This window comes from Lutra lutra, chromosome 4 (assembly GCF_902655055.1).
Source record: "Lutra lutra chromosome 4, mLutLut1.2, whole genome shotgun sequence".
Taxonomy (NCBI): domain Eukaryota; kingdom Metazoa; phylum Chordata; class Mammalia; order Carnivora; family Mustelidae; genus Lutra; species Lutra lutra.
In genome coordinates, this window is record NC_062281.1 from 187,449,632 (window position 1) to 187,521,720 (window position 72,089).

A 72,089-nucleotide genomic window follows, 5' to 3' on the forward strand; every position below is an offset into this window, starting at 1 on the left:
CTGTCCATGTCCTCCCATACTCTCTCTACTCCTGAGGAGGGTGGCATCTTGCCAATTAGTGTCATCTGAAAATGAAATTGTTTAGATTCTCTTCGTTTGAGCTGAACTGCAAAGCGCGTGCTCAGGCTTCTGCCGGGACAGGGACTATGACGAGCAGCTTCGGAGTGAGCATGTCTCACTTTGCGGTGAAGACACGGCATTCTCAGACTCGGGCTGCCCCGCTCTGTCACCTGGGATCAACACCTGTGCCTCTCTGTTTCCCCATCTGTAAGATGAGGGCCCCTGGTCCATGAGTGCCCCAAATGACCTCATGCAGGAAACACCAGAAATGGGGACCAGAGTCCTGGGGTCCAGGGTCCTGGGGTCCAGGGCCATGCCAACACCCTCCCCCCGCCTTGCACTCCATTGCCACTGTTTGCTTTCCTCTTTCCTTTGGAAGAGTACTGAGGCTAATTTTGAAGGGGGGGGGGATGCAGAGAGTATATTTCGACCCTTTACCTACCTGACAACCGTGATTTTCAGTATGCCAACAAGCCTGAAAGTAAACAGGAATGGGAATTGGAGAAAACAACAGATCAAGGGATGAGACGAATCAACATGTGGAGAAACAGTACATCGTCTGTGAAATCATCTAATTCAGGGTCTCGCAATCTTGGCCTATGGACATTTGGCGCCAGGGTCCGCCCTCTGCGTTTAGGGTTTCAGCAGCATTCTGGCCCATCCCACTAGATACCAGCAATCCTCCATGCACCAGCTGTGACACTGAAAAACGTCTCCAGACATTGCCAAATCGCCCTGGTTGAGAACCACTGGTCTGATGATCTCACATCAAGCTACAATACAGGCAGAGCCCATAAGCACAAACGGAATTATGTTTTCTGAAATCCCCACGGAGAACGTGGACAAAGACACAGGAGTGTTCGAGGAGGACTAAGAGATTCCCCATCACCGACAACAGAGGCAGCAGCAGAGGGTGTAGGGAACAGCAGCAGAAGGAAGCCTGACTGAGCGCTGGCTGGGTGCCATATCGTTCCCCCACGGCTGCACAGGGGAACCCCAGTCGGGGCAGTTAGGGACTGGCCCCAAGCCCCAATGTTAGGACACGGCGCAGGATTTCTAGATGTCGGGGTTGTGTGCTTAACTAATCTATGATCTCATCTCCCCCAATTAACAGTTGCAACAACGGAAGCTAATGTTTACTGAACACTTAGCATGAGCCAATCCAAACAACTTGATGTTCACTCCATCCCCCTCATCACCCTTCCCTTAATACCTGTGGGGTAGGTACCATACTTATCCCCCCACCACGTAACACATGCAGGCAGGGGGACTCGTCCAAAGTCACTCGGCTATGACAAGGCAAAGCCACGTTCTATCCTAAGCAGCTGGACTTCACAGTCATTTATGAGCCACTTGCCTCCTAAATGTTTTGTTTTGTTTGTTTTTTGTTTTTTAACGTGCGCCCAGTAAGCAAGGGCAAACTTGCAAATGGACCCATCTCTTGAGTGGACTCCTGTTAAGGAAGAGGTGTTAGCTGACCACAGGAGAAGAAAAATGGGCTGGAAACATCACGCACATTACAGCCCTAGAAATTGTCTTTCCTTGCCAGCACTGGGTGACCTTTAGGAGCCCCTCCAAAGCCCAGAGTCAGCTGGCCAGAGAGCCCTGGCCTGTGCTGCTGGGCTGGCCATTCCTTATAAAAGGCAACTTAACTAACAAAGCCAGCCTGTGCTGGGCTCCACAAACAGGACGTACCTTCGAATGGGGGGTGGGCGTTGGGAAGCAAGTTGAGCTGTCTAGATCCACAGCCCCCAAGAGCCGGATTCCTGTCCACCCTCACCTTGCCATCTTATTGCTATGGCATCGAGTGACCAGGGACTGGAAGACATCATAGGCTTTATTTACGGGGCTGTGGCTTCCTACAGTAACACAGAACAGCACCTAAGTATCCAACCTCCTGCTAATGGATACAGATTCTCCAACTATGAAATGTTACAAAGTAGAAGATCTTAAGAGGAAAAAAAAAAAAGCCTTAGCGACTGTTCATCTTTTATCAGCCAGACTTTATAAAAAATGGAGTTGGGAGGTACATGATACACTCCCCAGTTCACTGGGAGGGAACAGTTCAAGCGTGAGCCCAGTGTGAGCCCGGGATGCTGCACACGGGCCACTGCCAGTGTAAACGGCACCCACTGCCTTCCGGACGCACTCGCGTTAGCTCCTCGTGACGTTAATAGGAACTCGGCGTGAGAAGAGAGGGAAAAGAATGGGTGCCCCTCTGCAAACCCCGCCTTTACCATGGTCCCCAGTCTCATAGCCTCAGACGCACCCGCAGAACCCTCAGAGCGTGAGAAAACCAGGCATGACGACACAGAACTCCGAAGAGCTCACGATTTCGTGAGGCTCCCAGGGTAAGCGATCGAGGTATTTTTCTTTCCGCTACAAATAATCTTTTGGTGGTGGTTGTTTTTAAAAACAGTACAGTAAAAGCAGACCAGTTTCACAAGCTCTTTTTTTCATAATCACGTCCCGAAGGCATGGGAGGAACCTAACGTATCCTCTGAATCTTCAGAGAGAGCAGGAATCACGTTCTGTGATCTGAGAGCAGAGGACGGTGCGCTACTGTAGCGCTTTTGACAGTGGATAGGTGTATTTCCTATTGCTGCTCTAACAAATTATAGCAAACTCTGCGGCTTAAACACACACACACACACACACACACACACACACACACACATTATCTTGCAATTCTGGAGGTCCTAAGTCCACCAATGCACCTGCCAGGGCTAACATCAAGGTGTTGCAAGGCTGCTTTCTTCTGGAGGCCCCAGGAGAGAATCCACTTCCTGGATTCTGGGTGCTGGCAGTGCCCACATTCCTTGGCCTGTGGTCCCTTCCAGCAACGACATCTCTCTGCCCTGTTCCCAACAACATACCTCCTTCTCTGACTGACTCTCTTGCCCTCCTCTTGGAAGGGCTCTCGTGGTGACGCTGGGTCCACCCACACGATGCATGATAATCTGCTCACCTCACATCTGCAAAAGTCCTTTTGCCATGGGAGGTTTTGGGGATGAGGACGTGGACATTGCTGGGGAGTCACGATCCTGCCTACACAGTGTCTCCTACCCGGGAGATACGATCATTTGAAGAGGTATCTCACCCTCCCTCCCAAACAGGGGACTATCTGTTATTATAAAAAAGTGAGTATCTTGAGATACTCTCTCCACTCCAGTACTGGTGATGAATTTGTTCAGGTCCGGCCACACACCACACCGGGCTCAGCAAAGGTGGTCCAGGTCAGGAATGCGGATGATGCCTGTGAGATGAAGCCAAACAAGGAGTCTTCGCAGGGTCCGCACTTGGGGGTCTTGGCATCTTTTTTTGGCCCCGGCTGAGAACAATGCAAGATCGCGTGGGTGGGAGGAGAGGATTACCTTCACCTTCAAGGGGGTGGAACAATGAGCAGACCTGAGAGGAGCAAACCTAACCAATAAATAAAATAAAATAAAATAAAATAAAACAATACAAAACAAAATAATAAAAGCCTCAAAGGGAGGATTCTCCTACTGGGGGCTTGTTCAACTTTCTTAGAACACTCTGGAACTTCTGCCATTCATCTTTAGGCCACTGACTTCTCGACACAGACAATTCTTCATTATGTGTATGTTGCTAATCTCACTTTGCCATGGAAACATTTTCTGATGTAGATAATACTTCCCCAATAGAAGGATTCTTCTATTTATAAAGGGATTACATTGAATTCCCTTAAAAAGAAACCACTAGAGAGATGCTATGCTTCATAAAAGTTTGTTTTAAAATTTAAAAAAATGAGGTACCCCCCTCAATGTGTTCAAAGCATTGTTTGATGTCTCATAATCTTGTGAACATTCTCCTGAGATCCCAGGCCCACCATCAGCCACCCCAGGAGCACCCCACTACATTAAGTGTCCCTGTAAATGATAATGGGGGGAAGGCAAAGCCCCCCCCGAGAAACTCAAAATTGCAATGGAGATGTTTCACACAAGCTGCTCCCTTTCCTGCTTTTTTTTTTTTTATAACTTAACAGTTTGGCAATCATGCTTTGGTTTGACAGGGAACTGTGAAAATGTGTCACTTTGTCGTCTCCAAACTCCTAAATCCAATCAAAATAACATTTATTAAAAACCTGGGGGTGCTTGCCAGAATTTGCCGTGTGACATGAAGAAGGTCGACCCCCGAGTCTCTCTCCCGACTTTTTGTTCTTTCTTGAACACGGCACAGTGCTACAGACCCACAACCCACAAAGGGGCATTACAGCCCCAAGCCCCCTCCACCATGCAGGGGGTATGATTCCCTGGGAAAAATCCAACCAGCCCAAGGCTGCAGGCTGGTGTGCTGGAGCTCTCTTCTAAGGACACGGTGTGACAGGAGAAGTTGTGATGTGCACAGTCTGGAGTCACACATTCTCCATGGTGTGTGCCAGAGTCGCCAGCTGGAAGCTTCAGAAAGATCCTGCGGAGGCAGCGGCAGAGCCTGGGGTGGGAGGAAACAGGATCAGGGCCAGGGAGCCTGGCTGGTTGGTGTCTCTGCTCCACCACTCCCAGCGGTGCCAGCCCTCCTTCCAGCCTGCACCACTCTCCCAGGCTCTGCTTCTCCAGGTGTGATGTCTCAAACAGAAGTCTTGTGGTTGCAACGAATGGAAATTCCCAACCCTAAGTAGCTTAAAAATAAACAGAATATATGGATTTATGCAAATAAAAATATCCAAGGATGAGGCTCTCAATCCGGGCTCAAACTATTCTAGCTCCCGCCATCTGTTGGCTCCTACTCTGCTTGGCTCCGAACTCATGGTGGCAAAATGGATGCGGCAGCTCCACTCCTTTCACCTTCCAGGACCCGGTGCAGGGGGAGTCACTTTCTAGGAGCTTCCACAGAAGCTCTTGGATGAATTCTGACTGGCCCTGTAAACTAGGAACAGTGGTCAGGGGACTTAACTACAGTCTTTGGCTTAAGCAGCAGGACCTGGAGGTGGGGGTGGAGGGGTAGGGGAGGTTCCACAAACCTCATAGCCTTAAACATCAGGGAAAGATGGATCTCCAGAACAAAACTGGGGGTGATCACCAGAAGAGCAGTGGATCTGGGGGGAGTGTGGGTAATCAATGTGTACTAGCTACGTAATTATATTATAAAAATAATAACTTTTATATTTATTGTATTTATTTTTATATATTTACTTTTATAATATAAACTTTTATTTTATATTTATTGCTTCTTCTTATTCAGTCTGGGCAACAACACTTCCTGATAAGGTACGTTATTATCTCTCATTTTTACTGATGAGAAAGCAATGTTTCAGAGAGGTTAAGTGTCTTCTTCATAGTCACACAGCACATGAACAGCAGTGCTGGGATCTGAACCGAGGCCTGCCTGGATGACACTGCTGTTGAATTTGTGGGAGACACACTAGACATACAGCTGGCAATTCATTTCATCTTCATGATGGCCCTTTGAGGGAAAGGTCATTTCTACAATCTTTTGATGGCTGAAACTACTGAGAAAGGTCAAAGAACTCGCCCCAGGGCCGCAGCCTGAGTTAAATCTAGTCTATGTTAAATTGTCTCTAGTATCCACAGTTGCAGAGAGACGAGCAGTGGACTTAACACTTGCCTGGGAAGGATCGGTCTGATGTAGCATCGGGAGAGAGCCTGGGCATGCTAGCGATGGCCGGATTGAGGAGCCCCGCCTCCACGTCTTTTCCCTTTCTCTGCTTTTGGTGTGGGGATCCATCCTGCTCTCTGTGGTGCACAGATGTTAGGGAAAATGTCACTGTGTTATACCGGCCTCACACCCAAGTGCATGTACAAAGGCGTTGGACTGGTTGCTTAAAATCATGCGTGGCAGATTGATTTAGTCCACAGAAATGGGCAAATGATGCATCATCATCATCATCATCATCATTATTCTTGTTATTTGCCTTTCTTGTTTCTCGGAGAGTCACCTATTAAACATTTCCCAGCATGCCACTGGGTTTGCTCCAGCTCTGGGTCAGAGCATGCAGCTTGGGTGGAAGGACACGGCCCAATCCACCTGCACTCCTCCGTCGCCTGTCCCCGGTCCCCGCTCCAGGCACTGCACCTGAGCCCATCAGACCTACGTCCAGGACGTTTTCTTGAAAATCGGTCAGAGTCAGATCTTACCCACTGGGTGTGAGCAAAGAAGCAATGTACTCTGGAGCCAGGGGTAGCCGTCTTGGGGCAGGAAGGGTCAAGGGCTCCTGTGGATGATGGAATCAACACGGAGGATGCAAAGAGGAGGCGGGGCTTGGTCAGCTGAGCCGAGCTGCCCATGGGGTGTGCTGAAAGTGCACAGAATGTGCTGGAAGTCTTGGACGTTCTCCAGCGTGACAGCCCCTCCCATTTCAGCCAGTTTCACATGGAGTTTCTGTTCCTTGCCTGATGGTAAGTCTTTAGCAACACGTTAACACATCAAAGGGATCAGCCCACGGGGAAGGGAGCTCAACAGAGCTCCGTGGTAAATAAGGAAAACCAGGGTACAAAAAGGCTCTCAGAGAGAGAACAAAGGCTTCTTAACAATGTCAGACACTAACCCACAGAAGCCAACCCCAACACCTCTCACTGGTTATCCACGAGACCCCTCCAGATGGTCCAACAATTGGTCTTTTAAGAACGAAAGTTTCAGATGGGACAATACTTCCAGTTTTGCTCGGGATGAAAGATGGAAGCAGGACACGCTGGTGGCAGGCACGTAGCCGAGAGGCACGGCTCTTCTGCTCTGGAAACGAGGACGGCAGGACCCACCCCTCGTGGGGTGACAGCCACAACGAGACGGCATCAGGCAGGTTTGTGGAAATACATTCTGAAACAGGCCCGGCATTCTCCAGATGAATTCCATTTACATGTGCGTCTGAAATATTAAGCCACATAAAACGCCTTCGTTTCACTTGGGACAATAAATGAAAACTCTTCTGACATTTGAAGCATTTCATGTCTCTGTGCTCGCAGAGAACGGTTCCATTTAACTTGAAAGGGGGTTTTCAGTGTAATTCACGTTTAATGTTATGAAAGCATTTCTCTCTCACATTGGGCTTTATCTAAATTTTTAAACAAGGCCTAATTTACAGGCCCCGAACGACTTGGCAAATTTCCTACAATCTCATTGAAAAAGTTCTGGCTGTCTATATGCTGTGGGCACGGTGAAAGACTGCTTTGTTTGGGGTGCCAACTCAAACGAAAACTACTCCACCGACAAAAGGTCATCTTTTCAAACGAACCCACAGAATCCATACGCGCCCGCGGCGCACAGAACTGCCCCCAGAGCCCCCGCCCCAGGAGCATGATACTAGGTGCGTCTGGTGTATAATCCACAGAAACGGGGACAGGGACGTGGATGGGACAGGACGGGGGGGTGCACTGCACAAGGACAAAATCACTTTATGAGACTGACGACCTTCAGATTATGGACAAAATCACTTTAGAGAAGACATGGAATTTGTTCACGGGAGGACGGATGCTGCCCACCTCCCGGGAAGGAGAGGGCAAGAGAGTGAGACAAAGGAGGAAGACAGAGTTTCATCGTCCTGTTGCCCATGGTGTCATCAGCGGCCAGATACCGAGGAGGGCAGAGGACAGCCTGTGCCCCCTGAGTGTGGCCTCCTTCCTGGGCACCCAAGACCCCCAGCCCACGCCGGGGCTTAGGTACACAGCGCTCCCTTGGTTGGTTGGAGTTTTTAGGAGGATCACATGATCCAGAGCATGAACGCCCTGCCCCTTGGCTTTGTTAATGGCAGTGGCGTCTAAGAGGGAGTAAGCTGCCCTGGGGACCACTTGGCACGGAGCTGTTAGGTACTTTCTAGGAGGCAGGACTGTGGAAGCTCTAGGGGATTCCATGGTGACCAAAGAGAAGCAGCCACTACCTTCACAGAGCTGATGGGCAGCAGGAAGCCCGCACACGAAGCCAGGTGCAACAGGGAATGAGGGTTGAGCTCGCTATATTGTTTTAAGATTTCTTTATTTGAGGGGCGCCTGGGTGGCTCAGTGGGTTGAGCCTCTGCCTTCAGCTCAGGTCGTGATCTCAGGGTCCTGGGATCAAGCCCCGCATTGGGCTCTCTGCTGGGCGGGGAGCCTGCTTCCTCCTCTCTCTCTCTGCCTGCCTCTCTGCCTACTTGTGATCTCTCTGTGTGTGTGTCAAATAAATAAATGAAATCTAAGAAAAAAAAATTTATTTGAGACAGCGAAAGAGAGAGTGTGAGTGGGGGGAGGAGCAGAGGGAGAGGTACAAGCCGACTCCATGGTCAGCATGGAGCTGGACACAGGGCTTGATCCCAAGACCCTAAGATCATGAGCTCGGCCAAAATCAAGAGTCAGATGCTTAACCGACCGAGCCAGCCAGGCACCCAGAGCATTGAGTCCTTTAAATCTTGAGCACAGTGAATCAAGCCCGTGTAAAACCTCCTCCCATGGCTTCCCAGATCACCCGCTCTGGGTCACCCCCTCTGACCCAGCAGCCCACTGGACCTCATCTCTCACTGACCCCCTCCCTCCTACCTGCTGAACCTTCATCTCCAAACACACCAAGTGGCTGTAGCCTCATGGGCCTGTGCGCCTGCTTTTCCTTCTGCTTGGACGTTTGTTCCCTGGATACCCACAGGGCTCACTCCATCACTTCCTCCACGCTCTCTGCAGGGGGCCCTCCCTGACCCCTGATCTGAAGCAGCTCCCATGCCATCCTCATGCTCTCGGTCTTCCTCAGCCTGCTGATATTCCTTAGAATCCCCCAACACATTACAGACACATTTATTTTCAGTGTCTCCCTGCTACCTGTCCTACCAGTCACCGCTTTATCCCCCAAGACTCCAGCAGCACCTGGAATGGAGCGGAGGCTCAGTATATATTCACTGAGACGTGCAGCTCAGTATATATTCACTGAGACGTGCAGCTCAGTATATATTCACTGAGAAGTGCAGCAAGTATCCAGAGACCGCCACGGAGCACGCAGTAGGAGTGCAGTCTCCGGGAGTCTGGGAGGCCTCCTGGAAGCAGCACTGAAGGGCGAGTGGGAGTTTTCTGGGTGAAGAACAAGAAAGAGGACTGCAGGCCGAACGAGCAGCTTAGAGCAACCGGGGAGAGGCCACGAGGATCTTGGTGCGGCTAGGATGCAGGCCATGAAGGCCACGGCAAGAAAGGAGAGCAGGGAGGGCAGGCCTGACTGTGCCTCAGGAGCTCCGGCCAAGAGTCAGATTTGATCCTGAACCACGGGGGACCAGAGACACGGTTTCCAGAGGCAAAACCACACAGAAACGCTTGCATTTTAAGAGGCCCACTGGGACTGCGGCATGGAGAACGCAGATGAGATGAGAGGCTGGAGGGTATCATCGCAGGGGAACATTGTGGGCGGGGGGGGGGTGAGTTCCCCCAGCCAGGGCGGTGGTCCAAGAGGAAGCAGGGCCTGGCTCTGTCTCAGGAAGCTCAGCATTCCCGGGCATGCCACCTGACCTGTATGGACCTCCACTTTCTTCTCTGCCAAATGGGCATACTGTACGGCACATCGGTCTGTTGTGAGAACCCGTGTAAATAATGCCGCCTCCAGGGAAGTGCAAGGCACATCGGTCTGTTGTGAGAACCCGTGTAAATAATGCCGCCTCCAGGGGAGTGCAAGGTTAAAGCGGGCTGTTAGGATGACAACTAGCTTTACCGGCTAATGGCTCAAGCTTTCCATTTTCATCCCCGCTTAGCACTTAGCGAAGGTGTCAGAATCTTAAACTCCGATGAATTTAAATAATGGTGCCATTTGATTGACAGCCCAAAGTCGTGAATTCCGTCTAACGTATACAGACAGCCCGCGAGGAACGGGCTGGAATGAGCGGCGTCTGATGGCACTCCCATGCTCCCAGCGGGGCTCAGTCCAGCTGGCTGATGCCTTCCATTCCCCAGCTCCACCAGGTGTGATCGGGAAGGAAAGAATGCTTACGGGCTGTGTCGGCTCTTCTGGCTCAAGTCTACAGTCAGAGGGCAACAGCATCAGGATCAAAAATCTATGACATATACCAAATACCGCCCAGCGTCTCTTAGGTCCCCTGAAAGCTGAAAACCCAGCCAGTGTCCAGGTGGGAATACGGGTGCAGCCAGAGAGAAAGGGCAGAGTTGGAAATGTCTAGATCCTTCTCCAGCCGGACTGACCATTCCCACCCCCCCATCCGCTCATTTCCAAGGAAGCTGGAAACAGTAAGTCACACCGAGTGTATCTGCCCCTGCAAAGAAATCACACTGTACACCGCGCAAACCTTCCCGCCCTCTTTCATGTCTAATTGCCTGACGGATCGAGAGACTTTTCAAAGGGAGGAGGATAATTGAAATTTTGCATAATTACATTTTAAAGTAATGCTTTTAGCTTCCCTCAACTTCAGTCAAAACTCTACCTTGTCAAAATAATCTTAAAGTTTTTTTTCTCTTAAACAAAGATTGATGTAATATCACTAAAATCTTTTAGCAGCTAATTATAAGCCAAGCCTCTTTGGGGCTTTTTGGGAATATCTCTTTGACTTCTCTAAGCGATTAGTTTGGTCCTCTGCTTTTAAACTGTTCATTCTCTACTCGCAGGGAAGAGTGAAATTTCCTCCCCAGTTTTAATTACAATCAGAGCGTTATCCTCAGATAGTACCGGAGCAAGGCTTCACAATGGGAGGGGCTCCTCTGTTAATCAGGGATGAATCTCGTATACTGTAAAGGCTCGTACCTTTCATTACGTTACCTTGTTGGTCTAATTAAAGGTATTACCCTCTGAACTGTGTGCGGAAACCTAAAGAAATTCAACAGAAAACATGCTCGAGGGGAAAGCAAAGAATGCCTAATAAAGCGCCAATCATCACATCCTGGGTGCTCCTGCTAATTTCTTCCCTGATTACTACCGGAGGGTGGAGGGCACCCTCCAGGGGACACGGGCTGGGCTCACGCAGTTCTCTTTAGAAGCAGTGGTGATGTCTATATTTTGGTTTCTGGCACAGACTACCAACTTACCTGTGATATTTAATTAAAAAAAAAAGAATACCAACAAAACCCAGACATCACCTCATCAAAACCTAAATATTGTTCCTGTTCGATCATATAAAGTTCTTGGTAATGTCTGGTGATAGCAGGTGGGGTAGGGGGGAGGAGTGATCTGAAGGGAACAAGAAAGTCTTTTGCTCTTGGGTCACTAACCCACTGTGAAAGGCTAGACTTGGCCGTGCTAATTAGCACAGAACTTCAAGCGCCACCATTAGAGTATAAACTCTGCAGACGGGCCAGGTTACGGTCAGCTATGGCGCGTAGATGATAAAGACTCAGTACATGTTTGCTGAACATATGAATGAACTCTCTGCTGGGTCCTTAGCTGTCCACAGTGCTCTGTGTCAGCCGTGTGTGGTCCATGAAGATTTTGTTGAATCCTCAAAACTCTCTATTTTTCTTTGTAATTAAAAAATAAATAAATAAAACATACACCCGAAGAAGTTGAGCCAATTTTTTAAGGTCACTCGGCTATTTAAGGAACCAAGGATTCGAACCAGGTTTGTTGGATTCCAAAGACGCTTTGGAAATCAGAATGTACAGGTACATGCATGATGTGAATTTCATTTCAGGTAAGGCCTAAAGGTGAAGTGGAGATTTTGACAAGTATTAATTAACGTTTTGTGAAAATGTGAGAAATCTCAAAGGTACCTTATTTTATTACACACGATACTATTTATCACTGTTGTGTTTTTTATAATGTCCCAGGAGAGCCTATTTTTAAGTGAACCCATACCTTCCAATCAAAATATATCAGTACAGACTCCTTCCAAGATGGAATCCCAGTGGGCCCACTGTAGGAGCTTTTGGTCAGTCAACATTTATTAAATGCCCACTGTGTTTTGAAAGAAGTCAGCAGCATATCTGGCCTCAAGAAGCTCACAGGGCAAAAGGGCAAATAAATCTGTGTACTTTTCTTCTAAAATTGCCCTTCAACTGGTGTCAGGAAGGGGAGATGCTGAGTCAGCAGTGGACCATCTGCCATGCACAGGTGAGGAGAGTCTGGTCCCCGCAATGACACTTAGTGCCCTAAGCAGGAAGTCAGGCTTTGTAAGGTTTCCTAGGGTTTGTAATCTTCCCATCTTGTCTTCTGTCTAGTTCCCCAGAGCGAAGCCGCATGCTCTTCAGAAGCTTTAGGAAGGGAAGCCTGGAGAAACGGTCCCATTCTGCAGCCAGTGTCCAGGGGTAAACACTAGACAGTGGCAGGTGCAGAAAGCAAACTGAGCCCTGAGAATCAGAGCCAGGCAAAGAGGCCTTTGAATGTCAGGGTGGTCCTGAGAGGTAGCTGTGGGAGGGCACGGATGGCCCCAGTGGTTCCTTATATACCGTGTTACAAAATGGAGCGGGTTAAAGTACTAGTCAGAACTCAACTTAGATGAGCATGTGGAGGGGCACGTGGGTGGCTCAGTGGGTTAAGCATTGGCCTTCGGCTCGGGTCGTCGTCTCAGGGTCCTGGGATGGAGCCCTGAGTCGGGCTCCCTGCTCAGCCGGGGGAGTCTATTTCTCTCTCTCCCTCTGCCACCCCCATGCCCATTCTCTCTCTCAAATAAATATTAAGTAAAAATCTTTAAATGAGCATGAGTGTTAAACCCATGACCTTTCTGCATTCAGAAGCAACAAAAAAACCTATCTGTGAAATAAAGCACCCATTTCTGAGAAAAAAAATAACCTTATAGCACAGTCCTCCTGAAGACCCCAGTGCGGGTCTGGTCATTGTGGGCTTACAGTAAGCACCCCCCTTCTACCCAGCCGCCATTGATTAGCTCTATTAGCAGATGACAAATGACTTGGGTGGCCCTGGTCCAGTCCCTGATGGACCAGCACACAAAGGATTCAGCCTCCATCCCTAGTAATTGTCTTTTCACTTGGCACCCGAGGGAGGCTGAAGCTTCAAGAAAGGGTTCCCCCTGGTGCTGCCCGTCTGCTCTGTGGCCTCCTTCAGGCCAGCAAGGACGTCCCTGTGCAGAAAGGGTGATGGGATGGCTCCAACTTTCAAGACAAGCAGACGCAGTGAAGACCCATCTGTGCCACTGGATGACAAGGACACACTGTCAGCACAGGAGGACAAGGACACTTTCACTGAGGCTGAGCACACGCTGGGGGACATCTCCTAGGATCCTCAGAGCCTGCCCCAAATGGAGGCACTATCATCACTTGCATTTTAAACATGATAAAACAGAGACCTCAGGAGACCACAGACTTTACTCAAAGTCACGTACAGCCAGTAAGTGGCCACGCTGGGACCGGAACCCAAAACAGTTTGCTTCCCCCAGGCTCTCGGGCCCTGAGATAGTCTAGCTAGCTTCCATCACCCCACAGCCTTCTTGACCTGCTCCTTTTGAAGTTGTGGTGCTTTGGGCTCACGAGTTAGAGTCCTCCCAGGAGAGCGATTGCCCTGTGGATCACCTACCCCAGGACAGCTGCCTAACACCATGAACTGCTCGCCTGGAACCCAGGTTCACGAGCAGGTGGCCCACCCATGGAGACTGGGGGCAGCCAGAGCCGAGGCGAATTCCCTCCTCACCCCTCAGATGCCGGCCAACCTCGGGCAAGGCTCTTGCTGTCCTCTAGGAACTGAGGATAAATCCACTGAGTACCTCACAGGATTGCTGAGAAGGTTTAAAAACATCATCCATGCTCATACCGGACGCCACTGTTATAATAAGGATTCAAGGCGCTTCGCACAATTCTTGGAACACAGTAAGTGCTAAAAACTCAGAGCTACTACTATTTCTTCACAAGGTCCCAAATATAACTTTCACAGTCCCTTCTAGCCAGAGATGTTCTCTCCCCTTTGAACTTCTAAAGGGTATTAAACTTAGAAATTCTCTTTCCAACTTGTGTTACATAAATAAGGCACACAGACTTTCTCCTTTTTTAAACAATGTTTCTATTTGAGTGTAGCTGACACAATGTGACTTTCCTTTCAGGGGTACAGATCCTTTTGTAATTCATAAGCCTAATGACTGAATATGTTTTCTCCTTAAACAAAAAGCTAGAACCTCGTTTGAACCTCGAAATGAGCTAGATAGACTCTATGGTGTGCGCCATCTTACAGATGAGGAAACTGAGGCCCAGAGCATTTAAATAAGTTGCCCAGGCCATGCAGGAAGTGACAGTGAGGCAAGGAGTCAAGTTCCCACCATGCCTTCTGGAGCCTGGGTTTGTCCCTGCTTACTGATAAGTACAAGGTTATTAATACCTCGGACAGGGCCAATGTCTAAACCCCTACCCGGCTCTGCCACCCGGTGCATGGAAGTCTCCTTAAGTATTTTAGAAAAAACAGGCAGAAAGAAGAGGAAAGTTTCTGCAGTTACACTGTGACAAATGCCTGGGCAGTATGTGCCCAAAGTCTCCGCAGCAGGGCTCCCTCAGAAATTGGCTGAGATCCAGGAAACCCATCCCAGCTCCTACCGCCAAGAGAATATGGAGCAAAGTGGATACTGTATCATTGATAACCATGATGATAATTATGGTCATGATCATGACCAGTGGTCACTGGGGGCCTCCAATCTGCAAGGCACTATTATGAGTGCCTTCATAAAGGGACACGTTCGATAACCTTGAGAGCTCTCAGAAGCGGGTGCCCCATTTTTATATCTCAGGAAACTTTTGCTTTGGTTTTAAATAGAATTTTCAGAGTTTCAAACCATTTCCAAGTTACGTGATATTTCCCTCATGCTTATAATTTAGGGAGAAGCAGATGGTCCACTCTTGTAGACAGCATACACACACATAGAGACATGCACATAGCTCCACAGATCTCCCGATTATACAGATGGGTAAACTGACACTTAATGGGGTTAGGGTTACAGTAAATTGGTCTAAGGGTTAGGGTTACAGTAAACCGGTCTGTGGAGCTGAGCCGAGGCCAAAACTTACCTTAGAATGATTCAGTGCCACTATTCACAATAGCCAAAAGGTAGAAACAACTCACAGGTACATCGAATCCTGAATGGATAAATGAAACGTGACACATACATGTGAAGGAGTATTACTTGGTCATGGAAAGGAACGAAGGACTGACACTTGCTAGAACATGGATGAACCCTAAAAGCATGACGCCTGATACAAAAGGTCACATATTGTATGATTCCACTTAGATGAAATGTCCAAAATAGGTAAATCCACAGGGACAGAAAGTCAATGAGTGATTGCCAGGAACTAGGCAACGGGGGAGATGAAGGCCTACTTAATGGGTACAGGGTTTCTGTTCAAGGTTATTAAAAAGTTCTGGAACTCGATGGTGGCAGAGGTTGCACACATTGTAAATGTCACTAATACAACTGAATTGTACACCTTAAAATGGTACATGGTAAATTTTGGTAAAATTTAAAGTTTAACAAATGGTAAATGGCTAAATTGATAAATTTAATGTTATGTGTATTTTTACTACAATAAAAAAATGATTCAATGCCTCTTTCATTGTACATGGGGTCAAATCCCTATTTCTGGTTCATTTTCAAGAAACTTCCAAATGTGTCCTCTCCACCTGCTCTCCCTCTCTCTCCCACTCTTTTTCTCTTTCAATGGCCACCACTCTCCTAATCACACCCAGACCAGGAGCCCAATGCAAACACTAGCCCTTCCCCTGTAAGGCCTGTGGCACCCTCTACTGTTCTGCTGTCTACTTGTAGCGAACCCAGCCCAGAGCCCCCTCCTGCATTCTCTTTGCCTGAAGAACATCCACTTGTCCTCCAAGACTCAACTCAAGCACAGTGTCCTTCGGAGGCTCTCGCTGAGCCCCTCGCCTTGGCTTGGCCTCGTGCGTACCATCAGAGTACTTGTCACAGCGTATTATAGGTATACCCTCCCATAGGACAGAGGAGCCTGTGCTGGTTACAAACATAGGCTTTGGGGTCACTGGGCTGTGGTTTGACTCTCAACTCTACCTGCTGTGTGAACTTGGGACAAATTACTTAGCTACCTGTTGCCTCAGTTGCCTATTTTGTAAAAATTAGGCTAATAATAACTGATGTGAGGATTAAACACAGAATCACATACACAGCTTTTAGAACGGCGCCTTGTCCCTCCCAAGCACCCAGCAAATGTCCGTGTCATTAGGATCCTCACCGTCACCATCATCCTCCCTCTACCCCAGTAGCTTATGAGCTCCCCCAAGCCCAGCATGGGGCCTTTCATAGAGCAGATGCCAGAGAACCATATGCTAAATGACATTACGAGCCATCTACTCAGTTCGTCTCATTTTCCTTATGGGAAATCACAAAAGTGACTCGTCCAGTCACGCAACCAGCTGGAGGCAGAAGGAGGTCATGAACTTCCCCCGTTGGGTCCTCGCTCACTACTCAGACACGACGGAGCAATATCCCAGCGTCTTTCTATGGAGACGGGGTGCACATCTTACAAACCCCATCACGTAGCCAAAACAAAACTGCCCAGAGAATGAGGCCAGTGCTGGACTCAGCTGCCCCCTCTCCACATTCAAGGCCTTTCTTTGCCTCACAACGAGAGCTGGAAGTATCAGCAGACAAGCTATAAATAATTGAGAAGAAAATAATCCAGAAATTAACAGAGGGTCTGCCCACGAGTCAGTGGGGCTCCCTCTCCCAGGGAGGATGATGCATGAGCTGTCGGAGATAAGACTTTGGTTGGGCATATTTAAAGTAAGTGCAGACAACAGTGGGACGCCCAGCGAGTTCCTTCTGCCACCACCAAATGGGGAACCCTACAGATCAAACCACAAAATAAATGAGGACATTAAGCCTTCATACACTCTGGGATTTGTATTTGAGAAACCGAGATTGCAACTTAAAGTAGCTTCTCCTTCAACGATTCTCTTACCGATCCCAAGTCACTTCATTCAGCGCTAGAGGTCTTTCATGGGAGACTCTGACCCTGAGTCTTAAATACTCACAGCTAAATATTATTGAATGTTCAGCATACATGTGCAAAGCACTTAGCACAGGGTTTCCTGTAATATTAACTCAGCATTAATTTAATCCTTGTAAAAACCCTATAAGGTGTAAACAATTATCAGCCCCACTATGCAGGTAAGAAAACATCTGTCATGGGACTCAACAAGACGGCATGCCAGGAGGGGGGGAACCGGCCACTAAGTCCAGGAATCCAGCTTCAGTTAAAGGAAGGTGGTCACACAACAGAGGGTGCTGTCTTGTAGGGTCCCTGAGAGACGGGACAGAAACACAATGGGAAGCTCCAACGTCCTCAGTGACTCATGACACCAACTGAATGGCCCAAGGTATGGGCCATGTTATTTATCCCCTGAACCTGCAACAGACAGCCCAGACAGGCCCCTCAGGAGCCGGCTGAAGAGCGAATAGCTATTTGACGGGCACCCACCACTATATTACCAATGGTCAGGAGCAAAATAAATGCAAATGAGACCATGAGGGCAGAAAACCAGCTTCTTAAGTGTCTCCTGCCTGCACTGAAACGCCCCGCTTCTATCCCTGAGCTTAATATTTCATGCAAAAGGCAACACAGAGATTGCCGCTCCAAGAGAGCCCAGGGGAGGACGATCAGGATGACAAATGGAACCCTCCCCCTTTTATCTTGGAAATGCCAAGAGCTATGGGTGATGGGCTAAAATACCTGAACAAACTTTGAGTGAGCCTTTGGCTGAGGCTTATTTATGGGCAGAGTGGCCCAGCCTTCACCTTTATTTACATTGCTCAGAGCACATAAACTCCAAGAAAATTTAGTGTTTTAATTTGGGCATCTGGCTTGTGGTTCCCCCCGCCCCCACCCTCTTCTATGCTCACTGGAAAACAAGACCACACTGCAAACCTGTCCTGGAAGGCTCTTCTGTTTCCCACTTGCCCAGTTCAGAATGTAAGTTCCTTGAGGGCACAGAAAGGACGCGTTTATGATGCATGAAGGATGGACGCTGACACTTGTGTATCAGGGGGACATGCCTTGGACCGGGAAGCCAGCATCCCCACTCTAGCCCGGGCTCTGCTTCAGAGCACTATACAGACTCTGTCAGCTCACTGGTGCTTTCTGGCCTCAGTTTCCCCAGCTGCTAAATAAAAACTGGATGAGACGGTCTTCAACGTCCCTTCCAACGTAGTACAGACACTCTGTGATTCCATAAGCCCGCATGAGTGCTTTTCTCTGGTGCTTTCTCTGTTCTCTCCACCCATTTCCGAGTCCCTCTCTCACACACGTCTATCGCAAAATCATGGGCTTACATTGTCCTGCTTAATTCAGGGAAGATGATATTCCCCAAATTAAACAACCAGTCTACTCCAAGACATTCTTTAAAGTGAACCCATTGGCTGAGAGATGTTGAAATTCACAAGTTGTGGGAATTTAAAAATGGGAGAGACTTCTTACCCGACGCAGTCACTTTGACCCACCCCACGACCGAGCTCCTAAGCGACTGTCTGGGATGCCTCTTAGCAGTGGTGGCCGAAGGAGGTGGGAGTGACGGGGCCCATGTCTACGGGCATACAGCTGGCATCGCAAGGTACTGTGGCGGCTGGGCCATCCCTTTCCTTTTTGTTCTTCTTTAGTCTCTCAGTCGTGAAGTCAGGGTTACCATCAGTCTTCTGGAATCCCTCACGATACCCTTCCACTGCTGCTCTATCCCTCTCTGGTTTCCAGCAGAAGGCGAGCACCTTACTTGTCCTGGTAACCCTAGCGCCCACCACGTGCCTCATCAATCAGAAAACGTGCTTAATAAATGTTAACTGGATGAATTAACAAAAAGAACTCGGTCTCCCACCGGGCACCTGCTAGGCTGCTGCGCAGGTGCGTGTGTTGGTGGCACCCATTTGCGACCTTTACGGCCCCCATTTGTGACCCTTACGACACTCCTGTGGAGGGTGTCACAAGTTTCCGGTGCTATGCCCAGCGGTTGGCGTACACTCCTCCCGTGGTCTTCAACAGTACGGGATGTCGGGGTTAGCGTCAAGCCTGGGAGGAAGTGAGAACTAGACTGTAGGGCAACTGGCCCACCTCACACAGCTAAAAAGTGTTGAGAACAGGGTAGGCATCCAGGCAACAGGCTCAAGAGATTTCTGTCCTACACTTGGAACACTGAACTCGTGTCGGCATCTCAGTATGTGCAAACAACTCACTACGGCGAAAGCCAGTGTGGCCCTTCTCTAGGAATTACTGGGTCTCATCATATCGCTAGGTTATACCCAAAGGATGGCCTGCAGTGGCTGGGAAAACCTACATTTCCTCTGATGGCCAATCTGGATGGAAAACACAATAAAGGGAAGATTCTGCTCAGCCAGATGATACTTGAGGTTGCTCTTATTTTTTTTCTCCTGAACTTCCAGACTCCAGTGCAGGAGTTGCTCTGTCAACACACCCCGCTGGATGGTCATCCAGGCTCCAGTGCTGACCCTGTTTCGCTGGACAGCTCTCTTCCTTCACAAGGTTGGCCGCCTCTGAGCCGCCTCTGCCCCTCTCTAATGTTCGCTCCTACGTCCTAGGTGGCCCACCAGCCAGACATCAACCAAACACAAATGGAAGGAAATGAAAACCGTGTACTTGGGTCTTCCGGGTGACTTGAATCGCAGGTTATAAACCATGGTTAAAAGTAGGGTTTATAATGAGAAAGTGCACACCAGCATAGGGTGTTTGCCGTGGAACAGTAAAATGATTTTGTAAATGCCATCTTCTCTAATAAATCTGAATGCTGCTGGAGAGATTAGGCCATTATCCAGCACTGGCATAAATGAGAAAATGATATGATGGATCACATGCTTGAGGGGTTTTAGGAGTTAGCTGGAGATGGGGCAGGATGATGCTAGTTAGCAATGGCAGTTGGCCAATCAAATCATATTGCCTGAAATCTAGTTTAGGGCCAGTTCTGCTATTCTGATATAACTGGCGCTTTCCAATATTCATGCCAGGAAGTTACTACAGAAATGTCTGCCTACATGATGGAGGGATTTTCTTAAAGTCAAGGGACCAAATCATAGATCAATCTGATTGTGTCACACTGAGGTAGAGTTAAACTTGAGGAATAGAAGAAGGATCCTTTAAAATCGGCAAAGTAGTCAGAGTTCTGGCACAACAGCCCTAATTTTCCAAGGCAGTTCTCAGGCACCTTATCACACATGGCAATACTGAGGACCACTAAACAGGACTGAACGCACACGTCCAGATGCATCTGGTAGCAGCAGGCCCTGACCTGTGAGTCACAGAGACTCTGGGTGACCAGAGGGAGCAGCTTAGAGAAAGTCTGAAGGTCTCTAACGTGCCCTAAGGTCTCTAACATGGACAGAATGAATCCTTCCTCTTGTGCATATGCACCATCATTGCCAAGTGTATGCAGATGCAGAAGCTGCAGAATTCACTGTACTCTTATGCATGTATGTATTTTTTTTTGAAATAGACAGAAAAATTACAACTGCTAATGTTAGGGGCCAGAACTCATCCATTCAGAAAAATCTCTCTCTCTCTCTCTCTCTCCAATATTAACAAGGGTATATATAAAAACCGGGAACCACTGTTGCAGTGGGAATACAGATAGCAAAATCATTAAATCCAGAAGAGAATTGATGGTATGGAACAGCCATGTTGGCTGAAGTTTAAACCACTGAAAACTGGCCCCTGGCTAATGTTAGAAGCGTGCGCATGCTCCGTAGGGAAGAGATGGTTTTGTTGGTGCTAGTTTGGGGGTACATTACCTGTCTCCTCTGAGTATAACCTCCTACCCCAGTCTGCCAGCCTTTGTGAGTTAAGCTTTTCAGTTCTTAAACCTCCTTGTCCACTCATGTTGCAGACATCTGGATGATTTCTTAAATGAGCTATTTCTGGATACTGACCACAACCTCAAATACAAGTCTAAGATACATGTGTGTGAGAAGAATTGGAAACCACACTCAAAGGACATCATGGGAAGTTTAGCTCTTCCTAGGAGCAGGGCCTCCAGGCAACACAGAGATATCAGGAAAAAGACCTGGGGTGTAGAACAAAAATACTCTTGCCTCTGGGAGACAAAAATTGGCTGGGGAAATAAAGAGAATTTCATTCAAAGGTGGGAGAATTCAGCATTCAATAATACAATATGTTATTAATAATGAAGAGATCTATCCGCTGAATCCCAGAGTCTACTGAGCTTTGTGCCAGGCCCCCTATGTGTTATTTCATCAAAGCAATGGTGCCTATCCAGGGAGTGATTTCCCCCTCCCCACCCAGGGAAAAACCACAGGCATCACCTGAAGACTTTTTTTGGTTGTCATGCTATGGGAGCATCACTAGCATCTAGTAGAAGAGACGAGGGATGCTGCTGAACATTTGACAGTACACAAGACAGCCCCCCCCAGTCAAGAATCTTCTGGCCCAGAATGTCGTTGGTGCCAAGGTGCCAAGGTTGAGAGACGCTCCATGAAAGAACCCCAGTCACCCTCTAAAGGAGGTGTTAGCAGGCTCCTGTTCTAGATGTAGACACCAAGAGCCACAAGGTACCACATAGGAGTCCTAGCACCAGATCTGGATTGGGTCTGTCTCACTCCCTTAAACCCACATATCTGCTACATATTGACCTTCTTTTAAGGTCAATAATGATCTCTAAACACAGGTGACGGCACCTCAAACCACAGAGTTTCCGACACAAATGTCTTCTTCTCTTGTCCGCTAACCATTATATCCCCAGCGACTAACTTCTTGTTTCTGTTCTTCTAATACTAATCGACTGGTTTTATTGTTCACATTTAATCCACTAGCTTACTCATTCCATCACCATTTGTTAATCTCCTCCTGTATGCTGAGCACCGTGAAGGTGCTAGAAGTAAATAGGCCAGAAGGCAAAGAAAGGAGAACTACAAATTCAGGGGTTGACCAACTAAGAGCCGTAGGGTTGCCTGTTTTTATAAGCTAAGTTTTATTGGAACATAGCCACACCCTTTCCTTTACTTGTCATCTATGGCTGCTGTGCCCATTACCACAGCAGAGCTGAGGAGCTGTGACACCAACCTGATGCCCCCCAAAGCCTAAAATATTTGCTATCGGGCACTTGGCAGAAAAAGCTGGTCTATCCTACACCAGCTCCATCATCCAAGCCACAGAGCAGATGTGAAAGTGAACTCCAGACCAAATCAGGAAACGCTTCCGTGAATGCAGGCAACTAGCAACTACAATGTCTACTGGCAGTGGGGGAATCTTTTTTTTTTTTTTTAAGATTTTATTTATTTGTCAGAGAGAGAGAGAGAGACAGCGCAGGCGAGCACAGGCAGACAGAGTGGCAGGCAGAGGCAGAGGGAGAAGCAGGCTTCCCGCCAAGCTAGAAGCCTGATGTGGGACTCGATCCCAGGACACTGGGATCATGACCTGAGCCGAAGACAGCTGCTTAATCGACTGAGCCACCCAGGCAGCCCGGCAGTGGGGGAATCTTAAACGTTTAACCCTAATACAAATCTACAACTCAAAAGCACCTGAACACTTTGGTCCTTAAAAATACTTTCTGCTTTTCTAGAGTCCCTTATGTCTTCAAATGCAGTTCAATTGTGTATTATGGCTATGTTGCTGTCAGAGGTTTGGGAAGCCATAGAGAATGTTCCTTATCACACTGAAATTAAAACCAAGATCGGACCCCAAGCGTTGCATCAGCTGGCCTGTCTGCTGCACTACAGAGACCTCCAAGTTGACACCGTCTTCCGCTCCTCTAAGATGCAAAATACCCTGTTCTCATTTTCCCCGAGTTTTCTGCCACACGCTTGCCCCTTGGTCCGTAGATGATTCAAGTCTAGGCAAGAACTTGGAGCAGCAGGAGGTCCATATACTATTCAGAGAGTTGTGGCCACAGCAGAAGCCAAAACATGCACCTACATTATCAGTACATTAGGTGGAGAGTTTAAACCAACACGTTTTGGTTGTACATCAACCCAAAGGCCCTAACGAAAGAGACCCCGAAGGTTTAATGAAGTCTCCCTGAAGGGACAGTGAAGACCGAAATTAGGCAGATTTATGGAAGCGGCTAAATCCTGCCTCCCACACTTGGAAAATACACACATCCGACACTAAGACCATATAGGCCTTTACCCAGATGTACTTCCCATATTCAAAAATCCCAAATGACTGTGGTGGTGGGTACAAAAACTTTTGCTCCAAAGGAGAGTTCATTCAAAGATGGGAAGGTCCCTGATACAGCCCTGCCCTGGCTTCTAGATCCCCAACTGCTTGATCGGGAAGCTGGAAGAGATGCTCTAAGCTTAGGCAGTGAGAAGATAAGTCATTTGTAAAACTTTAATCTCCCTTCACCGTGGGTGGACGTGGGGGCTCAGAGCAGGCCAACACAAGCTTGGGGTGATGGTGTCACCATCTAGGCCTTCTAGGACAGGGCAGCCCATGTCCAAGAGGGAGTGGCCGAGGCAAGGTCAGATCTCACCCAATCATAAGCCATACGCAGCCTTCTTCGGGCACCATGTAACCAGGCTGTGATGGAAGATAGAGGGGGAATTTAATTCAATGACCAGCTCAATAATCTTGAATAACTTAGCTTAAATCACTGCACCACAGTTTCTTTATTTAAGAAATAGATTGTTGTATCTACCTCAATTCAGTCATATGGGCCAGTTGGTAGAATCCATAGAGACCTTGCCTGTGAATGTCTTTTTATACAGTGAAGATCTGGGTAGTGATAAAATTAAGTGCTTCCCTGGTGCCCTCCTGGGTACAAAGTAAAGAGGAAGAGTGGATAAATGCAGTGGAATCCCGGAAAGCGGGACCCAGCACTGGCTTTGCGGCCTGAGTGTTCATCAAGCTTTTGGTTTAGAGGTAAGGTGATACACTGAAGGTGTTGGGGGTGTGTTCTGAGTTATCCTATGGTGGAACCAACCCATGTGTTGACCAGCCAACTTTTAATGAGGTTCTACTCTATTGGCCAATGATAATGGCCTGCTCTGTAGAACAGCCAACCATGGAATCATGATCCTTCTCCACAGGACTTCCATTAAGACTTAAATGTACCTCTTTGCCTCAGCAGGGCTGCCTGGCACCATATCAGATTACACAGAGCAACTGGAAACATCTGCTAGCTAACGGGCCAATAGCCTCCACAAAATGGCAGCCAGGCATGGCCTTTCTATTAACTCTCAAAACTAAAGAGGTTTCAAATATTCCCATTTTTTTCTGACTTCATAGAGTAAATCTTGTAGGAACAGGAAAAACAATCTACTTGACGAACACATTAATAAAGATCATCAATATCCATACAATCACAGGTCTGTTCTCCCTAGCCATTCTTCGTCATGCTCTAGGGTACCACGACAGCACTCTCCAGGGTCAGTATCAAGTTTCCAAATTTCATACCTAACTATCATCAAGAAATGGTGAGCACAGAATTTCAAATGGCAAGACTGGGGGTGGAGGTGGGGGGAAGAGACATAAATCCCACCGTGTTCCAAGATGTACTTACTGAATTAAAGCAAGTACACCACATTCACTGGTTTTAAACAAAGACACACAAAAAAGTCCATGTTAATCAAAGAAAATGAACTAATTCATTTATGGCAGCTGATAAGAAGCCCCAGCCTTGGCCAGGAGGCTGAGACAAAGAGTGAGCTTCTTTTAAAAGACGAAGGGCTATACCTGCACTGAAACTCATATATTTTCTTGTTCTCTTTGGAGAAAAAAGAAAGCTATTATTCAAGATCCAAGCCTTGCATCATCCACATCTTCCTTCTCCGTAAGGAATGCCCTTTGTGGAAGCAACCCAAAAGCTATTCTCCGCAGTGCCCAATCCCAATCTATCCAAAAAACTCGTACTTTTTAATAATCTCTCATGGTCAGTTTAACCTTTAGGAGCAAAACTGATGCATTTTCACAGCATGGCTTTATCACGCTCACCGCCGTCATGCACATCTGTGAAGGCATCTATATTTGTCACTTGCTCTATTTTGCCATTACATCTGTGTAGGCCTTTATTAGAAAATGTAATTATGTGTCCATGTCAGTCACACCTACTAGACCATGAGCTCCAAGATAACTTAGTCCGTATCTTATTAAATCTGCGGTTTCCAAAGCTATGTGCCCAATCTGTCATACTGATGGACACCGAGAGAAGAAGGAAGAAGAAAGGAAGGAGAGAAGGAAGAAGGGGGGTGGTGGGTGGGGGTAAGAGTTAAGCAAAAGGTAAAACCATCCTACTCGCATGTCTTTACACTCCCAGACACAGTATCGCCATGTTCTTGCCACGGTGAAGCAGGCAAGGTGGGCTCCAAGGGTCAGCTGAGACCAGGTTCCAATGCCCTATTTTGTTCAGCAGATGACCACTTTCCAGAGCTTAGAAAAGCAACCTAGCCTTTCTAAGCCTCAACTTCTTCATCCGTAGAATGGAGGTGACTGCATGACCTCATGGGCTGCAATACAGCAGTGAGATGGAAAAGCCTCCGTCAAGTGCATCCTCAATGCCTGGGAAAGCCAGACAGGGCTCATCACACTCTAGGTGTTGCTATCCCTACGACTCTCGGATGATCTCAAAAGGGCTTCCAGCTCCCTAGTTCTGATCCGGGAGCATCCCTTTTCCTAAGAATGAGTCAAACCCCTGCTAAGAGGGGTCCACTATCCCCTTTCCCAGAAAAGAAAGAAGTTCAAGGTCTCTCTGGGACACTCTAGAGCCAAAGCCCAGCAGTTTGGTTAAAAAAAAAGGGGGGGGGGGATTCTCACATTTGAATATGGCTCAGCCACTAGTCTGCCCTCTTACCTCTGGCCAGACACCAATCCTTCCTTTCTACGGTGAGGCTCTGAGGATTTATGATGAATGACTTAGCGTCTGACAGGCAGATCCTAATTATAATTGCCACAATGCCAGCTTTAGAATGAAAATAAGTTCCTGGGCAGGAACGGGAGAAACTACGCACAGCTGTACAGCATCACTGGTCAAGCCCGTGGGCACTCCCGGGAGTCACATTCACTTCTGCTTGGATCCTGGCTCTGCCGCTTGCTGGTTCCGTGACCCTGGGCAAGTCACGTAACCTTCCTTTCTGTGCCTCAACTGTCTCACCAGGAAAAGGACAAGCACTTGCTCAATGCCAGTCCTCGATTACTAAATCAGTGCTCTTCTTGATACCCCACATCAGGCAATAAGCAAACCAAATGTCACACGCTGTAATTAGTGATGGATCATGGGTTCAGTCATTCATTCAACAACGATTTATTGAGCCCTTGCTATGTGCCAGGCAATGTTTTGGGTGCTATAAATGGAGCCGAAAACAGACAAAACTCTGCTCTCATGCGGCCATCATTCGAGACTCACAACCTGGTCTCTCCTACTGCCTGATATAAAAAGGTCTTCTCAGCCGGGGACCGTTCCAGTCCCCCCTGGACGTGGGACAACTTCTGTAGATGTTTGTGGCCCCCACAACTGGGGTGTGGAGGGTTCTACTGGCATCTAGTGGGCAGAGGACAAGGCTGCTGCTGAACATCCCACAGTACACACAGCAGCCTCCCTCCCCAGCGAAGAATCCTCGTGCCTTTCATGTCAAAGCTGCCAAGGCTGGGAAACTCGAGTATAAAAGTATCTGTTAACGGGTCCTTTGCTGGGCATGGTCTTGGGCAACTGCAGGCTCCTGAGACCACAGGGAGGGAAGCTGGCAAAGGGAAGGACACAGGTGTTTGCAGAAGAGGGAGACCACAAGACTCCAGCTTCGCCAGGACTCATGCCTCCCAAGAGAGAGAAAGCCAAGTCCAGAAGCAGGAGGTCCCAAACCCAGGATCAGATGGTTCTTTTCACTGGTGACAAGCGACCCCTGGGTCGTGGATCCTGCAAGCAGGATCTGGTTCCCTCTTTGCCGGCTAATTTCACACCCAAGTGACAGGTTTCGGTGTTCCCCTCATTCACAGTCAATGATTTCATCACAAGGACTCAGAAATTACAAGCAGTCTCGGGAAGTAATACTCAAGAAGAGAGACAAGCCTACAGCTCCCTCAACCTTCTCGACATATCAAATCAAAGGATGCTTCTGACTTAGGAGACAACCCAGTTTTAAGCAGCTGAGGGACCTGGTGGGTTTGGATTCCTGGTTCCATCACCATCAACCGAGCGACCGTCAGCATCAAAGGGGAATGAGCGAGAGCATGGGCTCCAGAGCCAGAGCTTGGTCAAACAACAGCAGAATGCCCTTGTGGGAGTAACGCATCATTCCTCTGCCTTAGTTTTCTTATATACGATATGGGTACCAGAATGGTACCTGCCTCATAAGTCATTACGAGGACCGAACGCATCAATTCAAAGCATTAATACAGGAAGGTTCTTGAACAGTATATGTGGCTCCAAGTGGAGACTACATCAAAACTTGCTGTCATCAGCATCATCGGAGTCATTATAATGTCATGTGACTTCAACTCTCCCGGTCCCAGCTTCCTCTTTTGAAAAATGGACGTTACAGTTGTCAACTCATTGGGCATGGGATTCAATGATGTGTGTGAAACACTTGGGACAACACCTGATATTTACTTATTGAAAAGTTTGACAAAAGCACTGAAACGACTTTTCATTTAGTCCTACGTTGAAGTCTCTGCCAGGCAAGAATTACATGGTGTCACGATGGTTCCAGAATGCCTAATGTTTGGTGATATACTCAAGAGGTGAGCTCCAAGAACCATTATGCCACACCAAAGGCAAGTGTAAAATATTAGCTGTGGACCCACCTTCCTTGAGAGGGCACTTCAGTCTTCATGATTCACATCACTTCGAGCCATCTGCGGGGCTGAGACAGTCCTGGTAATAGAAGGACACCCCCAGAGCTACTCCAGTGCTCGCTCTGATGGAAGACGGTGGGGGTGGGGGCTGGGCGAGGCGACTCCTTCTTCCACTCTCCTCCATCCTCCTGGCCCAACTGCACCTCATAGGAGAGCACAGAGGCCTTGGGGGTGCCCTGCCCGCAGAACGGCCTGTTAACCAGCCCCATCTGAGCTTTCATGCTTGGGTCTCAATTCATCAGAGGGAGAAGGGGACGGGAGCTTTTCAGAAGTCTGATCCAAAGGTCTGGCAAGGCCAAGTTAACAAAGACACCAAAACAAGTTGAGAACCAATGATTCCCCACCACACAGAAGCCACCTGCCCAAACAGTTGTTCTTGCTAAAATCATTAAAAGTCTGTTCAGCTTCTTTCATGTTTCTAGCAGCTCAGGACTCCAAGGGCGAAGCAGGAACACCCACAGGGCACAACCTGGACTCCGCCACTTAGATCTGAGCCGCGTCCAACAAGCAAGAATGTTCTGGTCTCATCCAACCGCACGGGGATCTCTTGGCCTGGCCTTCCTCCAGCTTCTTCACATTAGACTTGGGGATGGCAGGGGACCCTGAGGATGGTGACATGGGCCAGTAGGTTTCTTACACGCTGTGAAATGTCAGATACAATCTGCCGCAATGGATGGTCACTCTCTTGGCTTCAGGGAAGCTGTCTTTTCCTAAGTGATCCTGCCTACACTGGCTCTGCCTGCATTTCAGATGATGGAGACATGGTGATGAGTGCTGTTGGTGACACCCCGACATCCCACGTGTTACTGACCCCGGTACCCAGCCCGAATGGTACAGACTAATTTCATGTACAAGATCCCGTAAAAACCCATTCCCTGGCCTCAGCATTCTTGCCTGATGGATGGCATGGGGTAAAAAGCCAAGCACTAAACCTCACACAAACCAACCCAAGAAAACATCTGAAAAGAACTGGGGAATTGATGTTGATTTCACTTTCCTTAGCTATATAACTCAGGAATAAATACAGGTGAAATAGGCAATGAATATGGCCAGGACCCTAAGCTTGACCTTCTGGGCCCCACATGATTTGCACAGTGAGCAGGCAACACTCCAACCAGCAGGCCCATCTGCCACAAGCTCACGGGCAGCCAGTGAGTCACAAAGGATGACCTACAGGATTCCTGAAAAGTGCCAGCGGTCTTGGGGAGCTGGGGCGTAAAGGAATGGGGAGAACATGCCTTGTCTTACCCTGGACGATATGGGACAGTGCTCCTACTATAAAAATCAGATTGGCTTAGACTTCTGGTTAATAGCAAAGGAGTTTTGAAAAGCCTCCATAAATCCTGAAACGTTGGAAGCATGGAATTAATCAGAGCCAGAAACTTGACTTCGGGGGTCCTCCGCAGACATTTTCCAAAGACAATGGGAAGACAGTAAATAATAGCCAATCAATAACTAATTTCAACCATGCTGTACTGATCTGTAAGTAATCTCTCCATGCATGGTGGTTTTCGGGAAGAACTCTGAAGTCCCATCTCATGACAGCCTACCAGATTAGGAAAAGACACACGTCTCTTTCAGCCCAATGATACAGCTGGAAAACCAAGACGGACGTGACCCGAGCTCTGTCAGCTGGGGACAAGCTAACAGAAGGTGACCTTTGAGACCCCACTCCATCTTGCTCCATCTTCTCTACCACTGGAAAATCCTTTCTCAAAAAAAAAGATAAAAGTCTACTTGGAGAAACAAGAGCGCAGGTAGGATGAATTGGGAAGGGGATGCCAAAAGACAGAACTTATTTTGCAAAGCAACAGTATCTAGCATCTCTGTAGACTGCTCACACATTCAATTCAGTCCGGAGGTAATTCATACCTCACCGCAGGATTTCCACTGTTGTAGCAATGCTAGATACGAACAGTCAGACCAGAAGTAACAGCCTATGTTAGCGCCTAGGGAGAAAAAAAATAAAGCTTGCATCTATTTATGGAAGGGGACCAAAATATAGGAGAATGACCCTTTTCTCCATCCCCGTCCTAACAAATGCAGTAGGCTTCGAGTCCTCAACACCCCAAAAAGATGCGATCAGCACTCTCACTTGTATAGGCATATAAATACAATTACTTCCTTAAAAAATAAAAACCCAACAGACTAAGAGCAGTAGGCACACATCCTACGAGGCACAAGTATTTTATGGTATATACAGTTAACACCTATTTGAATCACGTACAATGAAGCTTAATTGTTTTATTCTACACATAGCAAAGCAACCAATTGAATCTAATATTAGTCATTCATCAGATAAAACATTTTCAGGGAAACAAACTGCTATATTTTCCCCTCAAAGAACAGCAAGCATTTTAAACACATTTTCCAGAGATGTTACGCCGAGGAAAACAGCTTAGAAATGTTACTTTAAACAAATCCGTTCTCTGGCTACCAACAACAAGACGAATTGGAACAAATGCTTGGCTCTGTTCTTTCCGAGGCTCCTTCTGTCCACCTGTCAAAGGCAGTTTTGAGCCCTCCCACCCCCCCACCCCTAGAGGCAACTTGGGAGCTGTGAAATGTGCCACCCTGCCTGGATGCCCTCTGCACGGGATGCCAGGATCCTCATTAGGGATTATCCAACTCACTCGAAGCAGGGAGAGAGGAGATGGGCCGGCTGCCAAGTGTTCTTTCAACACAGATTCCGAAAGAAGATCCTGCAAAGTGTCGAAAGCCCAGATTTTCAGCCAGTTCACTTTCTAGACTCTGTTACATAGCAACCAAGCCAGCTCACACAGGGTACCAACCAAGTTAATATTTTGTTTAAATGACACACTGCATTAACTCTCTAGGAAAACCCAAGTTCTCCTCGTCGACTTACCTAGGGTCAGGTACCACGGCCGGAACAGAACTCCCACGGTGAATTGATGTGCTTGTGTAATTCATTAAAAAAAAAATTTTTTTTTAACCCCAAATTTGAAAACAGATTTAACGAGTTCTTGGCAGGGAGAGCAAGAGTGACTCTTCCCCGTAACCATTTGTGCTAATATTATTAAATGTACATTAGCATTCATTTAATCTGCATAATGCCCTTTAGTAAAATATGACTTCTGCCGATGCATTTTGAAAGCTACTCATTTCATTCAAAACTTTGATTTGAAAAAGGACAACTCAATAGCACCAAACGGTCCTAGGGCTTGGGGCCATTAAATCTCCCAACACAGACAAAATTAAAACAGAGGACGCATTCAGAAGATGGTCATTAACCCCCAGGAACCGAGCTTGACTTGTATTACGAAGAAGCATGAGGAAACCAACAGACCATGCTTTCGAATTAACTTGGGAGAACCCCATGCTTTCTTTCCTTTAGGAATAGGAAAGCACCAGCTGAAGAAACCACTAGAACACATCTACAGAGGGTTTCTGTTCTGGCAAGAATGCTGCCAGAGGTCATGAGAGAAAACCAAAACAAGAAAATAAAAACAAAACCTAAAATATTCGCAGAGGCCAACTAATGTAAAAAGTACTGAATTGGGGTATTCCTGTCGAGTTAAAGTAAATGATGTTCTACTGGATTATGGGTTGGGGGGGCTTGTTTTCTTTTCAACCGTCACCTCGGTTTGAATTCACATCAATTTAAGAGGGCTAGGTGGCCAAAAATTAAGTTGAGTTAAAACCTTTAACATTTTCTTCTCTGATTATAAAATCACTAATTCCCCCTGGTAAAGGTATCGAAAAATAACAAGGCTACCCAGGGGAATAATCAAGACCATCCTTCATCCACCCCCCCACGCCCCCAGCAGATGGCTTACTAACCCGGGCAGGCATACTCCTAGGAGCGTGAGGGAGATGCTGGTCTTGGGAGTTTTGAAGGCTATCAAGAGATCCAAAAGTCATGTCCACAGCCTTGGGCACTTTTATAGGAAAAGAGAAGAAGGAAATCGCCCACTATTGCTTCACTACAACAACTGGACCATCAGCTAAGCATCTCAGTATCCAAGTCGGGTGAGCGGATCAGCGCCGTACTGACCTCCTTAGTGTGCTCAGTCCACAGCTGGACCCGGGACTCAAATGAAAGCCACTTAACTTTTTCTTGGCTGAGGAAAGGGGGCAGACGGTGGGAAATAAAACAGCATTGTTCAGGGCTCCTTAGCATGGCTTTTGATTCTTAGCAGAATGCCAGTTCTTAGTGATTTCTTTAATGCTGGAAGAGCCTGGACCTATAAAGAACAAAGCATCACCACGCAGTCCAGCTCCCCCCCCCACTTTTTTTCCCCTCCAGATGCCACAGTAGAGTAACTTCCACACACAATGACAGCACAAGGGATAAATAACACAATAACCAGCTACCCACCTTGAAAACTGCAGCAAGTAACAGCTTTACAACACCTTCCCACCATTACATCATGGCTACCTTGGTCCCAAATTTCCACCCTGATTCCTAAGACTTCTGACCAACTCCCCAAAGTACCAAGTCAACATGACTTGGAATTCTGCATAAAACTAACGTACAGGCTTTTTAACACCCCTCACCACGAAAAGCACACCTTCCCCGGGGAGGTAAGGAGCAAAAGAAACTGATGGGAGAAGGCATTAACACGAACACAGACACTCTCCCGCAACACTTAGGAGAAGCTCTTGAAACAACAAAACCAGAAAATTCCTCTGAGCTGCTGAGTTATTGGTACCTCATACTTCATCAAGTGACATATTTATACAAGTGGCCCCCTAGACTGGATCATTTTTCTCTGCCAGATTCGGGATTTCAGCAGTTCAGTTAATTAACCGAATGATATTAATAATCAATGATACCATTTCTTAAAGAGCAATTAGGCCAAAACGAAAAAAAAAAAAAAAAAAAAAAAAAAAGACTGAAAAGCCAGTCTACCCTTTGACTTTTCAATTCATAGAAACCAAACAGGACATTTTTGGATGCTTCCTCCACCTTTAACCCTCCCAGGGATTTCAGGGCTGCATCACTGTCAATGTCAACACCGCCCAGCTGTCCTTTTCCCCCCTCCTCCTCCAAAGTGCAAAGAGTCCTTTCCAGCAGCGGCTCCCTGCAACCCACCATCTAAGCCTTCATTTCGCCAGGAGCCCATCACTCAGCCTTTGAGGTCTAAGATTTCCCCCTGGAAAGTGCTCTCGGTGTTTATATTTGCTGGAAATTTAAACTCCCTGCTGAGCAGACCATCTACTACTGTTGCATCGATATATTCCGCTGTCCGCGCGATCTCAAAGGGGGAGAAAATAAAGTCCAGATGCAATCGAGACAAGGGGTTTGGCATCCACGGAGAGAAAGTGCAAGCCGGTTCAATCCTCTACCCCAACCAAGGCAGCGGAGCCTGGAGCTCACTCTCTGAGACAGTCTTCCCCAGAGAAGAAGCCCTCGGAACCGGGGCAGGGGGCTGTGGGGGAGCTGTGGCATTCACCTCTGCCGGGGGTCGGGGCAAAGGCCCAGGCACAAAAAGTTTGCCCACGGAGCCGGGGGCTGTGTGCCACCTAAAGGGCACTTTCCGCCGCGGGAGGGGCGCCGCCGGCTGCGCCTGGCTCCCGCTGGCGGTGGCCGGTGTGACCGTGTGAACCCGTGCACACTGCGCCGGGGTCTTCCTTAATGACAGCAGCCTGGAACTCCCAGCAGCGGTGGCCACCGCCGGGAGGAAAGGGTTACGAGCCACAATGCACGCGGCGATCTCGCCGGGGGGCGTGGAGGCTCCGAGTCCCCGGCCACCTCCGGCCCGGGTCCCGCTCGCTCGCCTCCCCTCCGCCCCTGGCGCCGGGGGAGCCCTACCTTGCGCGCCGTGCTGGTGGTTCTCCATGTTCGCCGCCGCCGACTCCGCCGCCGCCGCCGAGGCGCTGGCCGCCGCTCCCGGGCCCGGGCCGGGGCCGCCGCCGCTCAGTTCCGCCAGTCTCCGGTTGGTGGCCGTGAGTTCGGCTCGCAGGTTGGTCAACTCCTGGCTGGCCGACTGGACCGCCCCATCGATGCGGAGCGCGAGCTGCTTATTGTCTTCCATCATGCTCAGGATTTTGGCCTGGGGGCGAGAGAGGTGACAAAGAGCTGCATGATGCGCGGGGGGCGCGCGGCCGGGCACCCCCGGCTCTACCTGTTGGGTCCCCCGCGGCCCGGCTCCCCCGCGCCCCGACCCCCAGGCACCGGCAGCGCCGGCTCCTCCGGCGCAGGAATGACAGCGGCGCCTCCAGCCGGAGCCGCGGCGGTAGCGAGGCGGCGTGGGGGGGGGGGGGGGCGGGAGGAGAAAGAGGAGGAGAAGGAGGAGGAGGAGCAGCGATCGCCGAGACCCCAGCGCCGAGCGCGGCTCGGGAAGGACAGCGCGCGCCGCCCGGCACTCTTTCACTGGAGCCTACCATTCGCCGCGTGCTCCGGAGGGGCCCGGATCTGGGCCCCGGGCGCACCCTCGGCCTCCCGCGCCCCCCACTTCGGGGACACACCCCCCCGGGGGGCGGGGGCGGCGGGCGGCGGCCGCCAGTGGGCCGAGGTGGCGCCCCCGGCGAGAGGTAGGGGGCGCCTGCTCCACGGCGGGCCCTCGGTCCCCTCCCAGAAGCCGTGGGGCAGCCCCCGCCCCGGCTAGCAGGCTCCCCGCGCGGGGCCGGGCCGGGAAGGGGGTGGGTGCTCGGGAGAGAGGGGTGCTCTGCAAAGAGGCCCAGAAGGGGAGCCGGGATGGAGCTCCTGGGGGGAGGGGGCAGCTGGCTCGATCTCAGGAGTAGAGCTTTGCCTTCCTTAAAATGCGGGTAGGAAATGTGCAGCGAGCCGGGAGCTGAGCTAGTGCCCTGAGTGCCTCTCACTCTCCACCCCACTCCATCTCCACCACCCCCACCTCCTCTGCCCCAACCTGCACTGTGCGCCCTTCCCGGGAGGAGCTCTCTACCGGGCCCCAGGGCGGGCCACTGGAGCTCTGGCCGCCCCACAGACCCAAACCCCCGCGTGTGCAGCCGAGGTGGAAGGCTGGCCTTAGCCAGGTCCTAAGCTCCTTGGCTGGGCTAAATATTGGGGGTCGAAAGGGAGGAGGCCAGGAGAGAAGACCAGAAGGCATCCAAGGGGCTTCTTTCTCCTCCTACTGGAGGAGTGAGAGTGTGGAGGCCCTGCTGCCTCAGTTTACCCATTCCCTCTTCAAAGGAGAACTGAGGTAACCTTAAAGTTGATAAACCTATCCAGCTCCTCTTTCTCCCAGAGTACAGGCTTTGCATTTTTCACTGGGGCCCTGGATTCCAGCCACCAGACCTTGTTACCATAGCAAGCTTCATTCCATGCAAATAGGACAATCTGAAACAGCCCATGTAACCCTGAGGACAATAGTGCACCATCACCGGAGCTCAGTCACCCTCGGCAGAGTAGCTCAGAACCCACTGCAGAAACTGGTGGGGAGCCCTGGCACAGACTGGGGGTGCCCACCCTTGAAATTTATCAGCATCTACTAAGTAGGAAACCTACTGTGTGCAGAGTGCTTAGGCTGCACTATCATCTCTTTGGAGTAAGGATTAGGAATTCTAACTGAGAGAGGAAGAAACTGAAGCTCTGGATGGGGGGTTAAGCGATTCACCCAAGGGCCCCCGCAGAAATCAGTTGAAACCCAGACCAGAAGTAAGCAGTCATCTGATTTCCAATTAGTCCCACTGTGCCGTGGATGCTAGATTTTTATTTGGAACCATAAAAACCCACTCTTGCTTAACCCCCTGGGGCCACTAACAAGCTTTTGTAAGAGGGCAAGGCAGTACTGGTGGAACGTGTGAATGCAGACACAATTTTTCACTGTCTCTTCTACCAAGCTAACTGGTCAGCTGGGGATTGAACCCCTGACCTGAGTCTCATTAGTAGGAATTCTGACCCACTGGACCAACCAAGGAACTTAGGCTGCTTGGTGTATCTGTAAATCAGGATTTAGTTCTTTGAAGTCCTTTGGTTAAATTACGGGGGAACCTAACTGTGAGTCTTCAAAAGGTGGGGGCTGTCATGGTTCAGCCAGTATGGAAAACGGTTTGGTGGTCCCTCAAAAAGTTTTGCATGGAATTACCATATGGCTGAGCAATCACACTCCTGGGTATAGAGCCACAGAGTTGAAAGCTGATACCCCCAACCAAAGGTTGTAGGCAAATGTTCACAGAAGCACAATTCACAATAGCCAGAAGGTAGAAACAAATGTCCAACCACAGATGATTGGATAAACAAATGGCCGTATATCCATACAATGGGCTATTACTCGGCCAGGAAAAAGAATGAAGCATTGACAATTGCCGCAGTGTGGGTGAAGGTAGTCTGCTGAGTGAAAGAAGCCAGATGCAGAAGGTAACATGATTTCATTTCTGTGGAATAGCCAGACTAGGTAAATCCAGACAGATGTGGGTGTAGGGGCTGGGGGAAGGGGAGAATGAGGAATGGCTGCTTAATGGATACTGGGTTTCATTTTGGGGTGATAAAACGTTTTGGAAGTAGAGGAGGTAGTTGTGTAACATCGTGAATGTACTGAAGGCCGTTGAATTATTTGCTTTAAAATGGTGCATTTTAGGGGCCCCTGGGTGGCTCAGTCAGTTAAACATCTGACTCTTGATTTCAGCTCAGGTCATGATCTCAGGGTTGTAAGATCAAGTCCTGGGTCCAGCTCTGTGCTGGGTGTGGAGCCTGCTTAAGATTCTCTCTCTCTCCCTCTGCCTCTACCCCTCCCACTCTTAGAAAAAAGGTTCCTTTGATGTTATGTGAATTTCACTTCAATAAAAATAAAAGTCAGCACAGATGCAAATAGCAATAAAAGGGGGGGGGGTCCTTCGGAACAAACTCTCCCAGGAAATGAACAGGAGCAGCTCTATCTGGAGAGCTCACCGAGGGCTTCAGCTTCGGTGTGGGGGAAGGAGGGCGGTTGGTTTTCACGCATGATTTGTCGTTGCATCCTTGCTAACCCGTAGTAAGCCCTCTGCAAATGAGTATGTGTGAGCGTGTCTGTACAGTAAACAAAATGACCAAGTGTTACTCATTTTCCTCTTCGGTGAGATTATTCCCACCCACCAGAATCTTAAAATCAAGTCAAAACAAAACAAAACAAAACAATCCAACAAAGAAAACAGAAAGCAAATACCCATTCCTTGAGTTCCCTCTCGCTTCTCTCTGCCTCCTCTTTTCCCCTTTTGTAATACAACCATTGAAATGTCAAGAAACTCACTTTAGAAACTCCTGGGGTGCCTCCTAGGATTTTAAAGAATTTTATATTTGAGAGATTGCTTCTTAACCTGAAAAGGGGGGCTTTTCCCAGCTGTGTCGTCTTATGTTCATCCACATGCAAAAAGACCAGATCTCAGACAGAAGGCCTGGGATCAATAACCCTCTAGCATCCCTTCGATTTAAACCAAAAAGATTACTAGTCTATCCCCCAACTTCCGCCACCGCCCCTCCCTAGTTGATCTCAGGTAAAAAAATGGTCACAGAATCCACGTCCCTGCCCCCTTACCTAACACCCTATTGCAAGCCCACTTTGCCCATCTGCAGGCTGATGTGCTTTACAGCTCATTTCTTGGGAGACACATATAAAAGTGGGGGAGGGGCTCCTCTCTCCTTGGGATTCATGACTCTGAGCATGGGGCCACGCATATTGTTAACATAGCCCCAGCTTCACAGGCCAGGCAACTGACATTAAGAACCATGCCAGAAATGGGCTTGCTTCATAGGGACGTGCTCCCATTTCCCAGTATTCCCAGTTGCCCTCTTTCCCCATCTGCCAAACCCCATTCACAGCTCGGGCAGCACACTGGTTGCCCTTGTGCACTCACCAGCCTCTGCCAGGATTCGCTGAGTGCCCCGTCTTCCTGAGCAGAATACACCATGTGCATTGGGTGCCCTTCAACGTTTACCTGTGCACTTTGGAAAGTCTGCAAAAGCATCCTCGCTCAGAGAAAAGAGAACTCCTAACAAGAACCAAGGCAGAGAGCCTAGCCCATTGCTGATGGCCATGTCCTATGCACCTCCCTTCTCCCATAAATAGAATGACCTTATAATTTAATGTCCAAACTGGGACACTTTTGAGAGCGAAAGAGGGTGTTATAAATAATGAAGCTGGGACCAGTGACATAAATCGGAACTGTCCCAGGAAGCCCAGTGTATGTGTTTGGCCCACCCTGCAGCCAAATGAGGCTATCTGCTCCTACAAGACAACATCGGGGTCATTTAACCCAGCACTCCTGTTGTATACTGGTGGATGGAGAAACACAGAGCCAGAAACAGGAAGGAGTTGGGAGGGATGAAAAGCAGAGTCTTCAGGAAATGACCCATCATCCTACTAATGGGTACCCAGCACCAGAGACTGTCAGACTGGACCTTTGCTGCAGGGGCACTTCCTAAGCTCTAGATCTGCGAGCGACCTCATGGTCTTGGGCAACCTGGCCTCTGACTTCATCATGTACCCCTCTCCCCTTGCTCACTACCCTCCCTTTACTTAATTGCTTTGTTAAGATGTAGATCCTTAGCCCCAAGACGGACGAACCAGAATCTCTGAGGAGGTGCTGGGATCTACATCTGCAACAACCTTCCCAGGAGTGTCTGCTGGAGTGCGAAGTTTGGGACTCCCTGCCCCAGGCAGCTGGGGCAGGTGCTCATAGCGCACTGTGCATGCGTGTGCGCTATGGACCTCGGGAATGTCTACAAGGGCTCCCTTGCCCTCCCTTCTGGCTGCTGCCTGTCCTGTCTTTCCCACCCTCCTCCACCCGAGAGTCCCTAGGGAATCACCCTCCCTCCTTCCCTGCAGACGGAGGCTCTGTTTATTCAAATTGTCACATGCAAATCCCGGCCAATCTAGGAGTTGTATCTTTTGTCCACTGACGCAGTTTACTTTGGCTGAGTGGGTTTTAGCATGTGCTGTGGGGGAAAAGGGCAAAGCATCCCTCAGCCAGATGCACTTGGAACTTGGGCCTCTGGGCAAGACCAGGAGGGGGACAGAGCCGTGGACATCGAGGGGAGTGTGCAGGCCCTGAGCACCAGCGGTGAAGCTATCGTCCCTTCCTGGCAATGCTCCCCTGATGCCGTTAGTCATCCTCATATCCACAGTCATGAAATGAAGGGATGGAGAAGACAGACACTGGGAGGGGACAACAGGGCAGAGGACCGTGGGGTTTAGAGAAATAGCCTGGAACTATAAGTGAGAATGTATGTATGCACAGGCATCTGTACACCACACACACACACACACACACACACACACAATCAGCACAGAGCACAGTTATGAGCACGAGCTAATGGTCATTAGCATGACCAGCTCAGTCATCTCTGCATGTCCTCCACCTGCAAACAGTCCTTCCATAACCACTTATAATTCAGATAGTCCATGCATGGACTAGATAAGTAAAAATACATCTACTCATACACACAAACATCCAGACTTGAAGCCTCTACCTCTTCATAGCAATGTAATTTTTTCCCTCCTCGAATGTTCCTTGTGTTTTTGGTGTTTCTTACATGGTGTGCTGCAGGGCTTACAAAAGGATGTGCCTGATGACCTGGGCTCTTGGCTCTTGGCTCTGTCCTGACCTGTGCGATGGGGACAAATAACACTGGCCAAGCAGAATACAGAAGCCTGAGACGAACATGTTCACCTGCAGAAAACCATCCCTACTCCCCAAAGAACTGGCCCAACCCCCAGGTACCTTGCCAGACCTCCTGCCGTCTCAGGTCTTGGCTCTCTGCAAGGGCTGGGCGCTGTGGTATTTTCCAGCACCACACAGCAGTCTCTGGGAGGCTCCTTCAAGAAGGCTCAAGAGCACGCGGTCAAGGCTTCCAGCACTCGGGTCTCCAGCTCCAATTCCTCATCTCAGGGAAGCCCCCTCCCCATAGCCCACTGGCAGGACGATGCTAACAGATGTCACCAATGCTCTCACTCTTCTCTGAGCTCAAGAATGCAGTCAAGACACAGGCTCTGGAGTTAGTGAGACAAGGGGTCGAGTCCCAGCCCTGCCACTTACTTACTCTGTGACACGAGCAGAGTTAGTTAACTTCCCCGAGTTCCAGCTTCACCAGTAACAGAATGGGACGATGTGACTACCTACTTCGCAGATGTGTTAAGGAAATAAACAAGCCATGGCACATGATGCATCTGGCCAGGTGCCTGGTGCCTGGAAGAACTTGGTAGATGTTATCAGTGATGTAGACACCATCAGGAGGGCCTGGAGAAGAGGTGGAGGGCGACGAGGGCTGAGGGGGCGGCTCCCATCCTTCAGGTGTCACCATGACCCCACTGCGCTCATCCATTCATCTCCACCAGCCAAGGATGAATCTTCCCAACACGAAGGGCGGGTGTGAGGATCCCCTTTCCGCAGATCAGGAGAAGCCCCAAGCTCAGGCTTGCTCACACGGCCCCAGCTAGCAGGCGCAGAAACAGAGTGAGGCCCGGGTGTGTGTCTGATTCTAACACATCTGCCTTTTCTTCCTTATCCCCCTTCACGCCAGTGCATGAACACAGTCTCTTCCCCGTGTGCCCTGATGCACCAAGGGACCTCCCACGTCCCCCCCAGCCCCAGGCCCTTCATTCTCGGCCAGAGGCACTGATGGGGAGAGACAGAAGGAACCGCTCCTTGGTGGCCAGAATATAGTTGTTCTTCCAGGCCCTGGGGACCCATTTGGTAAATTAGTTCTTTTGGTTCACGAAATGGTACCCCAGGGGTTTGAAATGCTGCGCAGACCTACCCTAAGTGGGTCACGTATTCTTTTCTCAGGGATAGTGTTGTTCGTGTGATCTCCATTCTACACGAGTTGTTTGCTGTGCTTTCTAGGAGTGGGGGCAGGGGGATAGGTTTGGGGGTTTTTTGTTTTGTTGTGTGTGTGTGTGTGTGTGTGTGTGTGTGTGTTTAACAGTAGTGCATTAGACTCAGCATGGAGCACAGTGACTTTCCAAGAATGGGATTTTCAGGTCCCTTTACCCTTTTTCTCCCCATATGTTACTTTGCCCTTTATTTAACCAAATGATATCTTCAAGAGAGGTTTTTTGCTCATTTCTTCTCCTACCCCCACCCCTTGCTCAGACTTTTGAGAGCTTCGGCTTCCCTCTCTGTTCATTTCTTGCTATTCCTAGGATGCCTTATGCACTGAGCCTCCCTTCTCCAGCCCACTCCTCCCAGGATCAGTGCCATAAAGACCAGTAGGGACCTCCCTCCAGGCCATGGAACAGATGTCACATTAGGCACCGACTACTTGGAGAATTAAGCCCCCGATGCTGCTGATGACTACCCCCCGCCAAAGGCATCTCAGATATGGAGACGTGTCCTTTCTCAGAAACTGGCAGCAGGAGTAGTAAGAAGGGGCCTTGGAGTCTCACCCCTGGAGTCAACACTAAACCTTTCCAGCACTCAAGTGCCCTGAGAGAAAGCATGTATTAGCCAAACAGTATACGCCGTTCAACCCAGTGTGCCATGAAGGACAGTATCGGCAACCATCTGCTCTGATACTTGGGATCAGCTGTCCAGTCGTACCCATGATTGGAAGTGAGCTGCTCTACCCAACGCTCGGCTCATTGGGATTATGTGTCTCTAGCCAGTAAATTGTGATGTTGCCATATTTATCTTAATTGACTGCCCCTTTATTTGTTTACCTGCCTTATTTTATGCCAGGGAGAAGTAAAACAATTTTATAATCCAATACTGGGGAACCACGAGGTCACGTTATGAGATGCGTGTGCTGTTCAAGAGGGAAACATGTTAGCTCAGAGCAACCTCAGTTCAGGTGCTCTTAGCGTCCTCTGCCATCTTGGTAGTGAAATGGTACCCTGACACCTGTGTCCCATGCGCGACGGCGGATATGTGCTCCTTTTGAAAAACAGAACATGAACAGACACTTCCCCAATGAAGACATACAAATGGCTAATAGGCACATGAAAAAATGTTCATCATCATTAGCCATCAGGGAGATTCAAGTCCAAACCACACTGAGATACCACCTTACACCAGTTAGAATGGCAAAAACTGACAAGGCAGGAAACAACAAATGTTGGAGAAGATACGGAGAGAGGGGAACCCTCTTATACTGTTGGTGGGAAGGCAAGTTGGTGCAGCCACTTTGGAAAACAGTGTGGAGGTTCCTCAAAAAGTTGAAAATAGAGCTATCCTATGACCCAGCAATTGCATTACTGGGTATTTACCCCAAAGATACAGATGTAGTGAAAAGAAGGGCCATATGCACCCCAATGTTCATAGCAGCAATGACCATGATAGCCAAACTATGGAAAGAGTTGCGATACCCTTCAACAGACAAATGGATAAAGAAGATGTGATCCATATACATAATGGAATATTCCTCAGCCATCAGAAAGGATGACTACCCAGCTTTTGCATCAACCTGGATGGGACTGGAGGAGATTATGCTGAGTGAAATAAGTCAAGCAGAGAAAGGCAGTTATCCAGGGTTCTACTTAACTTGTGGAGCATAAGGAATAGCATGGAGGACATTAGGGAAAGGAAGGGGAAAATGAAGGAGGGGGCAGAATCAGGGGGGAAGGTCAACCACGAGAAGACCGTGGACCCTGAGAAACAAACTGAGGGTTTCAGAGGGGAGGGGGGTGGGGGATGGGTGAGCCTGGTGGTGGGTATTAAGGAGGGCTTGGATTGCATGGAGCACTGGGTATTATACATAAACAATGAATTTTGGAACACTGCATCAAAAACTAATAATGTATTATATAGTGACTAACGTAACATAATAAAAAATAATAAAAATTAATTAATTTAAAAAAAAGAAAACCAAAGAGCTACGAGGTTTGGTTTTAAAGGAGGTTGGCAGAGGCACAGAAACAAGGGCTGTGGGGAGTGGCATTCTCTGGCATCCGGCACCCACGTGTCCAGCCCCAGACCCTCCCCCAGCACGTCGCTTCCACACCTAGCCCCTCAAACTGCTGGGACTGTAGGTGCCAGAATACAAGTGTTCACACTCTGAAACAACTCTCCTATATCCAAGAGATGGGAAACAGTCTGGAAAAAAGAAACAGAGCTGGGAGCTCCCCTAGGCACAGGGGCCACTGAGGAGTCCCTGAGGACTGGGGGGTCCTGCAGGTGGCCACTTAATCCTGGGAGCCTTACAGCTTTGGGGAACAGGCTGAGTCTTCCAGGCAGCTTTGGGAAGAAATGACAGACAGATCTAGGCTCTCATCCTCATCCTGTCATTCATTAGGAAGCATCAAACTGAAGCGTGAACTTCGATGTCTCCTAAAGGTTGGACGGGTCCAGGGCCCTGGCTGGCCCACAGAGTCCATTTGTGCAGTTAGAAAAGATGCATCCTTCTCCCCCAGGTGAATGCAGCCTGCTTGCGGGCAGAGACTCAGAGAGTGCAGCCTTAGCCCTCCAGTGGGTGAGCTCCCTTTGCACACCAAGCAGGAAACGATCACATGAATCACCTACCACCCTGGATTTTCCCCTCAGAAGGTTTAAACGGCTCTGGTTTTTACAAAATCATTGACTATTATTGTGTGAGTTCAAAGTAACATATGTTTACAAATCTGTGTACCTTTTTATGTGAAGACCACTGAATGAAGTTATTTTACCTTTTTCATTGAATTTCAGTGATTGGATAAACCTTTTCTTCCTCCAAGTTTTCTAGACTTTCTAAGAAGATGCTAAATGAGCTGACAGATTCAGAATCCGGTTTTGCCGGAAAGCGTCCATGGAGGGGATGCTATGATAATAAGGCAGAAATAATGATTCTAGTGGGTTCTTACACCAAACACGCTGCTAAGTACTTAACTTACATCCCTGACAACAGTCCTATGAGGAAGAAGCTACTATTATGCCCATTTTACAGATAAGAAAACTGGGATGTGGGGAGGTAAAGTCACCCAAGGTCATATAACCAGCAAGAGGCTGGGCTGGGACCTGGAGCAAATGGGATGATGGTGGTGTCCTCTTCCCCCACGATCTTGTATCACCTCCTTATTCCTCCAAATTTACTGCTTGTTTTGGTGAAAGTGTTGGAAAGATGGGACTCAGGGACACTGCTGAACTGAGGAGCTTGGCTCCGGGAATTCTTCGCTTTACCATTGAGCATTCCTGTTGGGCCCTATGCTGCTCATGGTTCCAGGGAGTCTGATTTCCCAGGTGCACACGTCCGTACTCTGAGTGCACGGTGAGCGGGAAAAGAACATCATCCAGCTTGTGGACTTAATTTTAGATCTGGAAGGGACCTCAGTGTTCAGAGGCCGAACGTGCTTTCTTTACAAATGAGGACACTGAGATCCCGGGAGATAAGCTCACTTAGCTGGATAACCCCGACATGCGGGGTTGAAACTTACCATCACTATTATTTGTTTATATTTTTATAAGCGAGCACATGGCCACGGGAAAGGTTCAGTAAACATTTGCTGAGCTGAATTCAATTGGGGCCATTCGATTTATACATCTGAGGGGACGCATCAAAACAACAACAACAACAAAAAAAACTGAACCAGCTCTATTTCTGATCATTCCGTTGTGAAAAGCTTCCAAACTCAATATGAGGTGAAAACCTCCGCTATGAAGCCTCCCTTTGAACGTACATTTCTTTTTCTTGAAGAGGATAGCAAACTTGGCAACCAATTCTTCCTGAAATTAATAATCAAACCTTAGAAATCTTCTTTGGTTATTCCAACAACTTAAAACAAAAAGAAACAAAACATTCTCTATGGTGCCTCCCCCTCTCCTCCCTTCTGACACCCCCACTAGGGAACATCTGTGTCTGTTTAAAATTGATTTTGATCTCTCAGAAAGGATCTGGTTTCTCCGTGCACCGAGCTGCTGCCCAGGGATGGCATGTGTCGTTCTGAGTGTTGGGGTTCTGCTGACTCTGCTGTGATTCTAATAGACCCTGCCCTTGGGGATGTGGGGGACAGGACACCTTCACTGCCATCGGTGTGGTGGCCAGATGTCCCAGTGTCTCAGGAGTCATTGTGCCCCCAGTCCTCATTCTTCCTGCCCACCTGTGGCAGATTGGATTATGGCTGCTAATTTCTCACTCCCCAGCACCCACCTTGCCCCTGCCTCCCACTTCTCAGCACCTCCCTCTAGGGTAGGTGGGGCCCCTTCCTCTCTCCCACTCCACTATGTGACTTGCTTTGGCCATCAGACTGTTAGTTAACTCGCGGCAAGCGGGGCCTTTTAATGCTTCCACACCATCGTTTGGCCTCTTATGCTCCTGTGATCCTCTGTGAGAAGTGCCTGGCCCAGGTAACTGCCTCATTATTCTCAGCCCCAGAAGGAAGACACCGGGAACAAACCTGAGCCCGACTTTCAGCTTGGAGAAAAAGCCAGCCCAAGCCTAGCCACACCTTCAGAAATGTGCTGATCCATAAATGGGAAAAATTAATGCCACTATAAGCCCTGGAGATTCTGAGACTGTTTGTTACACACCAGAGATGGACCGATACATCACTGACACCAGCAGCTGCCATAAGGCTATCATGCCCCGGGCCGGTGACAGAGTGTCTATGCGCACTAGCTTGTGGGATTTAAGAAAAAAAACAAAACAAACAAACAAACAAAAAACAACAAAAAAAAACAGATGAACACAGCAGAAGGGAAGAGAAAATAAAATAAGATGAAAACAGAGAGGGAGACAAACCGTAAGAGACTCTTAACTCTAGGCAACACACTGAGCATTGCTGGAGGGGAGGTGGGGGGGGGGGATGGGATAACTGGGGGATGGGCCTAAAGAAGGGCCCATGATGGAATGAGCACTGGGTGTTCTACACAACTGATGGATCACTAAATTCTACCTCTGAGACTAATAATACACTATGTGTTAACTAAATTGAATTTAAATAAAGAAATTTTTAAAAAAGATACCAATGGGGAATTTATTAGCTCAGGAAGTTGGGGATCTAGAGATAGGTCAGAGCTCAGGGATCCCGGGAGCTCAAGCCAGCAGATCTCTGTCTGCTGTTCCTTCCTGGCCTCCTTTCCCATTCTTTTCCAAGCACCAGGCCTCTCTCCCCATAGAGGAGGCTGGGGGACCACGGCCAGAGACAGCTCAGGACTTACAGTTAGCTACCTTAGCTACCTCTGAGGAAAAGGCCCCTCTCTGTCCCAGATGGCCTACCCCTGGGTGCTCCCTTGACAGAGTAGGCCTGGTGTGTGTGTGTGCCCAAAGCCAAAGCCCCACAGAATCACACTGGTGCCCCCATTAGAGATGAAAGGATCAGGATCTGGAAGAAGCACATGTCCAAGGTGTTGGGGGGAGAAATTTAGCAGCAGGAGACAAGCAGTCATAGATGTAGGCCACGGAGGTCCACGCCTCTGACAACGCTGCCCCAACCAGACCTGATGAGCCTAGGCCTGCAAGCCAGCCCCTGCCACTCACTTGAACTTTTCATCATTCACTGGGGCCTGGAATCCCCATCTTGTCTTCCTAGGTGACTAATGAGTTTAGCCTTAACATCTCCAAGCTGCAATTTGCTTGATTATCAAGTGGGTGTAACAGATGCATAACTCACTATGGTACAGCAACGGCGGTTAAATGAGATATTATGCAAAATCCTTAGTCCATGTAGGGCATACTGTAGTGTTCTCCCTGGTGTTCCTCCTTGGGCCCATGCCCTCGTCTGCTGAAAGCTAGGAATGTCAGCTACTGATGGCTCACACCTGCATCTGTCACCAACAGCTGTCCTCTGTGGTTGGGGACTCCCTCACCTAAGGCTGCACCCCTGCCCAGGGACCAGCCCTTGGCCACCAACTTGAATATAAAAAAAGCCCAGGCCTTCTGCCTCCATTTGGGCCACCCAGAAGGGCCATCCCAGCTCCAGAGGTCCCTCTAGGCACCAGGGGCAAGTCACATTGTCTGACAACTTCTCCCCTGCCCAAATCGGACTTCTTCACTCCCTTACATTGACTATCTCCCTAGAGCACTCCCTGGTAAACTGCCTGCATGCAGAGAACCTTATCTAAGGCATCCCGGGGGCTGACACGCAAGCAGTGCTCCTGTGTGCTAGTTAGAACCACTGGGAACACGCACTCACTTACTTGTTCATTGGGCTGCCGCCTATCTTCAAGGGTACACTTAGAAAAGACAGGAGAGGGGCGCCTGGGTGGCTCAGTGGGTTAAGCCTCTGCCTTTGGCTCAGGTCATGATCTCAGGGTCCTGGGACCAAGCCCACATCAGGCTCTTTGCTCAGCAGGGAGCCTGCTTCGTCCTCTCTCTCTGCCTGCCTCTCTGCCTACTTGTGATCTGTCAAATAAATAAACAAAATCTTTAAAAAGAAAAAAAGAAAAGACAGGAGAATGAGGATTTGTGCTGGCTAAGAGCACAGACTTGCCTATGGACCCAGACTACATGGGGTTAACTCCCTGGTCTACCTCCAACAGGTCTGTGACCTTGGCTTCCCTGTGCCTCAGTTTCCTTATCTGTGAAACAGCGGTACTAACAGTTCCTATCTCATAGGGTTGTTACATGGACTAAATAAGTTGGTGAGCATAAGGGTTTAAAACCGCCCTGGGCACAGAGCAAGTGTTTCTCAGCACCTGCTGCTCTGTTTCCGCTGGGCGGTGCGTTAGGTGCCTGGGATGCAGGGATGGAGGAGACGTAGTCCCTGCCCTTCCAGCATGCACGGTCTAGTGGCTGAGACAGATACAAAAACAGTACAGAGCCCAGACGTATGAGTCCTTGGCTTATGTGGGAAACAGTTAAGGACTTATAAGTGCTTCTGCTCTCACCCTGAGTGGGATGGAGCCGTGGACTAGTTTGAGAACAGGTGCAACAGGGGATGTTTCTGCTTTACCATGAGCCCCTGGCTGCTGTGTGGAAAAGACTGGAGAGGGACAGGAGCAGAGGCAGGAAACAATTCAGGCACTGGTCCTAAGTCCAGAAAGTCATGATGGCTTGAAAGATGGGTGAGATATGGAAGGAGAGGGGTGAGCATGGAGAGAAGGACTGGGTTCTAGACACACGCTGAAGGGAGAGACGCAGGATTTGCAGACAGCTGAGTGTGGCACATGTGTGGGAGAGAGGAGTCAAGGATGACTTGAATGTTTTGGGTCTGAACAACTAGAAGAACAAAAAATCTACTCATGACTGGGGAAGGCTGTGGGGGGAGCAGGCTTGGGGGTAAGGTATATGCGAATTTTCAGATGCATATTAGACATCCAAACAGAGATATCAAGTGGGAGGTGGGATACATGAGTTTGGAGTTCAGGCAGTGGATCTGAGCTGGAAATAGGAATTTGGAAGTTGTCAGCATTGAGGTGTCATTCAGAGGCGGCACCTGGCAATGTTCTCTCACTGGTGGCCTTGACCAGGGCTTTCATAGGGAGGATGAGAGGACAAGGGGGCTGACACAAAGCACCTGGTTTAAAGTCTGGTGCACAGCAGATGCTCATGAAATTTTAGTCCCCTTCCTCCCCACCACTGACCACACAACGTGTTCAATGCACAGCTATCGCCCATTTACCCGTCACCTCCCACAGCTGCTAATATCAGTCACATAATTCCTCATTATACATGGCTATGCTCTTAAAAATTTTTGAAGATAATTCACCAGGGATGGTGAATCCCCGAGCTGACTGCAATGCAGCGCAATTACCCCGGACGTCCCACAGACAACCAGAAAATGTACAAATATCCCAATAGTCAGCCCTGAAAAAGATGTTGGATTCCTGCAGCCAGGCATCACAATTGGCACTAATTGTCCCTTACTTGGAAATTAAATGAGCAGATTCCCCCTCCCCCGACGTGGCTAAAGGACTGTATGATGTCCTAGAAAATAAAAAAGTGAATGAACCCAGTGTGAGAGGCAGCAGGCAGCCTCACACTGGGTTCCCTGCTGCTTATTAATAATACCAACACATTGCATTAAATCAGAGGCAACGCTTGTCACAGGAGCGACAGGAGCGAATTCGTGCCCGGCTGTCATGGGCAACCCGGGATTCTTCTCCTCATCTAACAATCCACCAGCCGCTCAGTTTGGGCCTGTTAATTTCAAATCCGAAGATTAAGGCATGCTTTAAAAAAAAAAAAAAAAAGTGCCCGCAGTGGTCAAAGAGTATGCTTATCCTCGCCTTTCTGAGTATACTCATGAGATGTGAAAACTATAATTTGGGGGCATTAATATGTGTCGGATGTTGTGCTAAGTACTTTACATTTCTCCCCTCATTTTATTATCTTGAAGTTTAATCATCATAACAACTCTACAAGGTAGGTATTAGTAACGCTGTTTAAGCTGCGGGTCCAAGAAATAAATTCTGAAGGTCGTGTCGTCGGTATGGGCCGAGCTGGGGTTTGAACTCAGGCCCCACTGATGGTAAAGCCAGACCCTAAACCTCTACCCTGCGCTGCCTTCTAAGAAAAGATTGAGGTCTTAAGCATGCAAAACCTCTGACTTACATTTTTATTAGTCGAGCACCAAGGATTAAAAAAAGAAAAAAGATAAAATGTCTTGGTCCCCTGCCTTGAAGAAGTATATATTATACTGTCTTATAAAGTGGGAATGATAATACCTCTAAGGGTCATTATAAAGTTCAAGTAAATTAATGGATATGAAACCATCCTCTTTTCTAGATAGAATAAAAGGTGTAATAGGAGGCCGATTTAAAAAATAAATTAATAAAGCTCATGAATATCAACATGTTTTATAGTGCTGAACCAAATCCTAATATATGGTCACATTTACTACTCTATCCTAAATTTTAACTCGTATATGAATGGACCAATTTTTCTCCCAAAGAAACATGCAATTTTTTGTTGCAGTTGACATAAATCTACTTTGCTTCTATGACTTGATTCATTTAAATTCTTTCCTTTTCAATTAAATAATCACCCAGGATCTAAAAAGACGTATTTCCATTAGTAGACTTCCAAATAGATGACCTTTGAGACCACAAGGGTGTATGCAAATTTTCCTGATTGCTTTTTATCTTCTTGTGTATCACTTTCCCTAAAAATTCTGTCAGTCAGTGTATTTAAATTCTTTTCTCATCTCCTCATTGCACTGCTATTTACAATAATGAGTCACAGCTGAAAGGGACAGAAATATCATGGGCTTCTCTGAACAAATGCCAACAGGGAGAGGGTACTTCACGGCATGAGGGGTGGCTAATGCATGATAAGGGCAAGGCTTACTTCTCCCTGTGTGAAATGGAATTCGAAATTCCCATTAGTTACTTTCCAGGCCTTGTCCAGTCTGTTTGTCTTTTTGATACAACCTGATACTCTCTATGAATAATAGCAAACATGTATTAAGTGCTCCTTATACCCCTATTCCATAGGGGCTCATTAAATCTCCCGTCAGTGGGAGGCAGTCTCATTATCTCCACTTTACAGTAGAAAGTATTGAAGTTTTGGAAGGTGGGATAACCTGTAGTGTGTCACAGAGGTCGGAATTTTTTTCTTTTAAAGATTTATTTACTTGACAGATCACAAGTAGGCAGAGAGGCAGGCAGAGAGAGAGGAAGGGAAGCAGGCTCCCCACTGAGCCGAGAGCCTGATGTGGGGCTTCATCCCAGGAGATCATGACCTGAGCCGAAGGCAGAGGCTTTACCCACTGAGCCACCCAAGCGCCCCCAGAGGTCGGATTTGAACCCAAACTTGGGCTTTCGACAGGAGGTGATGTGTTCCAGCTCTGCCAAATGTGGGACTGAGGTCAAATTGCTTTGCCTTTTAAACTTCCATTTTCTCATCTGTAAAATGGGCATAATAATAACCTTGGCCTTGTCCCTCCCAAGATTGCTGTGGGACTAAATAAATCATTGGGCGTGAGATTGCTTTGCAAGTTTTAAGAGTGCAGGGATCACCATCGTTACTGGGAAGTGAGTACAAAGGGGGAAATTGGTCCTCCAGCGGAACCGAAGGTCACTCAGTAAGTGGGCTCACATTGACTGATCGCCTGAGCTGTGCATCTGCTGACCATGGAGGCTGAGGGCTTGGTGCCATGGGGGCTCTTATTTCCCCCGTAATCTGATCTTGCTATAGCCATGAGATACTACCCCCGGAAATCAGCCCTTTAGCAACCCTTTAAAGCTCTTTCTCACTTCCCCTACAAGCCAACGAGATTAGTTTTGCCACCCTCTTTGATTAGTGGCACATTTCCAAGCTGAGGGTGTCTGTGGAAGCAATCTTTATGTTCAGATTTATTAAAGCCACCATTGGTTTAATGAATTACCGCAATCCAATGAGCCCATAGATAGCTTGTATTTAACTTTTATGTGGCTGCCCCAGAAACCAGCTTGAAAAGCAGAAATCAATGATTGTGACAAAATCTCGATATAGTTTATTTTGAATGTTCAGTTTGGGATTTGATGTATGCCATTGTCAGATATGTTTTATGCTCTCAGATGAATTTTATACTTCCTGATTAAAGGGGTTTAGCAATATCAGTAGGACCGATTTGACAAACCTTAAAAGAAATGTTGCGATAGGGCCCCCATCCATTACATGCTACTTTCTGGCCAGATTCGCTTCACATTTTAATCAACAGCACCAAGAGCTGCATCTTCAAACTACCAAAGGGAGGCCCTATTTACCAGTTCTTAAGTTAATTAGTAAAAATGCACTTAATTAATTATACCCACTGTGGATATTTGATTCCCTGGTAATTGGGTAGGGTATGGGCAGGAACCAGGTGGTATGGGAGGGGTGGACAAATTGACTGGGAACCTTCCCATTGGAGACCTTGGTCTCAGTAAATATTATTTGCTCTTGGCTTTTTTTTTTTTGTAATGCACCAGCTACTATTTAGAAATAACCTGTTCATAAGCAACACCTGCAGATTAGCATGAAGTTCCTATTTAGAGAGGTGTCTAGACAGAACCTAAAATAAGAAGTTTAAATCTTCAGCATTCAGTGGCAGCAGGCCATAAGACTTTCACGGAGACCAAGGCCAGTTGGCTTTTTAAGTTTTCAGACTAATCAAATTATTATACAGATGCCCACAAAGGAGGATTAAGGTTGGCCTGAAAAAGAGCATGACCTAATAGATGTATCCTATTCGGAATGTTCATTTGTCCATTCATTCATCGTCAATACACCTATTTATCCATGAACATATCCATCCATTCACCCATCTAGCCATCCAACCATTCAGCTAGCCACCCAGCCAGCCAGCCAGTCATCTGTCTATACATGCACCCATCCATCCCCTGATCCAACTACCCATCCACCCATGCACCCATCCACCCACTGATCCATCTACCCATCCACCCACCCACCCATCCATCCACGGATCTAACTACCCAACCACTCACCCACCCATCCATCCACGGACCTAACTACCCATCCACCCACCCACCCATCCATCCACTGATACATCCACTGATGTATCTACCCAACCACCCACCCACCCATCCATCCACTGATGTATCTACCCAACCACCAACCCACCCATCCACAGATCCATCTACCCATCCACCCACCCACCCATCCATTTACTGATCCAACCACCCACCATCCATCCACAGATGCATCTACCCATCTACCCACCCACCCATCCATCCACTGATCCACCCACCCACCATCTACCCACCTATCCACCACCCATCCATCCATCCACCCACCCACTCACTCACCCATTCTTCTAGACTAACTAGCATTTATTGAGTGTTTACTTTGTGTCAGACACTCTGCTAGACTTTTGTTGCAGATAACCTCATTCAGTTCTCCCCACAATCTATGAAGTCCAATACTAACATCATTTTACATTTATAGCCTCTTCATTCTACAGATGAAGGAAATAAGACTCAGAGAGGTTAATTAACTTATTCAAGTCACACAGCTCACACGAGAAGGGTAGGGACCCATGTTCATCTCCCATCTCTAAGATGAGGCCTTTTGTTCCCCTACTACTTCCAACCTGGCTACCTCGGGTAAGAATTCTGAATTGTCAAAGTTTCACCAGCTTAATATCTGAAAAGGGACATGACTCCCCTCAGGGAATGAGTATTTATCCATTTATGTGCCAGGCCCTATGCTGAGTCCTAGAGATAAAACAGTAGACAAGAAAGACACAAACATTGCCCCTCTACCTCATAAGCTTGCAGGCTAGCAGAGACACATAATGGACAACTACTTAGTAGCTTGAAAAGCATGACCCATAGGATAGGAGAACAATCAGAACTCTCACTGATGTATTAGCAGCTCTCTAAGCTTCTACCTCATGAGCACCTTCCAGCTCTGTCCTCTCCTCTGTTGACCACTGCTACTGACTTGGTTCAGGTTACTTGCCACCTTGTCCCCAAGATTATAGCTACAGCTTCCTCATTGTTTCCCTGACTACTTCCTCCAGTCCTGCTCTTTCCCCTGAGTGGCCTTAGGAACTATTGTTTTAATCACCTTTTTCTTTTGCTTAATCCCTTCAGTGGAACTTCACAATCTTTTGGAATAAACCCAAATTCCTTAACGTGGGAGAAAGGACCCAGTCCCTACCTACCAGAACTCTTCAATGTGCTATGCACTCACGTGCCTGAATTTTTCCACCTGGTGTTCACTCTGCTGAAGCCGTCCCACCCTGGATACCTCCTACCCCATTCCTTTTCTCTCCCTTCTCTCCCCTCCCCCCAATCCCTTTTCCTCCTCCCGCCCCCACCTTCCTCCTCCTTTTCCTCTGTGCACCTAGGGCCAGTTCCTTTCTGAAGTCTTGGGTGGATAGAAGAAACTCCTGCCCTGTTACCTTGGAGCATTCCTGAAGACTTTCCTTTGTTGAACCTCCTCTGTTATCCTCTAACTGCTGGTTTCCTCTGCCAGGCTGAAAGCCCATGAGGACAGGAATCAGTCCCCCCCAACCTTTGCACACTCTTTGCCTAAGCATCTAGCCTGACCCACACTAGGTGCTCAATGAACAGTTGTTGATTGAATGAAGGCAAAGCTCCACGGGGACAGAGATAACTTGCCTGGATTTGTAAGAAAGCCTACTCTCCATTTCATGGCTGTTAATGAAGTTCTGGGAGACATGACAAAATGCAGCTTTCTTGTGCTGTAAGGAAGGAAACGAAGGCTAGGGCAGATAACCAGCTAGTTGGTGACTTGCTCCCAGCCTGTTCAGCCTTCACATTTATTTTTCCCAAATAGGAAACTTTCCAGAGTCTCTTTAGAATTTTTGAGATGCACACCTTGTAAACTGGATTTCCAGGGTCACTTTAGAGTTTTTGAGATGCACACCTAAAATTATTGGAAACCTTAGATCATGAACTCATGGCTGCTTGGAATAACAACATACATTTTTAAAGGAAAATCAGCTAGATCAGTAGGAATGCTGGACTGAGATAAATGGAATCTGAGCTCTGAGCCACCCTTGTCATTGATAATGTATTTTATCTTAATGAAGAAATTTTCTCTTAATTAAGATATTTCCTGTTTCAAGCAGCAGTACAGGTCCCTGAATTTCCCTTTCTTTCCCAACTCTCAGAAGTGGCAACCTTAGGGGTAAAATACACTGGCCAACTCAAGGGAAAAAAAAATCTTTATATACGGAATGTAAAAATGCTATTTGCCGGGTTTTAATATGCTTGAACTTTGCTTGCTTTGAGTTCTGACCTGTATTCATTTAATTTGAGTTTAAGTATCATTTCTAATGTTTCCATTTTGCAGAAAACAGGTTTATGGGAAAGCCTCAAGTAGATTCCTGAAAATGTGCTTGGCTTTTTATAAAACTACTTAATTTCTTTTTTGATGAGTGCACTAAGCATTTTTTTTTTTCCCAAATTGTTCAGCTAAATTTCCCTAAATACACATGGGGGCTTAAAGGAAGAGTGTGGGAGGCTCTATGCCATTTAGGAGAAGTGGGTTGGTTTCCTGACCCCGAGGACAGAGGAACTTAATGAATCAGAAGCATATTTCTTATGCATGAAATAGGACTACTACCCTCGCTCCCATCCATCAGAGCTGGGGAGCACTTGAGTGGTCTGTTGTAGCACTGCTTCTGAAGGGTTTCCACAGGTAGAAGATTAGCTTTCTGGATGGCAGGGAGCATTTTCTCTATTTATTCTGTGTTTTGACTCAACAATGCCCAGAAGAGTGCTAGGTATACTGTAAGCACTTACTGCTTACATAAATGCTTCATCCAGTAAGGGTATGTGCTTACATAGATAAATCGCAGGTCCAAGCAGGGAGTCCCTATTCTTCCAACTCCAATGGTCCCTGTTGCTCTTTCTAGAGCAGGAACATTCAGCAGGACCAAGGAAGTCACAAATAAAGTTCGCACACCTACTTCTTAAAGGCTTTTCTACAGAGTCCACCCAGCCTTGGGCAGTGGCTTTGTTACTGTCCTTACATAGCCGAGGAACAGACTCCCTGTGACAAGAGTTGCTGGACACAGGAGGCCAGATGAGCTGCCTCGGAAGCTTCTATGTTCCTGCTTCCCAGACCTGGGCTCAGAGCCGGAAGTCAGGTAAACCCTCGATGATCTGAGGACAGGGAGGCATTCGAGAATTTCTCTCCTGGGAGACTGGAAATAAAAAAGAAAGCTTTTGAAATCCAGGACCTAGGTCACCCAGGAAGGCTCCGAGAGCATGAGACTGGCCCTTTCTCTTCTTCCTTGGGTTCCAAACTGGTGTCAGCATTTCCTGAATGCACAGCCTTGGTACCACACGTCAAGAAACAGGAAGCCTCCAATGTTCTATTGGCCGTCGTTTAAGAGAACCTGCATCACCATATTTGAAAGTAAAGTGTGACCTATGGGGTCTTTCAGAAGGATCCCCCTGACCCTCTATGATAAAAATGACTTGGCTTGCCTCATAAGGGCTGGTCCCAGAGAGCCCATGGGGAGGATATCAGAGAGGATGATGTCCCCAGACTGCAGGCGGCAGTTTTCTCACAGCACTGGCTGGGTCCTTTGAGCCCACGGGCATCCCTGTAGGTCTACAGGAAATCAGAATCAAGTCCCTCTCGGCCCTATGCACGGAAGTGGGGATGGAGGGGAGGCTCTGGATTCAATTCCAGACAGACTAGTTGCATGGAATTTACCGCCAGCTCCCTCTCTGGGGCCCAGTGAACACAGGCCCTACCTCCCCATCTCTGCCCTCCTCATCGCCCAGCTCTAGTCTCCCAGTTTGAGGGATGGATCATTTGATTAAGGGTAGATCTCCGTGGGATCCTGGTGGATGGGAAGTTCTGCCGTTCACCCTGGCCTGGATTCCCACAGCCCATAGGATTCCCAATTCAAGCAGTACAAATGAATATAAAATGATGGTTGCCTTTATTGGGCGAGGTGGGGAGGGGTGCTCTCTGCCCTCATGTTGCTCTTCTTAGCCTCTAACCAATCTGAGCCAAGACTTGCAAGGCTCATGTAGCATAGGGGCATGTAGTGCCCATCTCATTCGAACAAGTTTTACCAGGAGAGCCAATCCCACCAGCTTGCCTCCAAAGAGCCATTCTAGTGAACTGGGCCAGAGCAAAAACAGAGGTTTAAGAATGCTTGGAAATTGTTGCAGAGTGGATTTGGTGAACAGGGCACAGAGATTCAATATGTGAAAAAGGTGAACGATTATGGACAATAACAACTAGTGTCTTTCTCTGGTCTGATTATGGCATGAAGGCAGCATTATACAGAGCCTTTCAACTCTAGACCTAATTTTATTTCTCAGTAATAGTTTTTAGAAAAGGGTCGCCTGGGTGGTTCAGCCAGTTAATCCCCCCAACTCTTGGTTTTGGCTCAGGTCATCATCTCAGGGTCGTGGGATCAAGCTCTGAGTCAGGAATCCAAATTCAGTGGGGAGTCTGCCTGACATTCTCTCCCTCTCCCTCTGCCCCCTCCCCCTTCTCCCACCCTGTAAAATAAATAAATCCTTAAAAATAGTTTTTAAAAAGTGCAAAAGCATTCTGAAAAATTTTGCTCACGGTTCTTAGTTTTGGATTCTATTTACACTTCGCAAGGTTATATTTGGTCTTGTTTTTTAAAAACAAATTCAAGTGAAAAAAAACCCAAGTAGAGCGAAGGATTTTTGTCATGCATTGGCCGTGGACAGCACTAGCGTTGGGGTGAAGGGCTTCGTGCAATTGAGGTCAGAGCTTGGAAAACCGGTTTGTACATCAGAAGGTGGGCAGAAGTTCAAAGTTCCAAGTTCATAAAGAACGGGGAGGAGCTGGGATTGAGGAATCCAGGGAGGCGGGCAAAGGTTCAGAGGTCAGGACTAAAGGAGGTGATGTGAAATCCAGGACAGCTGGTCCTTTCAAATTGAGGTATTGCAAAGCACCTGGAACCTTCTTCCAATGCCTGTTGGAATACAAGTTTCCACAGCGCCTTTGGAAACCACTTTGGCAATTACACAAGATTTTCTATGTGAAGCATAGAACTTCCCTACGACCCAGCAATTCCACTACTATGTATCTACCCGGGAGAAATGAAAACAAATGTGCACAAAGAGACATGTATGTGAATGTTCACGCAGCATTATTCACAATAGCCAGAAGGTGGAAACAACCCAGATGTCCATCAGCAGATGAACAGATAAAGGAAACGTGGTATGTCCACACAACGGGTTTGCATTGGGCAATAAGAAAAAATAAAGCACTGATACATGCTACAGCATGAATGACCTCAACAACATTACGCTCAGTGAAAGAGGCCAGGCGCAAAAGAACACCTATTGTACTCTTCTGCTTGTACAAAATGTCCAGAATAGATAAAATCAGACAAAAGTGGATCAGTGGTTGCCTGGGGCTAGGGGGCAGGAGTAGAAATAGGAAATAAATAGTCGTGAGATTTCTTTTTAGGGTGAGGACAAGGTTCTAAAATCAGAGTGAGGATTGCACAACTTGGTAAATGTATGAAACATAACTGAAATGTACACTTAAATGGGGGAATTTCAAAGGGTGTAAATTACACCCCAATAAAGCTGTTAAAAAACAAAACAAAACAAAACAACAAAACAAAACAAAAGCAGAGGAATGAAGAAACTGAATTCACAAAACCTAGAGGTGTGAGCCCGATTCTGAGGATGGGAGAGCCTGAGCCAGGGATCCTGGATTTAAGCAGAAAACTCATTTGAGGATTCAACTCCAGACTGGTTCCAATCCTTTGGCTACAGTGACCGGGGCTGACAGCACCCTTCTGACTGATGGGATGTCCCGAGGTGTTACTGACTTGCGATTTGGGGCAGATAATTTCCCAAGCTGGGTGATGAATGGCGGATAGTGTTATTTTTAAAAAAAGGGGGGGGGGGTAATGGTAGTCGTTTTTGGGTAAGTTTGGAAACTTGTATTATATACGTTTTTGTACTGTAGGACTTCTGAAACTATTTTATAATATCCAACACACTTCCTGAGTACTTTTTTCCCCCCATCTGGAACAACTAAAGTTATACAAGACTAGTGCTTCACACATGAATATAGTCAGGAGAATTTGAAGGAAAAAAATAAGGACAACTGTATAGGGGATAGCTTTGGGGGAAAAAAGAAACTGGGCAGCTGTCAGAAGTTTAGCTTGCACACAAGCAAATAGTGTTGGATTTTCTGTGGGATATTTTGCCGCTGCTTCATTCAGCAAACGTCCACTAAGTGACCTCTGTGTGCTAGCCACACCTGAAGTGATGGGATACGATGGCTTCTTACTGCCTCAGTTTCCCCAGGGCTAATAGAAATGCAAGACACATAGCAGCACAATGAATGTTTGTGGCTGAACTGATCAGAGTCTAATGGGGGAGACACTTAGGGTCTACTATGGTTCTACTGCTAGAAAAAACTTAGTGGCTTCAAAAATCAGCCACTTGTTACCTCATAGTTTCTGTAGGTCAGAAATCTTGATACATTTCAGCCAAGTTCTCTGCTCCTGGGTATCATGGGGCAGAAATAAAAATGCCAGTGGGCTGTGTGGGTGTTGTTATCTTGAGTGGGGATCCTCTGCCAGGCACATATGGTTGTTGGCAGAATTCAACTCCTTATGTTTGTAGGACAGAAGTTCTCAGCCCCTAGAGGCCACTACAGACCCTGTCGTGTCATATGGTCATATCCATAAGCAGTTCATGTCATGGCTGTTTGCTTCTTCAGAGCCACTGGGGCAGTCTCTCTTGCTTTATTTGAATAAGGACTGGATCCCTCCCCCTTTTTTTAAAGGGCTCACCTGATTAGATCAGGCCCACCCTTTTAATGAACTCAAAGTCAACTGATTAGGGGATCTATGTGACATCTAAGAAATCCCTTTACTTTTGCCATAGGATGCAATTTGTTCACATGAATCCCACCATCTCCACAAGTCTGGCCCACACTCAAGGGAAGAGGATCTCCAGGGGTGGGGATCTCAGGGGCCAAGTCTTAGAGTTTTGCCTGACAAAACACATTTTAAGTAAAATGTTGGAATGAAGGTCCTGTGAGGGGACAGAGAGGGCTTTTAACTGCTGAATGGGTAAGGGGACAGGTAGGAAGGCTTCCCAGAGGGGGTGATTTTTAACAGAGAAAAGTAGTTGACTCAAAATAAAAACAAAGTCAGAAACACCCACTTTTCCAAGTTGGATAGCTTTCTCATAGGAACATTTGATACTTTTATTACTAAACACCAGTTTTAGGTTTTAAAAGAGAGCTTTGTACACATTAAAAATACCGAAGCACATACAGGGACAATACATGAAAAATAAGTATGCCTGGCTCCCGGGGAGGGTCGTGGAGGGTCGTGGAGGGGAAGAAAATGTTGATGCATTTAGGGAGGGTACTCTGCCTGTGCGGGTGACACTCTATGGGCTGCAAGGTGGCAGGCCATTGTCCTCTATTTTTACATACTTTCTGATGTCTGTAAAGCTTCCTATTAATGTTTTCATGTCCCCTTCTCACCCTGAACCCCCAGTATCTAAATTCTCTTCCTGTAGGAAATATTGTTAACCATGTCTTGGTTTCACTTCCATGGATATTGTATATAATAACAACAAAAACAGTCATCACATATAACACTGACTCTGTGCCAGGCACTACTCTAGACCTTAACTAACGTACATTAATTCACTTGATTCAGACAACAACCCCATGAGGTCACTTTCATCATCATACCCTATTAGAGATGAGGACACTGAGGCACGGGGGCATTAAACAACTTACCCAGTCCCACCAGTTAGTAAGTGGCAGGGCTGCCATTTGAACCTAGACTGTCTGGCTCCAAGCACTACAGCAGGCTGTGCTCTAGATGCCTCCACAATCACAGGTATCTAGTTTCTTTTTCTCATTCAGAAAAGGAAATAAGTAGGAATTCACCAGGAGGAGGGCATTCTATGCGAAGAGAAGAGTGCAGAGTTCAGGACATCACAGCTGAGAACCGGGCCCCTGGGTGATGGGAACAGACAGGAGGGTAGGAAGTTGGTAGGAAATGCCCTCAGATGCCAAGTGCCCTAGTCTGTTTGGGCTGCTATAACAAAACACCCCAGACTGGCTAGCTTATAAACACCAGAGATTTGCTTCTCACAATTCTGGAAGCTGGGAAGTCCAAGATCAAGGCCCCAGCGTGGTTGGATTCTGATGAGAGCCCTCCTCCTGGTCCAGCCTGAGCATTCTTGCTGTGTCCTCGCATCGCAGAAGGTGCAGGAAATCGCTTAGGGGGCCCTTTCATAAGAAGACTAATTCCATTCATGAGGGCTCCAACCTCATGCCCTAAACACATCCCAAAGGACCTTACCATACCATCCCATTGGGTATTAGGATTTCAACATACAAATCTCAGGGGGATTCAAACATTCAGACCACAGCACCACGTTAAGGAGTCTGAAACATGTTCTGAGAACGTTTGGGCACCAATAAGGGGTTTTGAGCAAGAGTGACATTCAGATTTGTACTTCAAAGCATAATGTTAGTAGCTGTACAGAAACATACACAAATCCAAGACGGGGAGACCAGTTGGAAAGCTCCTACAACAATCCGAGTGAGAAGTGATGCAGATGAACTCTGGCAGGAGCAAGAGGCGGAGCATGGCTAGATCTGATTACTCTTCAAGGGATAGGGCTGAGGGGAGTTAAGAATGAGAGAGAGAGCGAGGTGCAGAGGCCTCGGAGTGACTGGGCAGGTGCCTGACAAGCTCTGGCTTGGGTGTGGGGGTGGGGAGAGTGCCATCCAATGAGATAAACCCGGGAACACAGAGTTCACCATGATAGATTTGAGACTGCTCCGTACAAATGTCAACTACTGAAACCAGGTGTTTAGGAGACAGAGCATGATAGGAGTATCTTATGAACCATTATTCCCAAAGTGCGGTCTACGGGAACACCTGGCCAGAACCCATTGGGGGTATGGGTTCAGACACCTTATGAGGCCCCACCAAAAAAGTTAGAATTTCTGGGAATGTGGAGTCATCACTTTTAACAAGTTCCCAGATGACTCCTGTAGATACCAAAAAAGGTGCCCACGAGGGATGTCACGGGCCACGTGAGCCACTGAGGATTAGCTGTGCTTGACCAAAGGGCTGATCAAATTCTAACATAGGTAAGTTCTCACTAGATCGGGACAACTCTATGAGTGGGGGACCCAGTGTTTAGAGCAGCAACCCCCGTTCCGGCAGGCTTCACATTCACACAGGGAGCAGCCATCACCTGACTCTTCCGGCCATGGTGGGTCTGCCTTGGTCCCTCTGATTCGATAGTTCATCCTGGTCTCCTGTACCCGCCACTTAACAAACATGTCACAGTGCTACTTGTAAGGCTCTCAAATGATCCACAACACTGCCTTCCACAAATCCACTCAGAGACAAGATGTCTTAACTAAACACACTCCAGAGTGCTATGCAATTGAGTATTTGGCTCGCCGACCCTTAAACCAGCCATGTTCTGCTTTCAGCAGGAATCTCTGGAAGGCACTGTCCTATGGATCCATGGGAAGAATTCAAGCTCTTTCACGAACATTTTTACTGCAAGGCATCAGAAAATAAATGCCAGGTGTTCCTTGTACATAGTAGGGGCTCAATAAACATCAGCAGAAGTAGGTTGAACCTGACCATGCATGGTGTCAGCACTCATGAGACTGGGGAGGAAGACATTTTACTGGACATCTAGAGCTATTTCAGAGACTGATAACCCACTGGAAGCAAACTCGGCCAGGGAATTGGAGGACTTGAGGATCGCTTTGAACATCCATGAGAACCCACCACAGAAGTTCTCAGAAAGGACCGCCCCTGCCTTGAAGAGATGACAAGCCTTTCCCAGCCAATCCGGTGGTTTGCTGAGGTCTGTCTAGGTGTATTTACCCACATGGGTCAAGACAAAATGTCTATGACTTTAGAACTAGTATTGACTACCCAGAAAATCAAAGCCAACATATTTTTTTCCTCACTCCAAATACTTTACATGGGTTTCCCTCCACGTCCCTTATTGTTGGGATTTGGCCCCAGAGGCTTTGACTCTCAGGCAGTTGCTCACAACGAATTCACTCTTACCCAAATTGGTCGTTAGTAGTATGGGTAGCTCCGAATTAGCTGGAAGATTTCAGCATATTTTCCCACCAAACAGAATGGCAGACCCCGTCCCCCAAGGAGTGGATACTCACCCAATAAAAGATTAAGATATTACCACTTACCTGGTAAGGAATTCTGTGCCTTTGATGGAGGAATCAGTCTCCCTGGGCTCCTGGTTTTTCAAACGCTTTCCCTTTGGGGAAAAACTTTTTTTTTCTTTTTTCCAACAAAGGAGGGATTTCTGGGACTTTCTAGAGCTTTTGAAACGGGGAAAGCAGGACCGCCCCGTCCCAGGTTGTCTGGCTTGACTACAGCTCTGGCTGGGCGAAGGAGGGGTTTCCCACCAGCAGTCAGGGATTCCCGCAGCCTGGCCAGGCCCGCTCCACACAGCTGATTGGCCCAGGTGTAAGCACCTGACCTCCACCGCAGCCAATCAAACTGGGGATGTGAAACAAGCCTCCCATTCATTATTTCCTTTATTTTATTCCCAGTCCTGGGGCTCTTGGGTGCTTTCTGGCCCTCCTCAAATGCCTTTTCTCCTTATCAGTTGTGGCATTACCTGGAAGCTGCTGGTAAGCCCCACCCAGAGGGTCTTCAAGCCGAAAGCAATCCTACTTCTTTGGGAGATATGACACAGCTCAAGATTCGCCCACCCCTGCAACCCCTACCACCTCCAACTCAGCTGATTGGACCAGCGAGGGATACCTGGCAAGGGCAGCCAATCCATGGGCTGGCCACCATTGCATAGGCAACGTGGTTGGAGCCCCCCCCCCCCCGCCCCCCCCGCAGGGGATGGTACCCTCCCTCCTTTGCGGCTGCCAGAAGGGTCCAGAGAGGAGCTTTCTCTCCTCCTGCCTCTTCCTCCTCCCTTCTCTTTCTCCTGGTCTTCCTTCCCATTATGGTTTTCACTGTTACTTAACGAGCACTTTCTATTCCTGAACATCACATCCTCGCATCCTCACAACAGCCTTGTCAGGTGGGTACTGTTATCATTCCCATTGTTTTCAGGTGTGAAACTAAGAGACTAAGTAACTGGCCCAAGGTCTCGCAGTTCTGTGTGGTGGGGTCTGACCTAGAACTCTCACTGTTGGAAAGGGGAACCCTCCTACACTGTTCGTGGGAACGCAAGCTGGTGCAACCACTCTGGAAAACAGCATGGAGGTTCCTCAAAAAGTTGAAAATAGAGCTACCCTATGACCCAGCACTCGCACTACTGGGTATTTACCCTAAAGATACAAACGTAGTGATCTGAAGGGGCATGTGCACCCGAATGTTTATAGCAGCAATGTCTACAATAGCCAAACTGGAAAGAACCTAGATGTCCATCAACAGATGAATAGATAAAGAAGATGTGGTATATGTATATATACAATGGAATACTATGTAGCCATCAAAAGAAATGAAATCTTGCCATTTGCAACAACATGGATGGAAGGAGAGGGTATTATGCTGAGCGAAATAAGTCAATCAGAGAAAGAAAATTATCATATGATCTCCCTGATATGAGGAAGTTGAGAGGCAACATGGGGGGCTTGGGGGGTAGGAAGGAAATAAATGAAACAAGATGGGATCGGGAGGGAGACAAACCATAAGAGACTCTTAATTACACAAAACAAACAGGGTTGCCCGGGGGGAGGGGGGGAGGGAGAGGGTGGTTGGGTTATGGACATTGGGGAAGGTATGTGCTATGGTGAGTGCTGTGATATGTGTAAACCTGGAGATTCACAGACCTGGGGCTAATAATACATTATATGTTCATAAAAAAAATAAAAAATTAAGAACCCTCACTGTTGGGCTCCCAAGGCCATTCATTCTTGTGCCTCCCTTGGAGTCAGATCCTATCAGAGCTTAAAGGGACTACAGAAGTCGTCTCATCCACTAATTGCCACGCTTGGGATTTCACAAACCAGTGAAAATAAATAAGCAGGGGGGACGGACACGGGATTGCCAGCTTCTGATTTCAAAAGATAGGACAAGAGGGGTATAAAAACAAAGTACAAACCTTACCATCCCTGAAGAAAGACCATTTAACCCCAGTGGATAGGACATAGCCTCAGGATAACATACAGTCCTTTGAACCAAAAGAAACCAGGCCCTATGAGAAGCTCTCCATGTTGACTTATTTTTCCAATTTGGCTGCACAGCAATTCAAATGAGGCCCTGGACCAACATAGCTATGAGATTGGGATATGTCATTGGTTCTTTTCCAATTTCCAGACCTGCCCGTGAGGGAACAGAGGCCTAGAGAAGGTGAGTGACTTTGCTGAGGTCCCATAAGGAGTCCCAAGCAGATCTAGAACTTGGTTTTAGGTGTGTTTTGATTCCTGTGCCTGACTAGTGTTGTCTCCTGGAGCAGGGATGTGTGTGTGTGTGTGTGTGTGTGTGTGTGTGTGCGCGTGTGCGTGTGTGTGTGCACGTTTCACTTCCAAACAGAGCTTCATGAAAGTGTGATTTCTGAGCCATCAATGGCAATGATTGGAAGCTCTGGCCTTGGGCCTGGGATGCTGACCTTGAGAATTCTAGCATCTTCTGCTACGGACCTGTTTCAGTCTTCACAATGACCATGGGAAGCAGAGAATTCTGCCCTCGACATAAAGAGGGAGCAGCTGAGGTCAGAGGGTTTGGGTGCCACTGGTAGACAGGCCTCCCAGACGTTCCAGTGTCACCTACTCCAAGGGTGGAATTTGGCTGTCCTGAGAATGGACTGTGAGACCTGCCTCAGGGTCAGGGATGGAGATAACATCCACTCATTTCCAACTGGTTATTTCTTTTCCTCTCTTTTTTAGGAAGAAAGGCTCTTTCAGGTGGTGAGCTGATTCATTCAATATGTATTTACTATCAAATACCTACATAATAGATATATTTCCCTTTTTTTCCTTCCGGCCCCAGAAGGGCCAGATCTGCCCACCCTGTACCCCCACTCCTCTCTTCTCTGCTCCAGTTTAGCTGAGTGGAACATGAAACTCATGCAACCGGCTTGGACCAATCAGATTCCTTTTGAACCAAGAGCTACAAAAGGGAGTTCCAGTTAATAACAGATGCTTGAGCTCAAAGATCATGTGTCCTTGGCTCACATCTCCTTGGAACTAGAACAACCATTTTGGGCCATGGGCAAAATGAGAAGGCAGAGGAGGCAGAAAGGAGGTGGAGTACAAGAGGAAAGATGAGAAGTGTGAGGTGAGAACAAGGAAGAAAGAGAGTCTCGAATCTCCACTCCCCAGGAGACTCTGGATACCTTTTAGAAGCCCCACTTTTATCTTGAGCTAGTTTGAGTGGACTTTTCTTCTGTGCAACAAAAAGATCCTTAACCAGGACAGCTTGCTCTGAGCTCTACGCTGGGGTGCAGAGATCTGGGGACCAGAGCTTGTCCAGAAGCCCACGTACCAGCACAGGGAAGAAGACAGCTCTCCCTGGATGTCCACACTCCCAAGTCCATGCACTGCTGTGTGAACCTAATACCTTTTCATGATGAAAATGGAGGCTCTAAGACTTCCTACCAAATATCTAAGCCAGAAACAGGTCATGGCTCCAGGTTTGAAAGAAACTGGAAACCAGATAAAGCCTAGTATTGCCGCTTTGCATTTATCACAATGGATGGCTCTTCCTGGCATCTCTGCGCAAAGAGAGATTCTTGTTGAGCTCCACAGGGGCAGATGGGTGAGAAGCAGTAGGAACAAGGGTGCTGTGCACCTGCCTCTCGGGAGCCTGCTGGCTCCTGAAGCAGGCACAAGACTGGTGCTTGAGGGTGTGCTCTGCTGGTCTAATTATCTTCTGAATTTTCTGATGGTGGTTCATGTTAGTGCCTAGTGTAACACAAAAGCAAAATGGCACTTCCCCTTTGGTGGAACCAGTCCTGACAACAACTGGTGACAATTCTCCAATCTGAAGTGAAGGGCTGGGCTTACGATGCAGAACGTGGTAAGAGGTTGGCCATCACCCATCTCCAGGCTACCCAGGAGGAGACTGGCATTGTTTTATGTGGACACATGGCTGTAGAATTTGAAAATAACGAAGGATTATTCATTTTCTATGTCAGTGTGTTGTCATGAGAGTGGCACTGGGGTCTGGGGAGACTGTGCTCCCCTTGGAGACATCAGAGTGGTGGTGCTCACATCGGCACAAGTCAGATCTGTTGAACTGTTTGTTTCTCCAGTGGAGGGCATTCATGAAGGTCAAGTTCTATTATTAATGCACCTGCTGGTTTTCTACTCTGGAGTCAAGCAATCACCAACTGTTTATTGAATGCCCGTCTCTACAGTAGGGACAGGAAATACAACCATTAATAAGACATAGAAGGTCACTTCCCACTTTTCGTGAAAATCACAGTCTAGGGCAGAGCTTGAAAACTGGTGGTTTGGGTAGTTGGGGAGGGCCATTGCACCCTATAGACTTGCTCTATTTGGCCCTCAGGATGCTCTGGAAACCGGGAAGATCTGGCCACAGACGACACTGGGCCCATCTAATGGCCGTAGTCAGCTGGTACTGAATAATGGTTGCCTCCTCTAGCTAGGAAAGCGAAGGGACATCCCTAGGGTCCTCACCAAGACCAACTGTCACATCATAGGCATCACCATGCGGTCCTCCTTAAATTATGGTAGAAAACTATTCCTTTATTTCCTTGTCTTATGAAAAGTAGTAAACAAAATATATATCAAGCAGACCATATTTATCAAGAAAAATGGCCGAGATCACATTTCTTTGTGAAGCTAAAGGCTATCTTTTTACATTTATTTTTGTATATTTATAAATATTGATTATCATAAGTATATGTAATCAGGAAACATGTCTATGCCAACTTCTCTGATGCCTGGACTACTTCACTCATTCCCATCACATCTTTGGCCCCTATGGACATGTGAGTTTTTGATCTTTGGTTCAGTGACCTTAAAACTTTTCCCTGTAACTGGTCCCCTTGCTGGTCCCATCTTAGATAGTTGGGACACACAAAAGAACCTTTTAAAAATAGTTTCATTTAATGACTGCATAAAGGTTGGGGTCAATGCAGGCATCTCCCATATTGTTCTAGTTTAAAACTGAGTGCCATAGCTGGTTTTGGGGCTAATTTAAGATTCACGCTGATCTCTTTTCATGTCTTCTCCTTCCTGTGGTCTGCTAAAATTTCAACTTTACTATTTGCTTATGGTATTTCTGCTTTGATTGGACTTAGGGCAGAATCCTTTTTTTTTCCCCCTTCTGGTGCTATTTCATTCATAGCTTTATCTTGCAGAGTGGATTATTTATAGACTGATGCAACGCTAAGAAACTCCCGTCCCCTCTTGGGCATAAAATGGATTCTTTAACCTTCCAAATGACCTGCCATTTATTGATTTCTGAAGTGTTCTTTAGGACAAGCTAGATCAGCCATGCAGGGATCCTTAGGAATATTTAGAACTGGGAACAAAGAGCCACCTATTAGTAGAACCAGGAATCAGAACAACAGAGACAAGTGGGCCATGGAAGCTCATATAATCGCATTGTCTGTCTTAGAGATGGGGACACTAAGGTGTAGAGAGGAGCAAAGGGGGTGAAGTCACTTCAGTGCCATGGCCATTATAAGAGGAAGGTATAGATGGGGATTCTTCTAGGCACAGTTACTTCCTTGACAAGGAGCTAATATCAGTTTGGGCAAAAGCGAATATAAATTAAGAAAAATATAATGGAGAAAAAAACATTTTGGTCTTTGCATAGGTAAGTGTGCAAAGAGAAAAGGAGGGACCTTCACCCAGTTGGCTGGCTGGAGGTTTAAAAGATTTAGCTCCATACTTCCAGGAGCCCCCGTAAAAAAATTTAATTTTCATGTACCTAGGAATTAATGTGCTATAAATGTAGCAACTGCCATTTCCCCACAGAAGAGTTGGGAAGCTCTGCACACAACTGGCCCTCCTTCCCTGTAACTCTTTCTGCCCATCTATTATTTGGAGATAAACTAGATATATCTTGATTTCAAAGCAGCTTTGCAATCTTTGTAGGTTGTAGAAGCGGGAGGCAAGCCCAGTGCCCACACACCCATTTCAGTACAAACATTTCAGTACAAACACCTGGTCAGTTGTCTAGACAATCAGCACATATGGATGGAGGACCTACTGTGTGTCTGACCTGTGGAAAGCCCTATAGATTCAAGGGTGAACCAGAAAGATTCAGTCCTTAACACACTTAGAGCTGGCCACCAAACAGAAGTCAAAGGATTCTGTTATCTGATGACTATCTGCCCTTTTATCTCCAACCAGCTTTATCCCATCAGTCAAAGGACTCTAATGTGCCTAGAAATCTTTTTTTTTCTTCCATGGAAGACAACCACCCCAACTTTCCTCCACAACATTTAGATCTCCAGGGATGTCAGAAAATATTCCTATGGCCAAAACAAATTTTTAAAAAAATCTTTTTAAAAAGATTTATAGATTTATTTGAGAGAGAGAGAGAGAGAGAGAATGCAAGCCATGGGAGGGGCAGAGGAAGAGGGAGAGAAGCAGAAGTTTCCCCACTAAGTGGTGAGACCAACGCAGGGCTCCATCCCGGGATCCTGAGATCATGACCTGAGCCAAAATCAAGAGTTGGTCGCTTAACTGACTGAGCCACCCAGGAGCCCCTCCAAACGACTTTAACGTACATTCAGTGTAATTCCTAAAGTAAAGCTGCTTCCTATAGACTTTTAGGAGGGGAGGCATTTCCCACAAAATTAAACAAAGGGCTGAGGAACCATAATGGCAGAATAAGGTTGGAGATCTCTTATTTCTATCTTTTTTGGCAAATGCATGAATCAAACACTGGTGATTGCTAATGGTCTTTTTGGCCTTTGTCTACAGTGGTGTTGCTGAAAGACCATGTTCCCCTGGGCTGCTGCCCCAAGCCTGTCGGTGGCAGATAAAGCCACTGCAAGGGACACCACACAAGCTTCTCTTGTATGAAGCTCTGGCAGGTACTGATTTGCTGTGTAACCTCTGTGCCCCATTCATTTGCTCCTTGGAAAGGGGACTTTCATTTTTGGGGTAAAAGCAGCAAAACTGCCCTTGTCAATGATGACAAGCAGGTCAGAGACCAACCCCAGAAATCTCAGAGAGGTGTTTGATGATATACCCTCCATGGTTATACCTACAGCTATTAACAACTTGTTCTTTGAAATAAACATAACCCCTAAAAAGAGGTAAGGAACTCACTGTGGCAGGATTGGGGGCAGGGGAAGGTGGTCTTGCCCATCAGGTGTATTCAAAGATGCAACATCTTGGTCTGTCGGTTCTGGGCTGGTTTGTGACTCAGTGCTTATGGACAGATAATTGACTGCTAATAATGATCTGTCATTATAGCAGAAGCTTAGTTAAAAGCTTCAGGAAGCAGGAGGGGTTTCTGCCAGATGAGTCCATTTAGACAAGAGATGGCAGTTTTCATCTAATTTTAGGGGATTACCCGTTCGTGAAAATATGGACTCCACTGCACCGATCTTTCTAGAGCCCTTGAGTACCGGATTACTATTTCTAAAGTGCTTCACTCTAAATTGCCTTTGTCTCCTTCAGATCATATCTACTCTGAGATTTTCAAGGATGTTGATGGTGGAAAGTACCATCTGTTGAAAGTTTCAAAGGGGCCACGTACATGGGTCAGCTTATCCTACAAATTCTTCTTCCTTTGGCTTGAAGCAGAAGGAAATGAAGAATGAAATTTTGAGATATTCCTCAGGGGACACTCCTCCCCTTCAAGAGGCAGCTAAATACTCTGGGCAGGGGCCCCATGGCCATGTGGGGCTCAGCTGTGAACCCACATTAGGTATGTGTGCTTGGGTGATGGAGGGGTATTTAAGCCCCCAGATCTCTGTTCAGGTTCACTGCTCTATGCCTTTATGCCTGTGTGGCTATGGTCAGAGGCTGCCTTTAAGTCAGTGCTCCTATATGCCAGGCACTAGTTCATAGCCACACACTGTCACATTTAGTTTTTACAAGAACTCAGCGGAATACTCATTAGTGACCCCATTATACAGAGGAGCACACTGAGGCTCAGAGAGGTGCCCTGATTTCTCCAAGCTTCCTCAACTGCGAAGAGGCAGCACCAGGACTCAAACCAGGCCTAGCTGGCTCCAATACCCTCTCCCCTCATTACTCTCCTGCATTTTCTTATTCTCAGAAGCTTGGCTTTGGCATTTAAGCAAGAGGCTGGCCCCATAGCTGTCACCCCTGGTTGCACATGAGAATCATACGGGGAAGCTTTTTGAAAAACACCAATCAGAATTTTTGGAGATGACGCCCAGGCATTGGTAATTTTAAACGGCTCCCCTGGGTGAGGCCAGTGTTTGGCCCAGCCCGTGAGCCACTGAGCCAGCCCAGTGGTTGTGAGATAGTGTTTGGCTTTGAGTTGCCAACCAGTTCAGGTGGATAGTGGTGAGACACTGGGGCATTTGGGAATCCTACGCCCAGGGGAGGAGTTTCAGGTCATCAATCCATGCAGCTCAGATAAACTTGCCCACTGAGCACCAGCTGGGCCTGGGCTGTTCCCGTGAGCACTTTGAGGCTGGGTTTCCCCAGTGGAAAAACAGAAGTTGTACTCTCTCCCTCCTTCCAAGGCCAAGATTACAAATTGGTAACCAGGAACTGGCTCTGACCCACTGACATGTTGAGTCTCACTGGCCTGGAATTGAACATGGTTTTGAGTTAGTTACCAAGACAGCTTCTCTTGGAAAACCACAGACCTGCCTTTGAGCCTCAGTTTTGTCATTTCTATAATGGGGTCTGTGGTCCTGATGGACACAGATAGCTGGGACAGAACCTGAGCTTCTTCCCTTTTGGTGGGGCATGGTTGTCCTGGTTTACCCCTGGCCCCACCAGCCATGCTGCCTCACCTCACGCCAGCTGGTGTCATTAGTTTTCATTCCTGGAGTGGCCCAGGGGTGAACTGGTGACACCCTACTGAACACTACATTAGATCATGTGTTTTAATTTTTGAAAAGATTTATTTATTTAAGAGAGGAGAGAGGGGTAGAGGGAGAGAATCTTCAAGCAGACTCCCTGCAGAACCGCTTGTGGGGCTCGATCTTATGACCCATAAGATCATGACCTGAGCCAAAACCAAGAGCTGGTCACTTTAACAGTCTGCCCCAGCCAGGCGCCCCTGGAACATATCTTTTTAAAAGGATAAGCATTGCTTAGCACATGGATAATAGTTTATAAGGAGAAATTCTTATTATGTGTATCTTATCATTACTATTACCCTTTCTTGCCCCACTGCCTTCCTTGGAACGCTCATGTCCAGTTTTGCACGGAGACATTCCCAGGTCTCTCCTCCAGTGTTCATAGTGGGAGGAAGGAATCCCCTTAGAACATGTCCCTGGTTGTCTCAGACCCCGCTGCCACACACCAACTGCCAGTTTCCACCAGAAAACACAGGGCGCAGTTTCCCCGGCAAGCCCCGAGGTCCTGCTTCAGTTTGGCACATTTGGTAGCGCAAACCGACACCGCCAGGTGCCGGGAGGGGAGGCAGCGGTGCGGGGGGCTGAGCTGGGATCCAGGCCCTGAGAGGGGGTCCCAGCCCTCCTGCCCTCCAGCTCTTGGGGCAGGGCCTTGCCGCTTGCAGGGTGGCCTCTGCTGGCCAGCCCAGAATCTCTTCCCAAGTGATAAGTTAACAGGATGTTAGAGGATGGCCTTCCAGAAAGAGACGCTACCTGCTTGAGAATCTCTCCTGCCACTTCCTGAGCAAAAAGCATTCTGAACTGTTTATATTCTCAAGGGTAAATTACATTTTAGGGGCACCAAAGGAGGAATTCAGATTGTCAGCTTTCAACCAAGTCCTAGAAATTCTGGCCAAGGGTGCTCAGACAAATGGTGGCATGAAGAAAGAAAGGAAAAGGAAGGAAGGAGGGAAGAAAGGATTGGGGAAGGAAGGGAGAGAGGGAAGGGAAAGAAAGAGAGGAAGAAAGAGAGAAAGAAAGATGAAAAGAAAAGAAAGTGAGGAAGGAAAGAAGGAAGAAAGGTAGGAAGGGAGGGAGGGAAAAGGGAGGGAAGGAGGAAGGGAGGAAGGAGAGAGAAAAAAGAAAACAAATAAAAAATAAAATAGAGAAAGAGACTGAGAGAGAGGGAGAGGCCCCTTGAATGTTCTGAGGGCAAGGATGGAGAAGGGACTACAGTGTCAGGCTGCTTGTGTACCCCAGGGGGGAAACGAGGGC